This window comes from Castanea sativa, chromosome 3 (assembly GCF_040712315.1).
Source record: "Castanea sativa cultivar Marrone di Chiusa Pesio chromosome 3, ASM4071231v1".
NCBI classification, from domain to species: Eukaryota; Viridiplantae; Streptophyta; class Magnoliopsida; order Fagales; family Fagaceae; genus Castanea; species Castanea sativa.
Window position 1 is genome coordinate 12,326,648 of NC_134015.1, and position 60,948 is coordinate 12,387,595.

Below are 60,948 nucleotides of genomic sequence, written 5' to 3' on the forward strand. Positions count from 1 at the left end.
ATCGTTACAAGTTCCTCCAAGCTTTTCATGACCAAATGTGCTAAAATTCTTCCCAAGAAAATTGAATGAAGTATCTTCCACTTTTAAAAGTCTTAATGAAAAAAGAGAGCCCATTTCCACTACCATTACCTCAAATGATTTGGATTCAATTGTAAAGTAGTCTTACCACCCATTTTTCAACAAAAAAGGATATTTAATGGGGAATGACAGAAGTGAATTCAGAGACTACCACCTCTAACAGGGAGTTCTCCCAACTGTGCCATTGGCTAACGTTGAGGGTAGTTATACCATTATACCACTTTTCATTCCAAGAAGTTGTTATACTATTGTCTTTAATGAATCATACACACAGATTACATTTCAGAGAAACTTTCAAGTAAAATAAAAATTAAGATGAGGGTAAGCTATATGAAGCCAATTTTCAGAAGGTTTACCTGGAATATTATCATCAAGACCAAGGACACCACACATATCACGCATCTGGTCATCCTCAGCAACTGTCTCCAAATACTTTACAAGCTCATCGGCATCAAAAGCAGAAGCCAATCTGTAAGAGGCTAAGAGTTGCAAAAACCCCAAAACCTCCAAAGAATGATCAGCATCCACCCTCATCTTTATCCTCCAATCATTGGCCAATCTCATAGCTTCCTGTTTCACCTGAGGTTTAATATCTGGTGAGAGTTCCAATAATTGCTCTAACAACAGAACACAGCTCCCTTGAACAATACTCTCATCAAACTCCACGTTTCCCTTCTTCAAATGTGGAGGGTAAAACCATTCCATTGCATCCAAAACAAGCTTTGCAGGGTCTGATGACAATAGAAGAGCAGTAGCCACTTCATATCTCATCGAATCATGCTCTTTTGAACGCTCATTTAGGAATATAAGCAAGCTCTTTCCATCCATAGCTACCCAATTTTCAGAAGATTTACGTGGGAGCTTCTCATGAAGACGAAGGACTCGACACAATCCAGGCATCTGGTCATGCTTGGCAACTTTCACTAAATACCTTACAAGCTCATCAGCATCAAAAGCAGAGGCCAATCCATAAGAGGCTAGGAGTTGCAAAAACCCCAAAACCTCCAAAGAATGCTCAGCATCCACCCTCATCTTCGTTCTCCAATCAACAGCCAATCTCATTGCTTCTTGTTTCACCTGGGGTTTAATCTCTGGTGAGAGTTTCAACAATTGCTCTAACAACAAAACACAACTCCCTTGAACAATAATCTCATCAAACTCCACGTCTCCCTTCTTCAAACGTGGAGGGTAAAACCCTTCCATAGCATCCAAAACAAGCTTTGCAGGGTCTGATGACAATCTAAGAGCAGTACCCACTTCAAGTCTCATCGAATCGTGCTCTTTCCAACGCTCATTTAGGAATATTTGCAAGCTCTTTCCATCCATAGTTACACAAAATCGCAGACTAGCAGTAGAAGAATTATTAATAACATTGTTAACTGGAAAATCTTCTAAGGGCTCTGTCTTTACTCGGGTATGAAGGGAGTCAGCGAATCTTTTCTCTCTCAATTCAAGCTCTTTAATCCGCTTTTCAAATAGCTTCTCTTTCAATTCGAGCTCTTTAATTCTCTCCCCCAATTTATTCTCATTCAATATGATTTCTTCTGATCTCTTCTCTTTCACTTCAAGCTCTCGAATACTCTCAGTATACCAATTCTCCTTCAAACCAATATCTTTCAATCTTAACTCCATGCTTTCCTCTCTCAATTCAAATTGCTTCTCTTTTGACTTGAGCTCTCTAAATCTCTCTTCCAATTTCTTCTCATTTAACACAAATTCTTCCCATCTTTCTTTAATGTTCTTCTCTCTCAACTCAACCATCTCATGCCATTCCTCCAATTCCTTCCAACTTTCCTTCAATCTATCCTCTTTCACTTCAAGCTCTCCAATACGCTCTGCATACTGCTCCTCTTTCGCCCCTAAACCTCTCGAACATTCCTCAATCCTCTCCCCTTTCAATTCAAGCTCTTTAGACAACTCCTCAGTTTTCTTCTCTTTCAACTCCAAATCTTTCAAACATTCTCCCAATCTCTTCTCTTTCGCTTCAAGCTCTCGAAAACACCCTCCATACTGCTTCTCTTTCGCCTCTAAACCTCGCGAACACTCCTCAACCTTCCCCTCTCTCACTTCAACTTCTTCAAATCTCTTCTCTTTCAACTCAAGCTCGTTAGACCACTCCTCAATCTTCTTCTCTTTCGCTTCGAGCTCTCGAATACACTCTCCATACCGCTTCTCCTTCACCTCAAAATCTCTAGAACGCTCCTCAATCCTCTCTTCTCTCAGTTCAACCTCTTTAACTCTCTCCTCCAATTTCACCTCTTCCAACTCAAACTCCTTCAAACACTCTCCAAATCGTTCCTCTTTCGCCTCGAAACCTCTCGACAACTCCTCGAGTCGCTTCTCTCTCAGTTCAAGCTCTTCGAACCGCTTCTCTTTGGACTCGAGCTCTTTCGCCTGTTCCTGGAGAAAACGACGCGTCGAATCGAAGTGGTCTTCCAGATCCTTCCATTGAAGAGAGAACAAAAGCAGCGAAGACGAAGAACTGTGGATTTGCTCCAGCGTTTTCCGCAGAGTTTGTTTCTTTATCTCCGCCACTTCAAATTCGCTTGAGACTTTCTCCATTACAAACGCAATGAAATAAAGAAAACCTAACTATATCTATATACATTCAATAAACAGAGAGAAAAGAACAAAAGGAGGGAAAATAGAGCAAAGTGATTGTTTCGCAAATTTTCTCATGAGTCAATCAGGGTTTAATGGTTATGTTTATTTTTTTTTGGAGGGGGGTTTTAATTTTCTTACAATAAACTCTTCTAACGAGTTACATTATGATAACTAATAAGACAAGATACTGTAGTATAATGAGTTTTTTTTTTTTTGTGTTTTAAAAATTGATTTATACTATTAAACTTTAAAAATAAAATCGCTCTACATATTCTACACTTCTACTTAAATATGTGAGGTTTAATTTTTTTTTTCTTGAAATTTCAAAGTTTAAATTATTATTTTGAAATTATAATATTTAATTTGTTTGAGATTAAACTTAAGATTTAAAATGTATTTTTCCTTTTAAAGAAAAAATATATTTATTTTCTTTAAGTTGTGTGAATTGCTAAAATATATTTTTCATTTAAAAAAAAAAAAGTGTCCAACCTCAATTTTTGTCCTTTAAATTTATAAAGTTATAATTCTATCATAAGAAAATTAAAAAGTTATAAACTTTTTTTTTTCTAGGTTATGCAAACTTTTTAAACATTTCATTTGATAAAAGGAAAATTTAATATACTTTACAATTTTAAAAGTAAAGTGATGAAAATGAAACTTAGATTTCAAATGAAGCATCTCTAGGGAATCCAAGGAAGGCAGGTGGGGGAGGTCTTATTCGTGACTATCATGGAAAGTGGGTGCTAAGTTTTGGGCCTTGAGGGATGGGCTGGTACTTGCATCCCACCTTGGCATCACCCAATTACTTGTGGAACTAGATGCAAAAGTTATTGTTGATCTTCTCCTTACTAAGAAACCCTCTAACAAATTGTACTCTTCGATGCTTAATGACTATAGGTACCTCCTACGCCAATTCCATCAAATCAAGATCAACCACGTGTATTCAGATTTTGTTGCTCCCATCTAGGGGATTTTGTTGCATTAGATGCTCCTCCTACTAATGAATTATGTGTAATTTTGAATTCTGATGTTTCCGGTTTGTACTCTTAAGGCTTTTAGCCACTATTTCGCCTTTTATGGCTAGTTAATTTCAATGCATTCCCCTTTTAACCAAAATAAAGAAAAAAGAAACTTAGATTACATTTTTAAGACTGAAAAATATATTTTTATTGTAGGGGAGTGGGTTTGATTCCAAGTGTTGATGGCCTGTTAGGAAGATTAGCCGAATACCTAGCAATGCAATAGCTCAGAGAATTGAGATCTAACATCTTGAGAGTAATAGTTTGAAGCCGATATCCATATAACACATCTCCTTGGATGACCTTGGAGACAAACTCAGCATCCTCAGAAGAAATGTCCAAGGATCTAGAGGGTGGCTTATAGGTAAAGTAGCAGTCACCTTCGCATTAATTCAATTCACTTGCTTGACACAGTTGCATTTATTGCTAAATGGCTAGCCTGAATAGTTTTAAACACTAAAAGTATAGATGCATCATGAAAGGAAGGGAGAAGGTGTTTAATGTGACAAACAAGTAACTCGCTAGCTATGCGTTGAGATAGGGTTCCAAGGGAGTATAAAGAGAAGCAAGACATGTAAAAAGAGGAGGTGATCAAAAAGGAGAGAGAGAAACACATAGAGAAAAAGTGTATGTTTATATAAGGAGTTTTATTGGAAATAAATGAGAGATCTTTTCTTTGATTGTTCCTGATTGATACTTGTAGTTTCTTACCCTAGTTTAAGTTTCCCATTGTGGATTCACTTTAAGCCATCTATTGCAAATTAATTGTGATGTTAAAACATCGATTTTAGCCACCACATGTATTTTTTTTAGAAGCTTTTTAAAAATGAATACTTATATTTTGTTTTGGAAAATTTTAGACCTTTTTTTAGAAGAAATTAATTTTGTGAGTTCATAAATAAATAGCTATTCGGAGTAAAATTGATTTAAGTTTTAAGAAATATTAATCTAATGATAATTGAAGTTATAAATTCAAATTTATGCAAGAAATAGTTAATTATGAAAAAACAAGATAGGAAATACTTAACTTTAAATGAGAATTTTAATTCAACAAAAGGCTTATAAATTATAATATTACCAGAATATTGCTAAACTAAATCATGATTTTGTATGATACTATAGACTATCATAGGGCTTCAAAGTGTTACGTTAAAATATATAATTACATCAATTTTTTTTTTCTTTTTTCGGGGGTGGGGGGAGGGAGTCAATGTTAAGTCCTTTATGTTTTACCAACATGTATCTTTAATGTGATAGTCACTCCACATGTACAAAGTTCTTGTTAGGTGGGGGAGTAAGGACCGAGATTCAAGTTTCCAAGAGGAAGTTTCATACATATATACACTTAGAATATGTTATAGTAAAATTTATATCTTATATAAAATATAAATCTCATATATGTTTTGTGTCACTCTCATTTTTGCATTTTTTGTTTTAACAAGGTGATTCATTATTATCATTATGTCTCTTATCTTTGTTTATTGATACATTTTCCTCTTAAAATAAGAAGTTTGAAACTCAACCTAGATATTGAATTTGACTAACCTGATATCACGTTTGTTTAATAATTCTACCAAAAGTTACTAAGGATATAGTTAATAAATGATGCAGTCTATTGGAAATAAAAAAAAAAAAAATTTGACATAATTAGCTAATCACCAAATTTGGCTCTTTTTTATATATATAAAAAAAATGGCATAATTTACTATTCAAATTTTGACATAATTTTGCATTCTATTAGTGCAACATACTTTCACTGATATCACCACCTAATTCACTTTTTGTTATAAATTAATCACAACTTAACACTTCAACAATGGTAAAAAAATGTTATGAAATTTATTGTGTGCTTATTGATATACTAATTCATATTCAAATACAAAAGATTGGCTTGGTTTTTCACAAGAAGTTATTTTGCCTAGTCCAAAAATCTTAGATCTCAAGAATAGACAAAATTGGTTAAATTTTATTTGTTGATGTTCTTCCAATCCTCTACTAAATATTTCGCTCTATTAATAATTACCATAAGTATTAAATTATATATTATAAAACAGATAAAAGAGTATACAAATTTTTGTTGAAATTTACCATGCATTACTCAAATAACTAACTAGTGTAAGATTCACAGTCAAGTGCCTTCCATTCCCATAACTTTGTTTATTTTTAGTATTCGACCATTTTTAACAACTTGGAAGTTAGAACCTTATTTAAGCATTAAAATACTAAGGGATTACACACAAAATTTCCTTTGCCTTTGTTAGAAGAAAAATATTTACTTGAGGCATAATTGTTGGTAAAAAAATTCAATTTATATACTTTAAATTTTTGGTAAATTGTCATTTCGGTTCATAGAGATTAGCTCGACATTTTAATCCTTAAACTCTAACAAATCTATCAAGTTAGTCCTCCTGAAGTCTTGTCCATTACTATCTACAAAACTACCATTAATCCGATAAAACACTGTTAAAGTTTTATGTGAACAATGACAGTTTTATTACTTTTTATATACCGTAAAAAACCGAGATGACCAACCTGATAGAAATGTTAAAGTTTAAAGAATTAAAAGGACAAAAATAAGCTTTAAGACAAAATTAAGTAATTAACAATCTACCAAAACCGCCAAACATAAAGGGTAAAGGGTAAAATTAAATTTTAAACTAGTTGATTAATTGACAAGGTTATCCTTATCCTTCGAATCACTAGCGTACACACTCTTTATTTTGGCTTGCCATTAGCTTTTTCCTTTGAAAAAATTTTGTTACAAGGTGAAAAATGAATTGAGGCCTTTTATATTTTTAAAAATAACTTTTTAAAAAAATAATCTAAATATTGCTTAAACTCTATTCTCTTGTTAGATGCAGAATTACTAATTAATATGAACCACTAGATTTTTTTTTTTTTTTTGAGAACGTCTATAGACACAAAAAATTTGACAAAACATTTCACACATCAACATGTGGCAGATTAATAATAATAAGTAAAAAAGTGGCGTTAGTGGTGAACCTAGATGAGATTTAGTAAAAACTTGCCAACTCAATTGTTGTAAAAATTCTTGTGAAATTTTTTGTGCATTGCTTTTTTTTTTTTAGAAGTGCTAAATTTATAACATTTTTACAGCAAATTCTAGGTGTTAAGTTGTTACTAGTTCTAATTTGAACCCACTATTGAAATTTTTTTTTTAACCGCCAATAACAGCCGGTAACATTCTGCTACCTAGAATTTGTTGTGAAAGTATTGTAAAAATTATTGTGAACGTAGAATTTTTTTTTCGTAAAAATATAATATTTTATTTATTAGCTAATATTTGGGCTTAATTAATAATATTAAAATGAAACAAATAGCTCATTTGGTTAAAATTAGGGGACCTTTTTTTTATGCCGGGCCATAGGCGACTGCCTCTCTTGCTTATATGCTAGAGCCGGCTGTGCCCTTAAAGTAAGCATGCAGCATGCTAAGCCTATACTAATTTGCTATTTTATCCAACCTCTTATGTGATATATTATAAAACTATTCAGGTGTATTATTAAAACAAATCGCATAGCCCATTAAAAAAGTTATGTGACTAAAATAATACATGGACCGCCTCATTAATTATTAGCAAGATAATTATAAACATGTTTAAAACCACAATCTTTTCCTATTTTCTATGCCCACTTTAATATACCCATGGGCTATGTAAGTGAGTAACCCACTTACCTTGTAGGTATTGAAAGGCGGCCGAAGAAGGAAGCTTTATCAACACTCGGGTGTAAAGCACGCAACAGTCCATTCCTTGCATGAAATTTTACAAGCAAAGGGAATTTGCATGCAATCATTTCATAAGCCACGTGGTCTTCTTGGACCATGGATTTATATGCAGGCATTTCGCAAGTCTTTTCTAATAATCACTTAAATTAAAAGGTATTGTCGAGAGAGAGGGGTGAGGCCCGTGGGGGGATGAATCAATTAGTTCAAGATAAAAAAAAATGTACATTCTTAGAGGAAAAATATAATTGGGAAAAAAAAAAAAAACAGATTTGACTGCTAAAAAGAGCTGAAATTTTCAGCACACTGTTGACATAATTTTGAACTACAGTATAGTTGAGTTGTGTTGTTCTAGGTTATCAAAACAGCACAGTTGAAGCAACTAACACATTTTAAATTTGCTCTTTTTACCAAACCCTCAGTAATTAGAGCCAAAAAGGTGATTCGAGATTTTTTTTTTTTTTTTTTTTGGGGTCTAAATATGGTTCAGGCAAATGTATATATTTCTGTTTCAATTCCCTTCTTAGGAAACCATTGTATGATCATTCCCTCCATGCATCTCATAGAGCCAAATTGATGGAAAACAACAGCAATTAATAGGTGAGCTTTAGCCCATACCCTGTAAGAATAATGGACAAGCTTGTGAGTGCATTTGGATGCATTTTACTAATTGTTTATCTGCTCAAAGTGCTGTAGAAAATAAAGGGAAAAGTTTTTATTGGATCAGCTAAAATAAGCTCAAAAATCCTAAAAACTTGGCTTTTTTTTCTTTTTTTTTTTGCACTTGCCAAACGCAAGTGTTTTTAAGTCCAGAAGAACAAGGTACTAGGGTGGTAAATTATAGCCACCATAAGGCATTGGATAATTGTACAAACCAGGTCCCCTGATTGTATCTGCAGGATCACTTATTGGCCTATCATAATAACCAGTTATCCTTTCATAATAACCAGGACTCCTAAGTGCATCCCAAGGGTAATCAGGAAAAACGTATGGGTTCATATGTACGTCAGGCAGAGGATGGCCTGACAAACTATAATGCCTAGCTGATGTGTCAAAGTATGGTGCATCTTGATCCATAAACAAACCTGGTGGATGCCAATTAGGGGGTTGCACAGAGTGAAAAGCAGAAGTGCCACCAACAGCATAGATTGGTGGAGCCTCTCTTGGAACTTCTGTCCTACGACGCTTACTTCCACTGTGTTCTTGAGGTTCAGACTTTGGAGTATTGCAAGAAGTTAGGGTGGATGGTGCAGTGGTGGCAGTTATCATGGTTGTTGTAGCAACACATTTCTGCTCAGTATGCTGTGGTCGAACTTGATTAGTTTGTTGAGGATCCATCTCCGACCCCAAAGTTTTGGAACTACAGTTTGTTTGTTGTTGTTGATACTGTTGCAGTAATGTATCTTTGGATCTAGTACGAGGTCCATTTTTGACATTGGATGAGTCATACTCACGCTTTTTCTCTGCCTGCTGCTTTTCCTGTTCCACAACGTGTTTTTCAAGGATTGCATGAAAGTTTTCATCTTCAAGCTTGTAAATTTCAATCCAGCTGAGTACAGCTCTTAAAGCAGTTAACTCTTTGCTTATCTCCTTAAGCTGTATGCAAGTTTTACTCAATCATGAGCAAATATGTACACAAGGAAGGTTGTTGGACGTTTGAACAAGAAGAACATACAAACATAAACAAAAGGGGGTGGAAAATATACCTGAACTGGAAGTGACTTATTTCCTTCCTTGCATAAGTCCTCCGCTTTTCTTTTGGAATTCTTCAAATGATCATTTAAAAGAGTTACTAGTGGGAAATTGTCCACCAGCTCCAGTGCACAGATATATTTAATAGCTTCTAACCGCTGCTCTTCTTTGATATGATTTTGAATGAAATCTATTACATTTAATAAAGGAACTATTAGCATTAAGAAATTACCCTTAAATGGACTAAAATGCTTAAATAAAATTAGTGCAACGTCTAGGAATTATCCCTTTCCAACAACCTTTTCAAATCCCACAGAAGTGGGAGCATTGTATATTGGGTACGGCCATTTTTTTAATCAGTGTAACAATGATGACAATAATTGCAGCAAAGGAAATCAAAGACATAAAAAGAAAATAAAAAAGAAAGGAAATCCCAAATATCACACGGCAGATAGAAGAAAGAAATTAACTACTGGAAACCCTCTTTCATGAAGAGAAGATATCTTCGCTGAAACTAAATTAAAACCACGGGAAGTAAAACCCATTTTGGTTCTCTATAAGATTTCTTGCATAGCATGGTAATATTTGACGAAATGCAATATAATCACAGGGAAAACAAGTGGTGTTTATATTAACTTTACATCACATTCAAGCATCACATCAAGTGATCTAATAACAGTTCAGATAAAACTTTTCACCCCTTCAGGTTCTTATTACATGTTCTAAAAACTTTCCTTTCTAAATTTCTCAATCATATGAGTCGCTTCTTCCATCTTTGATTCGAACACATTACAAATTCAGCAAAAGCAAATGATATACAAGAAATATGAACCAGGAAACTTTAAAGAACATTACAAAAATTTTCACAAAACAAAATCTTGCAGAAGATGTTAATCAGTTATGTACAAGTCCCATTGAAAGTTCCTTTTGTGAAGGCAGTGATGCTAAGGCATTACTGTACTGCATGAAGGAGGAATGACACCCATTCAAATGAGAAAGTTTACAAAATATATGAACAGAATTTAACACAGATGATTTATGGGTACACACACACACACACACACACACCACACAGAGAGAGAGACAGAGAGAGAGAGAGAGAGAGAGAGAGAGGGAACTTACTAGGCATGATATCCGTCAGGCCAAGGACCCGACATAAATCAGGGATCTTTTTACGCCAAACATCAGTATCCAAAAGATGAAGAACCTCATTTGCATAAAAAGAAGAGGCCAACCCATAGGCTACTAAAAATTGCAGAAAGGCCAGGACCTCCAAAGGATCATCTCTCTTCTTTTTCAATCTTGATTTCCAATCATTTGCAAACTTCGTGGCTTCTACTTTCACCAGAGGCTTAATCTAGGGCGAAATTCCTATTAATTGTTTCAACAATAAAATGAAGTTTCTAGAAACACACAACTTAAAGCCTTCATCTCCTTTTAAGTTTGAAGGATAAATTCCCATTATTGCATCCAAAAGAAGCTTATCTGGATCCAGAACAGATTGAAGAGCATCAGAAACTTCACTTCGAATTGAATCATACTCCACTTGCTTGTTAAGTAATGATCTCAATGACTCTCCATGCACATTGACAGATAAACATTTAGGATCCTGCTGAGGATTCACAGCCAATGAAGCCACTCTGCTGTCCAATAGCGAACTTTCCTTTGACAATTGCGCACTCTTTACATGGGAATGAACAGTGCAGCTCACTAAACAAATAAGACAAAAAATTTAACAGTCAACAGAAAATGTTAGCGATTGGATTAAGGGTATAAGATTTTGTATTCCAAATATTAAACAACAGTTCATGACCATAAAGTGCCTGGGTTTTACTCTTGATATCACTCAAATCATGCAAAAACGCTGAAGAACAAACAGGAATTATTCTAAAGCCACTTCAACAAACAGGAAAAATTCCCCTTCATAAAAGTTAATATTTTTCATTCCATTAAGCCAAAAGAAAAGGAAAGAAAAGAAAAAGAGGTGCAAATGGTCTTGTTAGTCATTCTCGCAACCATGCAAGGCATACACAAGTATTCTTGTGATGACCAAAATATATCATTGGAAGCATGAAAATCTATGCCAGGAAAAAGGACAGGACCAGATAAGTATGCTATTTGACGTGATGTCAATAGAATAAGCACACTGAAACAACCTTCTTAAACTAAAAATCACCCTTCACAGTTCACACTGAAACCAGGACCTAGAAGTTTAAATGGCCTAAGATGTTGTCTGTCAACACCAGACAACATCTTCGGCCGTTTAAACAGAAGCCTGTGAACTTAGAAAATTATTGTATGCATTTCTATAACTGGAAGAGGAAAGAAAAGAGAAGATAGCAGCAACAAAAGTTGTTGTCTTCTTCACTTATCCAAAAAAAAAAAAATCAAGAAGAAGAGATTAAAGCCAAGTTCCATGTTTTATATTCCTTTCTCAACTTGGGTAAATAGAATGAGAATTTAAGATGGCAAAACCATACTTTGCCTCTCACGAAAACTCCAAGCAGCCAGCAAGAATTCTTGTAAAACAGAAAGAAAAAAGAAAAATAAAAAGGGAATGTAATCAGAATTTCAAACAGCATAACATAATGAACTTAGCTAAATGTATATCTCTAGCAACGATGATATGTATGAGGAATCTTTTGTTAAATCTGGTATTCTTCCAAGAAATACCTGCATATGCCAGTTTCTATTAACCTTGCGACTAGGAAGGAGTGGTCATGTCACTAAAGAAGCTTGAGGCTTGAAATTCTATGCTTGCGTATATTCTCAACAAGTCTTCATTGTGCTTTTTAGCATTTTGTAAACAAATTTTAATTAATTAGATTCCATATTTTCTATAACTTTATGGATATATATTTGAACATTTATCATTTATAACCAAATTTTAATGAACTTTACAACACATCGCACAGGTTTGCAAAACACTTTCAAGTCAAATTAAAACATAGGAGAAAAGGGCAAGCTATATGAAGCCCGATTTCCAGAAAATTTACCTGGTGCCATATTATCAACACCAAGGATCTGACACAAACCAGGCAACTGTTCATACTCAGAAATTTTCTCCAAATACATTATGAGTTCATCATCATCAAAAGCAGAGGCCAATCCATAAGAAGCTAGGAGTTACAAAAACCCCAAAACCTCTAGAGAATGCTCTGTGTCCACCCTCATCTTCACCCTCCACTCAATGACCAATCTCATTGCTTCTTGTTTCACGTCAGGTTTGATACTTGGTGAAAGTTTCAACAATTGCTCCAACAACAGAACACAACTCCCTTGAACAATACTCTCATCAAACTCCACTTCTCCCTTCTTCAACCGCGGAGGGTAAAACCCTTCCATAGCATCCAAAACAAGCTTTGCAGGGTCTGATGACAATCTAAGAGCAGTACCCACTTCAAGTCTCATCGAATCGAGCTCTTTCCAACGCCCATTTAGGAATATTTGCAAGCTCTTTCCATCCATAATTACACAAAATCGAAGACTAGCGGTAGCTTCTCTTTCAACTCGAGCTCTTTAATTCTCTCCCTCATTCAATATGATTTCTTCTGATCTCTTCTCTTTCAAACCAATATCTTTCAATCTAAACTCAATGCTTTCCTCTCTCAATTCGAGCTCTCTAAATCTCTCTTCAATTTTCTTCTCTCTTAATTCAAACACCTCATTTCATTCCTCCAATTCCTTCCAACTTTCCTTCAATCCATCCTCTTTCACTTCAAGCTCTCGAATTCGCTCTTTCCATTCCTCTCTAACTCTCTCTTCCAAATTCGCCTCTTTCAACTCAAATTCCTTCGAACACTCTCTCAATCGTTCCTCTTTCGCCTCGAAACCTCTGGACAACTCCTCAACCCGCTTCTCTCTCAGTTCAAGCTCTTCGAACCGCTTCTCTTTGGACTCGAGCCCTTGCACCTGTTCCTGGAGAAAACGACTCGCCGTATCGAAGTGGTCTTCCAGATCCTTCCATTGCAGCGAGAACAAAAGAAACGAAGACGAAGAGCTGTGGATTTGCTCAAGCGTTTTCCGCAGAGTTTGCTTCTTCATCTCCGCCGCTTCCAATTCGCTCGAGATTTTTCCCATTACAAAACACAATTAAATACAGAAAACCTAACTATTATATCTACATGCATTCACATGTGTATGTATGTAGCACTGTATAACGTGAAAGACAAACAGAGAGAAAAGGAGGGAAAATAGAGAGAATTTATTGTATCGCAAATTTTCTCTGGAGCCAATTAGGGTTTAACGAGCATGTGTTTTTGTGGTTAATTTTCATAATCTTTGCTGAATAAATACTTTATTACTCAACCAAGGAAATACACAATTGTTTGGACCTAGCCCATTGGACAATGAGATGAGCACTATAAGAGTGTTTTTTTTTTTTAATTGATTTATTTTAAATTTTCAATATAAAAGAGTTCTACATTCTACAGATTCTGCACTTCTACTTAAACATGTGAGATTTAATTTGTTTTTCTTGAAATTTCAAAGTTTATATTATTATTTTAAAATTATAAGATTTAATTTGTTATAAGATTAAACTTAAAATTTAAAATGTATTTTTTTTCCTTTAAAGAAAAATAATATTTATTTTCTTTCAATTGTGTGAATTGCTGAAATATATTTTTCATTTTTTTCGAAAATTTTTTTCTAGCCTCAAATTTTTTTCCTTTAAATTTATAAAGTTATAATTCATCATAAGAAAATTAAATAGTTATAAACTTCATTATTTTTTTCTAGGTTATGCTAACTTTTTTAACATTAAATGTTGTTCAGCTTGTTATTATGTAATTTCCTTAATAAAAGAAAATTTTAATATACTTTAAAATTTTAAAATTTAAGGGATGGAAATTAAACTTAGATTAAATTTTGAAAACAGAAAAGTATATTTGTATTTTTTTTAGAAAATTTTAAAAATGAATAATTATATTTTTGTTTTGGAAAATTTAAACCTTTTTTTGGAACAAATTAATTGTGTGAGTTCATAAATAAATAGCTATTCAGAGTAAAATTTATTTAAGTTTTAAGAAATATTACTCTAATGATAATTGAAGTTATAAATTCAAACTAAGAAGAAACAAGTTATGAAATACTTAACATTAAATGAGAATTTTGATTTAATAAGAGGCATATAATACTACAAGAATATTGCCGAACTAAATCATGATTTTGCTTCAAAGTGTTATTATACATAGTAAAATATATAATTGCATTAAAAAAAAAATTGGGAGGGAGGAGGGGAGGGAATCAATATTAAATCCTTTATGTTCTGTATCACTCTCATTTTTAGTTTTATTAAAGTGATTCATTATCACCAATCATCATTATGTCTCTTATCTTTGTTTATTGGTACTTTTTCTTTTTCCTCTTGAAATAAGAAGTTTGATTTTTTTTTATTAATTCTTCCAAAAGTTACTAAGGATATAATTAACAAATAATGCAGTCTATTGGACCATAAAAAATTTGACTACTCAAAATTTGACATAATTTACTAATCACCAATTTTCACTTTTTCTAATATATAAAAAAAAATGGCATAATTTACTACTCAAATTTTGATATAACTTGCATTCTATTAGTGCAACATATTTTCATTCAGACCACCACTTAATTCACTTTTTGTTATACATCAATCACAACTTTAACAACAATAAAAAATTGTTATGAAAATTGTTGTGTACTTATTCATTTACTAACTCATCTTCAAATACAAAAGGTCAGATTGGTTTTTTCACGAGAAATTATTTTGCTTAGTCCAAACATCTTAAGATCAAAAGAATTGACAAAATTATTTTGCAACCCTCTGCTAAATATTTCCTTATATTAATAAGTACTGTAAGTATTAAATAATATATTCTAAAACAGATTAAACATAGAGAGTAAAATTTTTTGTTGAGATTTACCGTGCATTACTCAAATTACAAACTAGTGTAAGATTTAGAGTCAAGTGCCTTCATTACCATAACTTTGTTTCTGTTTAGTATCCAACCATTTTAACAACTTGGAAGTTAGAACCTTATTTAACTAGTAAGATAATAAGGGATCACACACAAAATTTACTTTGCCTCTATTAGAAGAAAAATATTTACTTGTGGCATAATTGTTGGTCAAAAAGTTTAAATTATCTCCTTTAAATTTCAGTAAATTGTCATTTTCGTTCCTAGAGATTATCTTTTGACATTTTAATCCTTAAACTCTAACAAATCTATCAAGTTAGTCCTACTGTAGTCGTGTCCATTACTATCTATAAAACTAGTAACTACCATTACATCCGATAAAACACTGTAAAAGTTTTATGTGAACAATAAAAATTTTATTACTTTTATTTACCGTAAAAAACGAAAGGACCAACTTGATAGAAATGTTAAATTTAAGAATTAAAATGAAAAAAAAAAAAGCTTTAAGACAAATTAACAATCCACCCAAACTGCCAAACACTAAGGTTAAAAGGTTGAAATTAAATTCTAACCTAGTTATTTGCAAGGCTATGCTTCGAATCTACAAATATACGTAAGACCTTAAATCAAACTAGTGTACACATTCTTTATTACATCTCACCATTAACTTTTTCCTTTGAAATAATTTTGTTACAGCCTTATAGTAAGCATGTAGCATGTTGAGCGTTTAGCAAAAAAATGTAGTATGTTGAGCATATACTCAGGGCTAGCTTAAGCATAGAAACAAGTGATGCAATGGTCTAAAGCCCCTAAATAAAAGAATGCCCCCACTTGTATATAAATATATATTGATGATGCAAGGAAAATCAGTAGGCTGGATGCTCCAGATTTGAAAGGACCACTCGCTCTCTTGAAGGCTTGGAAAACTAAAGAAAAATAATCAAAGGTGACCGGGATCGCCGGCCAAGAACTCTTCGATGGTAAAGTCAGTTTTCTCTCTATATTTGTGAAAGTTTCAATTTCTTGGGAAATGTTCAATGTACCTTTCATTAGTCTGAATGGCTGTTTATATAGTATCCTGAAGACAGTTATTAAAATTGTAACCTCCCCTGGATAACTCCCATAACCACCTGATAGTTGCATTTTCTCATACAACGGTCACCGGAAGTTATGCGTGTATTACGGAATGGTGAAGTGCATTTTAGTAATTCCCAAGTGTACGTGCTCGTCCATGGGTATTCCTCGTGTGGACGAATATAGTCAGGACGAGGTGGTCGCCTTTTGTGGACGAGAGACGTGGGTTTGACTTCGTCCATGGACGGCTATGGTGTTAGTCACGTCTCGAGCTTTCTTTTGGACGGATGTTGGCGTGGATGAACGTGGATGACCTGGAATATTTCATTCCTCATCAGTTGCCCCTCGTCCAGGGGTCATTCAGTGTATCACCAGATTTTAGGATGATTTTTTTTTGCCACGTGTCACACTTTCATAGGTGGTTGGCCGCGTCGATTCATTCCTTCGAGGCAGGTGCCACGTGTCGTTTTTCCATTGGTCTTGTCGTTGTGGATATCGAGACTTTTCTACCTATAAATAGTGGTTTCCCTCTCGTGCCCCTTTCACTTTTTCAGATTTTCTGTTTTGACATCCTCGTCCATCGTCTCGTCTAGGAGTGTTCTCAGCGTCCGTAGTGTCTCCCGTCTAGAGCCAGGTTTCCCTTTACTTCAACTTTCAAACTTTTCCTTTTTAAGTGCTAGGATGTCCTAAATGGCTTCCTGTTCGTCTAGCGACAGTGTAGTCAAAGCCATAGACGAGTATCATGACTCTTCTAGTTATGATACTTCTAGTAACAATAGCAGTAGTAGTGGTCACACAACAGAGGAGTATATCTCTGGCATCCCAGGAATTCCCCTCGAGGCCTTACAAGAAAATGTTAGGACGAGGGTAGCTTTTGGGGCTGACACCTCGACGAGTTCCCCGCCGTCCTCCCCTTTGGATGAAAGGGAAACTGTATATAGTTGTGCTATAGAGGTTCCTTCTAGGACGGACGAGAAGAGGTTAGATGCTCTTAGGAGTTGGTTTCAAATTCTTGACGACCTAAACCCTAGGTTAGCTGTCCGAGGTGAATGGTGTTGCCAGCCTCATTTTGGAATAGGTGTTTATGAAGCTTACTTGTTAGGGGGACTTAGACTTCCTTTGAATGCCTTTGCTAGGGAATTGCTCACTAGGTTAGGCTTGGGAGTGTGTTAGCTTAACCCCAACGCATAGAAACTAATTGTCTCTATGCAAGTCTTATGGAGGGAGGTATTTAATGGGGACCGTCCTATCATCGTGGACGAGTTCTTGTATTGCTATAAACCCTCCGAGATAAGTCAATCTCTAGGCTTCCATCAGTTTACAGCAAGAGGCAATGATTGTAGATTGATTAAGTCTTTGCCCTCGTCTGATAGAAACTGGAAGACATAATTTTTCTTCGTCTCTAGTTTTTGGGTGGGGCATCCTGTTGAGGTTGGTAGAGACTCGTTTGCTCCTTATACTGGAGACTTAGGGAACCTTCGTTCAGAAGGTATGTTATGCTCTTCTTATTTATTTATTTATTATTATTTGTTTTGTCATACTTTATCTTTAAGCAGTGATCTAACCTTAACTCCCTTCTTCCTTTTTCAGCTGTTGTTCATCCTTCTTCGAGCAGGTTCCACCGTGATTGCGTCCACAGGGCTCGTCTACACTCCTAGAGAGACTTTCACTCGTTGGTGACCTTTCAGCGTCTACACAAGTGGGAACTTGGCCCAGAACCGTCCGTCGAAGCTTTAGCACACGAACAAACCGTCCGTAGACGTAAGTGCTTCTCAAAGATATATGTATCTTTCATTTTTATTTTATTATTATTATTTATTTGTATGTTCACGTGTTTTTTTTTTTTTTTTTTTTAGGAATGGCAACCATGAAGGGAAATAAGGGGAAAGAGGTGGTCGACGAGGCAGCTAGGCCTAAATCTCAACCCCAGCCTCGTCTTGCTGCTGGAGACAAGAGGAAAAGCTTGTCCAAGCACGTGGACTTGGCTAGCTTGCCCAGTCGTCGGGGGAAGAAGGCCAAGCATGGGTCGTCCAGGCCCGAAACTGCTAGGCCTGACCCCCTTCCTCGCAGCCGTCCGTCTTAGTTGTCGACGTTGACTCGTCTATGCCTGTCAGCGTCACTCCGTCCAAGTCTCCTACCCCTAATTCGTCCCAGTCTCCTCGAAGGATTTCTACAAATTTGTAGGAGAACAAGGATTTGGCTTGGGAACGATTCCAGGAGGACGTGAAAGGCGAGGACGTGGCTGCGTGCTACGACATGTCTTTAAAGGAGTTCGAGCACTTCGGCGTCCACAATCTTTTTAAGGTGACCATTTTTGCCTCGTCTTGGTTTAACCATGTTGTCCAATGTTATTTCTATCTCTTGAACTTTCTTATCTTCCATACAGGCAATGTCAAAGTTCATAGCTGCGTCCAGGCAGGCCATAGAGATGGACAGGACGAGGATCCTTCTAGAAAAAAGAATAGAAGAGATCAAGAATGACTGCAGACCTAAGATGAGGTGGCAAACAAGGCCAAGAACGAGGCTGAGGAGTTGAAGGTTTTGGTGGGGGAGCTGAAGTCCGACGCTGCCAGGAAGGACGATCGTCTCGACCTTCTTCAAAAGGAGAATGACGAGCTGAGTCTTCTTCTTAAGAAAGCTAAAGACGAGGTAGTGGAGGAATTTAAAGCGTCTAAAGATTTCACTGACCTGCTGGACATGAACTACACAGCAGGGTTTGAGGATTTTAGGATGGACGCTATAGACAACTTTCCTAGAGTTGACTTTAGCACCATTAAACTCAACCTTGGCGCTGCTACAAGTTCTCTCATCCATACAGGCTCAGACAATGTCAACATCGAAGACGACGCTTCCACCAAACCAGCTCAGGATGACTCCAACATTGATGCCCCCCCCTCTTGAAGAATTTTTTTTTAACTAGTGTTATTGTTGTTTGGCTTTCTTTTCTTTCTTTCTTTTTATTTAAAATGTATTCAAGTACAATTACCTCATCTAGATTGTTCTGGACGAGTTTATTAACAATTTCCTTTTAATACTTATTTTATAAGGGTTTTTGGACGGTGGTCGTCTACCCTCTTTAGACTAAAGAATATCTTCTTTATTTGTTACCTATTGTATGGACGAGCTTATTCATTGTTATCATTTATGCAATTGTCTTTTTTAAAAAATGTTCTAAGTGTTGAATGATCGTCTACACGATTTCTTTGTGGACGACCCACTTAGGACGATACTGATGACTGCATTACTTTTGCTTGTCCTTTAGGCAATTATTGCTCGTTTTCTCGCAAGGAGTTCATAACGTTTATGTTTTATCGTCTTGACTAGCTGCTCGTCTTTGGAATGCTACGCCTTAATGCCTACTTTCTTTCTTAGACGAGTGGGCCTTGGCCTTTTCTTTTTGCTTTATACTCATTTAAAGGAAATCTTGGACGAGTATGTCTTAGCTTCTTTCTCTTTGCTTTATCCCTATTTCAAGGAAAGTTTAAAGGAAAGCCTTGGACGAGTGTTTTTACGTCCGAAGATTTCTATTCGTCTTAGGCTTTTGCCCTTTCTGTGGGTATTATTATGGAAACTAAATCTATGCATCAAATACATAAGAGATTTAAACCATATTATTACATGAACATTGTCCACAGGTATGGCACACGCTTATGAGCTAGTGCCTTATCAAAATGCTTTAGGAAATACATAGCCTTGTCTTTGCAAAAGTTTATGAACTAATGCACTTTTTATTCTTAATACACACTGTAGTAGTAGTAAGAACACAACAGTAAATATACGCGAACACGTAAACCATAGTTGTTACTTTGTCACCGACTTCCCTCGTCCCTGCTCCTCATTGATAGTACCTCCTCAGATGCTCCACGTTCCAAGGATGCTCTAACTTCTGCCTGTCCAGAGCTTCCAGGTAGTAAGACCCCTGCCTCTTGCAGTTGATTACCCTGTAGGGTCCTTCCCAATTGGGTCCCAATTTTCCATGAGCTGGATTCCTAGTTGCCAAGGAGATTCTCTTGAGGACAAGGTCCCCCACACTGAACCGTCTAGGTTTCACCATGGCATCATGCTGTCTAGCCATAAGATTTTTGTACCTTGCTGTCCTTTGCTCCGTGCCCATTCTTACCTCGTCAATAAGATCGAGGTCAAGACAAAGTTGTTCCCCATTCTCTTTCTCTTGATACTCCATCACTCGGTGATTAGCCATATGAACTTTTGCTGGTATGACAGCTTCACTTCCATAGGCTAGTTTAAAGGGGGTCTCTCTTGTCGGAGTTCGTACAGTCGTCCTATAGGCCCAAAGAACACCTGGTAACTCGTCTGGCCATATCCCTTTTGCCCCCTCGAGCCGAGTCTTGATGATTTTCAGCAGGGATTGATTTGCTACTTCTGCTTGTCCATTTGCCTGTGGGTGGGATGGCGAGGAATAGTGATTCTTGATTCCAAAATGATTGCAAAAGTCCCTGAAGGGCGCATTGTCGAATTGACGTCCGTTGTCCGATACCAATACCCTAGGTACTCCGAACCTACATAAAATATTCTTCCATACAAAAATTTTCACATTTTGCTGAGTGATCGTTGCAAGAGGCTCGGCTTCTACCCACTTGGTAAAGTAATCGATTCCTACCACCAAAAACTTCATTTGTTTGGTTCCCATGGGGAAGGGACCTAGGATATCCAGTCCCCACTGTGCAAAGGGCCACGGGGCCATCATTGGGGTCTGGTACTCCGACAGCCGTCTAGGTACGTTGCTATAGCGCTGGCACTGGTCACATACCTTAACATAAGCTTTAGCATCTACCTGCATTGTAGGCCAATAGTAGCCGGCACGGATGATCTTATGGACTAGCGATCTCGCCCCTAAATGGTTTCCACATGCTCCTTCATGGACTTTCCTCAAAACATAATTTGACTCGTCAGGAGCCAAGCACCTTAAATAAGGCTGAGAAAAACCTTGCTTGTACAACACTTTATTTATGAGGACGTACTTGGCTGCCCTGACCCTCAGCTTCCTAGCTTCATCTTTGTCCTCTGAAAGCCTTCCATCTTTAAGATAAACTACTATTAGACTTGTCCAATTCTCTCCTGCTTCTATCTGCTGTATGTCAGGAATGTCTATGCTTGGCATATACTGGACGTTGTCATACTCGTCCGTAACTCCTGCTGAAGCTGCTTTTGCTAAGGCGTCGGCTTCCATATTTTCCTCCCTGGGGAGTTGAACAAAACTTATCGCTGAGAACTTTCGTGCAAGTCGTTTCACTCTACTGAGGTATTTCTTCATCCGGCCCTCCTTAGTATCACACATTCCATTTACTTGGTTGATGACTAGCTGAGAATCTCCTCTGATTGTTATCGACTCCGCCCCTAAGGACTTAGCCAATTCCAATCCCTTGAGTAGCGCTTCATACTCGGCCTCATTGTTGGTGGTTTGATATTGTAGACAGGTCGCGTACTCCAGCTTGTCACCCTCGGGGGACTTCAATATAACTCCAATCCCTCTTGCATGCAGTGTGGACGATTCGTCTACATTGATCACCCACTTTTTAATTCCTTCATCCTTGTCCAGGTCGTCTTGGCTGGGGGTGAACTCTGCGATGAAATCTACCAATGCCTGCGCTTTTATCGCACTCCTTGGGATGTATCTGATATCGAACTCGCTAAGTTCAACGGCCCACTGTACCAGCCGTCCAGCAGCTTCCAACTTGTTCATTGCTTTCTTTATGGGGTGGTCCGTTAGGACGTTGATGATGTGAGCTTGGAAATAATGCCTCAGCTTCCTAGAAGCTGTGATCAATGCAAAGGCCAGCTTCTCCATCATCGGGTATCGTCCTTCTGCTCCTCTCATTGCACGACTTGTATAATAAACCGGATTTTGGACCCTTCCCTCTTCCCTCACCAACGCTGAGCTTACTGCGTGTGGGGACACTGCCAAATACAAATACAACTCTTTACCAGGTATAGACGGACTCAACAGCGGTGCTGTCATGAGATATGTCTTCAAGTCTTGGAAGGCCCTTTGACATTCGTCCGTCCATTCAAAAGCCTTCCTGAGCACTTTAAAGAATGGTAAACATTTGTCAGTAGCTTTTGATACAAACCTATTGAGGGCGGCGACTCGTCCGGTAAGAGACTGGACTTCTTTGATATTTTTCGGTGGCTCCATGTTCAGTATCGCTTGGATTTTATCCGGATTTGCTTCAATTCCTCTATGCGAAACCATGAAGCCCAAATATTTACCCGATGAAACTCCGAAAGCACACTTGCTTGGATTTAATTTCATGTTGTACCATGGCAACGTGTCAAAAGTCTCTTGAAGGTCGTCCAGATGACTGTCCTCATCCTGACTTTCTACCAGCATGTCGTCCACATAAACCTCTACATTTCGCTCGATTTGAGGACGGAACATATGGTTAACCAGCCTCTAGTAAGTTGCCCCTACGTTCTTCAAACCGAAGGGCATTACCTTGTAGCAATACAACCCTTGGCTTGTAACGAATGAGGTCTTCTCTTGATCCGCTTCATCCATCTATATTTGGTTGTAACCTGAGAAAGCGTCCATGAAGCTAAGCACTCTGTGACCTGTCGTCGAGTCCACCAGCTGGAAAAATGCGTGGCAATGGGTAATTATCCTTGGGGCAAGCCTTATTTAGATCAGTGAAGTCCACGCACATTCGTCATTTGCCGTTAGCTTTCTTAACCATGACCACGTTCGCTAACCAATCCGGATAATAAACTTCTCGGATGAACTCCACGACAAGCAACTTCTGTACTTCTTCCTTAATAGCATTATCTCGCTCAGGAGCGAAAATCCTTTTCTTCTGACGCACTGGTTTTGAATAAGGACATACATTCAGGCTATGGGCAATAACACTTGGATCAATGCCAGTCATGTCCTCGTGATTCCATGTGAAGACATCGAGGCTTTTCTTCAGAAACCGGACTAAAGCGTGCTTTGCCCCCTCTTCCATGCTCACCCCAATTCTAGCAACCTTCTCAGGATGGTTCTCGTCCAAAGGGACGTCTTCCAATACTTCAGTGGGCTCTGCTGCGATCCTTCTCCCGTCTATACTCATTGCTTGTATATGTTTGTCCATCACCAGCATGGCCAAGTAGCATTATCTGGCAGCCAACTGATCTCCTTATACTTGGCCTACTCCGTACTCGGTTGAAAATTTGATGGACAAGTGGTAGGTAGAGGTCACCGCCTTCCAGCTATTCAGGGTTGGTCTTCCAATAATTGCATTATATGACGATGCACAATCAACAACAAGGAAATTTACCTCCTTGGTTATCTGCTGTGGATGTGTTCCGACGACCACTGGTAATGTGATGGTACGCACTAGTTGCACCTTCATTCCTCCGAATCCTACCAATGGCGAACTCACTGGTCGAAGCTGATCTCGTCCTAACCTCATTTGCTAGAAGGCGGGGTAGTAAAGAATGTCTGCAGAACTGTCATTATCAATCAACACCTTCCTGGTCATGTAGTCAGAAATGAGTAGGGTGATGACTATCGCGTCGTCGTACGGGTGGTGAAGTCGTCCTGCCTCCTCGTCCGTGAACTTAATGGCCTGCTCGTCTACTTCCCTCGTCTTACAAGGTCGTCCAGACAGCTGATGTTCTGCACCACTTTCAGATATGTCTTTCTTGACTTGGATGATTGCGCTGTCGAGTTTTCTCCTATAATTACCCTTATTTCTCCTAGTGGGGGACGTGATGATTCTTCCACCTTAGCTTTCAACTTCTCATATTTTTGGTCTCGTTCAAGGAAGTTCCTTAGTTTTCCTTGTCTAATGAGATTTTCTATCTACTGCTTCAAATCAAAACACTCGTCCGTGTCGTGCCCGTGGTCTCTGTGAAAGCGGTAGTACTTGCTCCTATTACGCTTGTTGGGATCTCCCTTCATCTTATCCGGCCATTTCATGGACGGATCATCTTTGATCTGCATAAGAACCTGCTCCAGTGGCATGGTCAGGGGCATATATTGGTGATTCCTTGCGGAGGAACTTGCTTTCTTCCCATCCTTATCTTTCCTCTCGTCTGCCTGAGATTTCTTTGGAGGAGGTCCCTGATCTGAGTAACGATGGTGGCCCGCTTCCGTGCGCTCTCCCCTTTTTCTTTTCTTGACTATGATAGCGTCCTCGGCATTCATGAAATTCTGGGCCGAGTGGACGAGCTTGGCCATGGTCTGCGGTTCCTGCTCGTAAAGCTTATGAATGAATAAGTCAGAATTGACTCCATTGTGGAAGGCTGCCAGTAACAACTTGTCATCCATTTCGTCCACCGTCAAGGCTTCCCTATTAAACCGAGTAATAAAAGATCGCAGGCTCTCATTTTCCCCTTGTTCTATAGTCAGCAAACTAGAGGAGGAACGCTTGTGGCGCTGTCCTCCAATGAAATTATTGACGAACAACTTACTCAACTCTTCAAACGATCCCACCGAGTTTGGGGATATTTTGCTGAACCACACCCGTGCTGGTCCCTTAAGTGTGGTGGGGAAAGCTCTGCACATAATCTCATCCGGGACCCCTTGAAGGTGCATGGTTGTCTTGAAAGTGGCGATGTGGTCACACGGGTCGCGATTTCCATCATATGAATCCAAGGAAGGCATTTTGAATTTTGGAGGTAGGGGATGACTGTTGATGGAAGCCGTGAAAGGGGAGTCCGTTCGATGAACCATATCATCCACTAGGTTTGCCCGCCTCATGTTCTCCCTCATGTCCTCCATGGCTTTTCGCATCTGGTCCATCTCTCTTTCCAAGTGTGGCATTCTTCTTGAAGCGGTACCCCTTATCTGACTTTCAGACTCGACATTCTGTCCTCCGCCTTCCTGACTCTGGGCTCGTCCCTCCATGTGCCCATCCTGGCGCTGCCTCCTAAGGTTGATCTCCCTATTCAACTCCTGATTCTGACGGGTCAGTTCTGCCATAGCGGCAGCCATGGATTGTATATGTTGAATAGAAGGCGGTTGCATGACAGGCGCCGACCTATGATCACGAAGGGGATTGCTAGATGCATCCCTACTCTCCTGATGGCCTGGGCTGGTAGCCCTTGATCTTGTCCGAACCATTCAGCCTTTTGTCTAGGAAAGGCTGATCCTCAACAAAAGATATAGTCAAATGAAAAGAACAATGAATAGTGTTTATTTTTCCCACAGACGGCGCCAACTGATGATGCAAGGAAAATCAGTAGGCTGGATGCTCCAGATTTGAAAGGACCACTCGCTCTCTTGAAGGCCTGGAAAACTAAAGAAAAATAATCAAAGGTGACCGGGATCGCCGGCCAAGAACCCTCCGATGGTAAAGTCAGTTTTCTCTCTATATTTGTGGAAGTTCCAATTTCTTGGGAAATGTTCAACGTACCTTCCATTAGTCTGAATGGCTGTTTATATAGTATCCTGGAGATAGTTATTAAAATTGTAACCTCCCCTGGATAACTCCCATAACCACCTGATAGTTGCATTTTCTCATACAACGGTCACCGGAAGTTATGCGTGTATTATGGAATGGTGAAGTGTATTTTAGTAATTCCCAAGTGTACGTGCTCATCCATGGGTATTCCTCGTGTGGACGAATATAGTCAGGACGAGGTGGTCGCCTTTTGTGGACGAGAGACGTGGGTTTGACTTCGTCCATGGACGGCTATGGTGTTAGTCACGTCTCGAGCTTTCTTTTAGACGGATGTTGGTGTGGATGACTTGGAATATTTCATTCCTCATCATATATAATAGTTGTCTATATACTTTTCAATTAAAAAAATTTAAGTAGATTGCGTTAAAAAGGCCTTATTGTATCCTAAAATACAAACTATTAAAAAGGGGGGAAAAAAAAAAGGCTCCATAGTACACTACACAACACTACACGCATAGCTGATAGCAGTTGCACACTGCCCATAACATACTAGAACACACAGCCATATGACCCACGGCCTCACACGCTAAAACTAACTTCCCTAAGACACTAACTCACCCACTGTAGCATGAATAATCTCTTTTACTTTATTATAATTTATCATACCAATTAAAAAAAAATCTTATTTAAGGTATACTAAAATTAAGTGAATTAGTCATATTATTAATTGAAAAAGAAATGTTAGAGGAACATAAAAACAAAAAACTTAATTAGTAATTTCGTATCTTAAAAGCAAGAAAAATAGATTTTAAATGAGAAATAAAAAAGTTTAATAAATTTTATTTAATTAATATTTAAATATAGAAAGCCCACTTAAAATTTTCATCTTAGGCCCCACAAGTGTTGAGCCAGCCCTGTATATACTTATTTGCTAGAATAAAGCTTGACTCCAAACCTATTTGACTCTATCTTTTCCAACCCATTACATGATAAATTACGAGATTATTTATGCATATTAATTAAACAAGTCACATGAATAGTCTCTTTAATTATTAGCAAAGATAGTTTTAAATATGCTTAGAATAACTGACATTTTCCTATTTGCTATGCCCCCATTCAATATACCCTTGGAGTTAATCAAGTGAGTAACCCACATGTTACCTTGTAGGTATTGAAAGCCAGCCAAAGAAGGAAACTTCATCAGCACTTCAGCAAGTAGAAGAGCCACCATTGTCCACCTCTCGTGTATAAGTACGTGGCATGTGTTAATCCATGCATGAGATTTTACAAGCAAAGGGAATTTGCATGCAATCATTTCATAAGCCACGTGGTCTTCTTGGACCATGGGCTTATATGCAGGCATTTCGCAAGTCACGTCTTATAATCACTTAAATTAGAAGGTATGGACGTATGGTCGAGAGAGAAAGAGTAGGGATGGCAATTTAAATCCGACCTGCGAATACCCGGTCTAGCCCGACCCTAATGGGCCGGGTTTTACCCGGTCCGATAAAGAATAGGGTCGGGTATGGATTTAAAAAAAAAAAACCCGAAGCGGGTCCGGGTCGGGTCCGGGTTTTATCAAAAAAATCCAGACCCGACCCGGAACCCGACCGGGATAAATACCCGGTATAGGAAATTACTAAAATACCCCTTATATATATATTTTCTGATTTTGTAAGAAACCTAATTCTCTACTCTCTACTCTCTCACACTCACACCAGCCGCCTCTCACACTCAGCCCTGCGCCCCTGCCCTCTCGCCTCTCTCACACTCACAGCCTCAGCCAGCCGCAGCTCTCGCCTCGCCTCGCCAGCACACAGCCCTCGCCTCGCCTCGCCAGCACACAGCCCTCGCCTCGCCTCTCTCACACTCACAGCCAGCCGCAGCTCTCGCCTCGCGGCCTTGCGGCCTCGCCTTTCATCGTCATCATCGTCACACCAACATCACCACCTTTCATTGTCATCATCGTCTCCATCTTCTTCTTCATCGTCATCCATCCCGAGGTTTGGTTTGTCTTCTTTTAATTGCGTCTTTTATTTCCTTTTGTTTTTTCAGTTTTGGGTTTTGTCCGTTTGCTTTTAAGGTTAGTATCTTGATTAAGATCCTAATTATGCTTTTTTTTTTTAAAGATTAAGTTTGTTGATGGATTTGAATTTTAGGGCTTATGGGTATCCTTCTTTTTTGCCGACGTGATCACTTTGAGTTTGGGGTTTTGTTTGTTTCTTCACTTGGTAAAATGAAAATCCACATTTTGATTTGGTTTTTATTCCTTTTTTTTTTTTAAGAAAAAAAAAGAAAAAAGAAATGAGCTTTGAAGTGGGAATGGCTTTAGATTTACGATTTATATGTTGCATAATTGCATTATATCTAATTTAATTTTGGCTATGACATGCTTGTCACTGATGATTATGAGCTAATTAGTCATAATAAATCAACGACAGTTACTTTGAGAATAGAAGCAGTTGATTTTGGCTAAAATCTTAGTTGGTTTGTGTAATACAAGGAGGTGCGGTTTAGATGTGTGAGAACTGGGAAGGTTTGTGATTGCAACGATTTTTTCCTTGTCTCTCCATATTACATTTTGAGGTATTGTGTGTATCTGTGATTCATAAATAAGTGTCATTTTTGCCAATTAGCTCTCCATATTTAGATTCTTCTAATGCTTTTAATTGCCTTATGGTGTTATTTACTGTGTTAAGTTTTTCTTTTGTTTAAAGGGTCGATTATGTAAAAATCCTTTTTCTCTGATTTAGAATTATTATTGCTAATGATGTGAATCTGCCATTTTGGAGTTTTAAGGCTTTCTGCTAGTTAGTTTAAGACTTTTAGATGATTGGTGTGGTGGTTGAGTTGGGATTTTCTGTGGAGAAAGTGGTGAGAGGATTTTCAGGTGTTTTGTTGGGTTTGCTATTTAATATCCATCTTTGGAGTTGCAACAGCAAGAACTTTAAGTAGAGATTAAAACATTGGAAGATCTCTCTTTATTTTGTTATATTTAAATTTTAATTAATTTGATTTTGGGTGATTCATACTTATTATGTAATGAGCGGTAGGGGCCTTGGGTTGAATTTATTGTAGGAAATTGAGATTTTGGGATTGTCACCATTTATACTTATTTGTTTGTCTTTCTCCTTTTTTGGCCAAATACCATTCGTATTGGTTTGGGAATTACCATTAGAGGAAATGGATAGGAACATGACATTTAAAACCTTGGAAGTTTCTTCAATAGATGCATCAAAGAGTATCTTTTGCACAGTTTTTGTAAGCTGTCTATAATTCAGTACTAATCTGTAACATTTTAAAGCTTGCTTCTGTTAAAATTTTGCTTCTATTAAGCCCATATTCAAATGAAAAGCCCATATTCAAAGTAGAAGAAGAGAATAAGTGTCATTTACAGTCTTGAAGAAACTTCTTCTGATCTAGTATGCAAGTAATTCATGTCACATGATTTTGTGTTTGTTGTGAATGCAGAGCCTAAAACGGAGATGGAAAACACAAACAAATCTAGTTCTTCCTCGCCGAGCGGCTCTCCCTTGAGAAACAAATCTAGTTCTTCCTCGCCAAGTGGCTCTCCCTTGAGAACCGAACGTTTTCCTTTGCCAGCTATGCGACCTTCTTCACCATTTTCACGTTCACCCTCACCATTGTCGCTCATGGCTCACCCTCAGGATCACCATCACCTTTATGCCCATTAAACAACGAGTAAGCGTTTGGAATTTGTAGTTAATTATGTTTAATTATATTTGGGTTGATAGAATTTGTGAATCTGTGTATTTATGAATTTGTGCGTATTAATCAATGAGTATGTCACATAATAAATTTAAGTATATTTGTTGTGATTCTAATTCCTAAACTTTTTAACCAATTAGGAGTCCAAAATCCCCAGTGGACTTAGGAGAAGACTTAGAGTTAGAGGGAACAAGAAGTGGGGAGTGAGGAGAGTGAGAGGGAGAGCGAGAGCGAGAGCCTACAAATGAGGGCTTGGAGTTGGATACAACTAGAAAAAGAAAGACTACCTCAGATGTTTGGGATCATTTTACAAGGAAGAAAGTTGATGGAAAAATTAAAGCCCAATGTCATCATTGTAGCAAACTTTACTTGGGTGATTCTAGCCAAGGTACAACCCATTTACGTAATCATTTAGCAAGATGTCCACGGTTGAAGTTTAAAGATATAAGGGATATGCGACAACAAGTGTTAATTAAACAACAAAATAAGGTGGATGGAACTATGAGTTTAAATGCTTATCAATTTGATCAAGGCAAAGTGAGGAATAATCTTGCTCGTATGGTCATCCTACATGAATACCCCCTTTCAATAGCGTTGACCACATTGGATTTAGAGAATTTGTGGTTTCTCTTCTACAGTTGTTTATACTTGTCACAAGAAATAGTGTGTAGAGTGAATTTCTTATAATCTATGATAATGATTGGGAGAAACCTTTGAAGATGACGGACAAGAATGGAAGTAGGATGGCAATTACAACTGATATGTGGACTTCAAGTAACAAAAAGAGAGGGTTTATGGTCATTACCGCTCATTTTATTGATCATACTTGGACGTTGCAAAGCCGGGTTTTAAGGTAATTTTTTTATCTATAAATTGAATGTTAAAGACTTTACATTTAGAATGTTTATTGAGTTATGTTATAATTATTCCTATTATTTTTTTAGGTTTGTTTATGTTCCTTCTCCACACACAAAAGATGTCCTTGCTGATGTCCTTGTTGATTGCTTTTTAGAGTGGAATATTGATAGGAAGTTGTCTACAATAACCGTTGATAATTGTAGTACTAATGATGCTATGATAAGACTTCTCTTGAATAAGCTTGATACTAGTTCTCTCATGTTGGGTGGGTCTATGTTGCATATGAGATGTGCCGCACATATTTTGAATTTAATTGTTCAAGATGGATTGTCTCTTATTGGTGATGGTATTGAAAGGATTCGTGATAGTGTGATTTATTGACCGGATCACCAAAAAGGAGGCAAAAATTTGAAGAAAATGCACGACAATTGCGTGTTCAATGCACCAAAGAGTTAGTCTTAGATTGTAAAACTCGTTGGAATTTAACTTACTTAATGCTTTCATCGCATTGATTTATAAAGATGTTTTTCCTCGTTTGGCTAAACGTGAAACATCTTATTCTTCTTTGCCATATGATCATGATTGGGAGTTAGCTAAAGATATTTGTGGGAAGTTGGAGTTGTTTCATAGTGTGACTCGAGTTTTTTTCATGTCGTAAAGTACCCCACAACTAATATGTATTTTACTTTGGTGTGTGAGTTGAAAATTGCATTGAATGAATGGAGTTTGTCTTCAAATGAGATGATAGCTACAATAGCAGAAAGCATGCTTGCTAAATTTAATTCTTATCGGGCTAATGTTAGTGTTGTTATGGTCTTTGCCGCTATCTTAGATCCAAGATATAAGATGAAGTTATTGGAGTTTTATTATCCTAACATTTATGGTGATAATTCAAATTTGGAGATTGAAAAAATAAAGAATCTTTGTTATGATTTGCTTGATGAGTATGGAGATCTAGATGAGTCCCCGCAAATAATGAAGGAAGTTCTCATATTCCCGCAAGTAGTGCTTCAAGCCCTCGCGGCTCAAATGAAGTTTAGGTTGAGTGGGTCATCAATGTCATGTTTTGATTTGTTTGTGAACAATAGTTCAAAGAAACATGGGAGTGCTAGAATGGAATTTGATTATTTCATTGATGAGGGAGTGTTGAAGAGAAGTGAAGATTTTGATATTTTGGGATGGTGGAAAAGTAATGGTCTCAAGTATCCTACTTTACAAAGGATTGCAAGAGACATTTTAGCCATTCCGTCACAACCGTTGCTTCGAATCTGCCTTTAGCACTAGTGGGAGGCTTTTAAGTCCACACCGTAGTAGGCTACATCCCAAGACTATAGAGGCAATGATGTGTGCTCAGAATTGGTTATGGAGTGAAATCAACGGTTAGTAATTGTCTAATTTTTATTTATAAAATCAAAATTGTATTTTTATATTTGCTTGTTACAAATTGATGAAGTTTATTCCATTTTTTAATTCCTTGTTGTTGTAGGTTCTTCAACTATGTCTGGTGATTGTGATTTTCAAACAATTTTTGATGATAAGGAGCCTAATGAAGAGGAAGGGAGTTGTGTCACAGTTGTGGACGATTAAACATTTTGTAATAATTTAGTAGCCGTTTTAATTTCTTAGACTTGTTAGATTAATTTGTTGGTTTGTAATTATTCTAAACCATTTGCAATTTCTTAGTCTTTTTAATTTGTTGATTTGTGGAGGATAAGACATTTTGTAATTTCTTAGATTTGTGAGATTTATTTTGTAGCTTTTTAAGTAATTTATTGCCATATAAGATGATTTTGGGTGCCATATAATGATATAAATGGAGGTAAATGATTTGGCTACCATATAACAGGGCAAATTTTGGCATTTGGGCCATGTTAAATGACTTGAATGGGCTTGAATTTAGGAAAAAAAATTTAATGGGCTTCAAATTTTTTTTTTGGTTGGGCTAAATTTGGGCCCAATAAGTTAAACGGGGCCCGGCGGGGCGGGTCTGGGCCCCGAGAAAAAAACCCGATTATTATTCGGGCCGGGTCCGGGTTTCGGGTCTTGGCCCGCGGGTCGGGTCCGGGTATGCAAAAACCCGGCCCGAACTCGACCCGTTGCCATTCCTAAGAAAGAGGGGTTGTAGGAGGAAACAATTAGTTCAAGATAAAACATAGACATTCTTAAAGGAAAAATATAAATGGAAAAAGAAAAACAGATTTGACTGCTAAAAAGAACTGAAATTTTCAGCACTCTGTTAACATAATTTTGTACTACAGTACAATTGAGTTAAGTTGTTCAAGGTTATCAAAGCAGTACAATTGAAGCAACTAACACATTCTAAATTTGCTCTTTTACCAATCCCTCAGTAACTAGAGCCAAAAAGGTGATTCAAATTTTTTTTTTTTTTTTTGGTATAAATATGATTCAGGCAAATGTATATATTTCTTTTTTACTTCCCTTCTTAGGAAACTATTGTATGATCATTCCCTCCATGCATTTCATATAGCAAAACAACAGGAATAGAACAGCTATCAACAAGTGAACTTAATCCTATACTTTGTAAGTACAACAGGGTTTCACAACTGTGTGAGGAAACCATTGTATAATCTTTTTTATTTTGATAGGTAATAAAAACTTTATTGATAAGAAGAATACAATGAGTTTACGATAATAAACTCACTGCAAAAAAGCAAATACAAACAGATCAAAGGAAAAGGCTAACAGAATTAATGAAATCAAGCAAAGAAGTGCAATGCGTAAAACCCTATATACGAGACCACTTAAACAAAGTCCTAGTTAGTAAAGCTTTCAAAAGATCCACAGTTCTTTCAGTGTTCTCAAACGTTTGGGCATTGCATTCCTTCCAAGTTAACCACATAAGACATGCCGGCACCATATTCCAAACATTAGAAGAATGAATGCCCAACCAATTCCACCATGTAGAATGTAGAGAGACTACTGTCTTTGGCATCACCCAATGAACCCCAAACAAGTAGAAGACTTCACTCCACAATGTATTGACAAACTTGCAATGTAGTAATAAATAATCCACAGTTTCCTTCTCACACCGACATAGGCAACACCAATTAACAAGAGGCAAGTTCTTCTTAACAAGGTTATCTATTGTGAGAATCCCACCCCTAGCAGCTGTCCATAAGAAAAAAGACACCCTTCTAGGGACCTTAACACTCCAAATGCATTGCCAAGGGAAAAAAACCGACGGAGTTTTCAATAATGATTTATAACAAGAACGCACATCAAAGACACTACTACGATTCAATTGCCAAACCATGGTATCATCACCCCCCTCCCCTAGGTTTTTTGGATGAGATATGCGCAAAGAAAGCATAAAACCTTGCTATCTCCCAATCTTGAAACTCATGGCGAAAGAGTAAGTTCTAGCTTCTATCACCCCCATTAGGTGCAATGTCAACCATATCAGAAATCCTAGCTTCTTTATCCACAGCGTAAGCAAACAATTCTGGATATAATTCTTTCAAAGGGGTAGAACTACTCCAAGGATCGTGCCAAAACCGAATATGAAAACCTTCTCCTGCCGCATACAACACATGACCAAAGAAACTCTCTGCCCCCTTCCTAATGTTCTTCCACTATATAATCATTACTTCCATACATTTCATAGAGCAAAATTGAAAGAAAAGAATAGCAATTAACAAGTGAACTTTAGCCTATACTGTATAAGAATAATGGACAAGCTTGTGAGTGCATTTGGATGTGTTTTACTAATTATTTATTTGCTGAAAGTGCTGTAGAAAATAAAGGGAAAAGTTTTTTAGAGTGGGGGGTCAGCTAAAATAAGCTCAAAAATCCTAAAACTTTGGCATGTTTTGCACTTGCCAAACGCAAATGTTTTAAAGTCCAAAAGAAGAAGGTACTACGGCGGTAAATTATAGCCACCATAAGGCATTGGATAATTGTACAAACCTGGTCCCCTGATTGTATCTGCAGGACCACCAAAGGATAGTGGCCTATCATAATAATCAGGTATCCTAAGTGCCTCCCCAGGGTAATCAGGAATAATGTATGGGTTCATTTGTACATTAGGCAGAGGATAGCCTGACAAACTATAATGTCTAGCTGATGTGTTGAAGTATGGTGCATCTTGATCCATAAACAAAACTGGTGGCTGCCAATTAGGGGGTTGCATAGAGTGAAAACCAGAAGTGGCACCAACAGCAGAGATTGGGGGAGCCTCTCTTGGAACTTCTGTCCTATGACGCTTACTTCCACTGTGTTCTTGAGGTTCAGACTTTGGAGTATTGCTGGAAGTTAGGGTGGATGGTGCAGAGGTAGCAGTTATCATGGTTGTAGAAGCAATACACATCTGCTCAGTATGCTATGGTTAAACTTGATTAGTTTGTTGAGGATCCATCGCCAACCCCAAAGTTTTGGGACTACAGCTTGTTTGTTGTTGTTGATGCTGTTGCAGTAATGTAACTTTAGATCTAGTACGAGGTCCATTTTTGACATTGGAGGAGTCATACTCATGCTTTTTCTCTGCCTGCTGCTTTTCCTGTTCTGCAATGTGCTTTTCAAGGATTTCAGGAAAATTTTCATCTTCAAGCTTGTAAATTTCAATCCAGCTGCGTATGGCTCTTAAAGCAGTTAACTCTCTGCTTATCCCCATAAGCTGTAAGCACATTTTACTCAATCACGAGCAAATATGTACAAGAGGAAGGTGGTTGAATGTTTGACCAAGAAGAACATAAAAACATAAACAAAAGGGTGGAGAAAATACCTGAACTGGAAGTGACTTATCTCCTTCCTTGCATAAGTCCTCTGCTTTTCTTTTGGAATTCATCAAATGATCATTTAAAAGAGGTACTAGTGGGAAATTGTTCACCAGCTCCAGTGCACAGATATATTTAATAGCTTCCAACTGCTGCTCTTCTTTGATAACATTTTGAATGAAATCTATTACATGCAATAAAGGAACTATAAGTATTAAGAAATTACCTTGAAAAGGACTAAATTTTTTTTTTTTTTTTTTTGATAAGTAACGATAAAAATATATTAGAGAAGAACACAGCCCCGTACATAGGAAATGTACTAAAGAGGCAAAAACATCAAGAAACCAAATTACAATGATCAAGCAAAATAGGAAGGGAAAGACAAGAAAAAGATGGTAAAACTAAACACCATTCCAGAAGAGTAAAAAAGAAAAAAGACTTAATCTCAAGAATGGACCGATCGCGACCCTCAAAACTTCTAGAATTCCGTTCCCGCCAGATACACCACATCAAACAGTGCGGCACCATCCTCCAAATCACTATATTGTGATGATGCTTGAAATTGCAAGCCCAACAATCCAATAGATCCACTACCCTTTGCGGCATCACCCAACAAATACCAAACAAGCAAAAGACTATACTCCACATCTCAAAAGCTATAGGACAGTGAAGGAGGAGATGATCAACAGATTCCCCACACCTTTTACACATAAAACACCACTCAATGACAACAAAGTGCCTTTTCCGAAGATTATCAATAGTAAGAATCTTGCTTAGAGCAGCAGTCCAAGAAAAAAAAGCAACCCAGGGGGGAACCTTCGATTGCCATATCATTTTCCAAGGGAAGGAAGTGGCAGTGGGGGGAGGGGAAAGGGAGTGATAATACCCACTCACCACAAAACCACGGCTGCTGGCTAGCTTCCAACAAAGCTTGTCAGAACCTACACCCCGCACCTTTGTGGAATAGATTAAAGCCATACACGAATCCAAAGAGTGTGACTCTTGATCATTCACAAAACGGCGAAATTGGAGGTTACAAAAAATACTCCCATTTGCATAGCACATAACCTTCGCAAGCCTGAAGCATCCACTTGTCCTACTAATATTGTATAATTGGAAACGCCTCCTTAAGAGGACTATCCCCACACCACACATCAACCCAAAACTTCACACGAGTACCATCACCCACGTCATCCGAAGGAACTTGGAAAAATTCAGCCAACCCCTTCTAATGGACTTCCACAAACAAACACCATAAGCCCCAACACGCGATTTTGTACACCAACCACCCCGAGTCATTCCCATACTTCGCCCCAATGACCCTTCTCCAAAGGGCATCATTCTCCTCACCATAACGCCACAACCATTTGGCTAGAATGGCAGAATTAAACCTTCTCGAGCACGAATGCCTAGCCTCCATTCTTCACTGGCCTACGTACCTTAGACCAATTCACTAAATGAAGTTTACGATCGTCACCCGATACCATTCCAAAGAAAATTTCTTTGTAATTCCTCCATCCGCTTAGCCACCTTAACTGGGATAGGAAGGAGAGAAAGAAAATAAGTAGGCAAGCTAGAGAGAGTACTCTAATAAGGGTAACCTTGCCCCCTTAGATAAATACAATCTCTTCCATCCAAAGCTAGCCTTCGCTCCATCTTCTCCAAAATAGGATTCCAAACCGTCTTATCTCTTAAAGGTAGCACCCAACGGAAGACCTAAATATTTTAGCGGAAGAAGGCAAACTTCTACAACCCAAAATCTCCACTAGCTTCATCCATTAGGCACATCTCCAACTGGAACCAACTCAGACTTACCTAGATTAATTTTTAGCCCTGACACCTCCTCAAATCTAGAAAGAATCCCGCGCAAAGCTGTTATGTGATTGCTATCAGCATCACAGAAAACAAGAGTATCATCCGCAAACAACAAATGAGACACCGTCAACAAGGAACCATTTGCATTCCCCACTGAGAAGCCGAAACTGTTCTGCCGCCGCCGGCACCCGAACAGCCTAACATACGGCCCAACGCCTACAATGACAAGATCAAAGAGAAAAGGGGAAAGCGGATCACCTTGCCTCAGACCTCTAGAACTCCCAAAAAAGTCAGAAGGGCTACCATTGATCAAAATGGAGAATTTAACGCTTGATATACAACACCGATCCACCTTCTCCACTTGTACCGAAAACCACATTGCTGCAACAAAAACAAGAGAAACTCCAATTCACATGGTCGTAAGCTTTCTCGATATCCAAACTTGCACAATACCCCCGGAACCCCTGCCTTCAATCTACTGTCTAAACACTCAGAAGCAATAAGGACAGAATCCAAAATCTGACGACCCTTCAAGAAGGCGTTCTCGAGATTTTGAAATAATATATGTGAACCACCCTTCGCATACGATTGGCTAACACCTTAGCAATGATCTTGTACAACCCTCCCACCAAACTAATAGGCCTAAAGTCTTTAACATCCACGCATCAATTTTCTTGGGAATGAGAGCAAGGAAAGTAGCATTGATACTCTTTTCAAACACCGCATGGGCATGAAATTTATGAAACACATCCATAATATTCGTTTTCATCAAACCCCAACAAGATCGAAAAAATGCCATTGTAAAACCATCAGGACCGGGCGCTTTATCACCATTGAAATCTTGGACCACTCTAAAAACTTCATCCTCAATAAAGGGTCTGCCTCAGCACGTTGGCCTCTTCCCTAGAAATGCCGGAAAAGACAACCTCATCCAAGAGGTCTGTGGACCTCATTCTCTGAGTATAATTGCCTATAGAAAAGAGAAATGCTCCCCTGGATGATCCCTGGATCCGTGGATAACTCTCCATCCACCATAAGCCTATCGATGGTATTGTGTCTTCTATGAGAATTAGCAATACGATGAAAAAATTTGGTGTTCGTCACCCTCCTTAAGAAAAAGAGCCCTAGATTTCTACCTCAACAGATTTCTTCCAACAAGGATGATTTTTCTAGCTCTACACGAATTGATCCTTTTCCATACTTTCCTCCTTCCGAAAGAACACGATCATCCTTAATAACTTCCAACACCTTGAGATCCTTCCACAAATTCTGCACCCTAAGGCCTATATTACCGAACTCCTCCACATTCCATCTCTTCAAATCTAATTTCAACATCTTCAGTTTGTTTGCCAACGAATAGCTAGGAGAGCCTTGGAAATGATAGGACTCCCACCAAGACCGCACCTTTTCCAAAAAGCCCTCATCCTTTAACCACATGTTCTCAAACCTAAAGGGTTTTTTGCCTCCTAGAAAATTCCCACCCTTCAGATCAGGGATTGGAAAATGATCGAGAGCAACCTAGATAGACGACGTTGACAAACGAGATGGAAATTCTCCTCCCAATCATTCGCAGAAGGAAAGGAAGTCCAATCTAGATCTTGAAGCAACCTCTCTAGAACTAGACCAAGTGAAATTCCCCCCAACCAACGGCAGATCAATAAGGCTTTGCTCAGAGATGAAGGCTGAAAACCGATGCATAGCAGTAGTGAAATTTACCGACCCTGAACGTTCAGAAGGAAACCGTACCACATTAAAATCACCTCCCACACCAAGGCACATCCCACCAACTACAAACGCCAGGATAACTCCTCCATAAGAAACATCTATCTCTATCACAATTGGGTCCATAAACACCCGTTGAAAGCCCAAACAAAATGATCCACCACATTTTTGAATTTACAGAGACCGAGAAGCGGCCCACCGCTTCCTCCAACTTCTCCACAACCCCTTGTCCCACATCAATATCACCCCACCTGAAGCAGCCACAGAGCCTATGTAGAGCTAATCCACATGTTGACCTCCCCGCGGAAACTACAAATGACGCCTCTATTAATCAGCTCCATCTTAGTTTCTTGCAAACAAACAATATCCGCTTTCCACATATGGATCAAATTTCTAACCCGAGACGCTTATCCCGCTCATTCAACCCTCTCACATTCCATGAAACAATTCTTAGATTCATTTAAGCACTACCACAGCCCGCTCCCCGCAGCTCTTACTCCTTCTCGACTCATTCTCCTCACCCCAAGAACACAATAAATTCTTTAATTCACGATGTCCTTTATGCCAAGCCTTAACCATCTTCCTCTATGAGACTACATCAACCATCCTCTTTTTCTTCGAGCTTCTAAAGCTAAGAGCAAACACTGTTACTTGTTCTTCAAAACCCTCAGCGGAGGTCCCAACAGATCTTTGGAAAGCTTTAATTCTATTAGTTACCCATTGAGACAATTTGGTATTATCTACATCCCCGTAGCCCCTCTCTCCCTCAAGCGCCTCAACCTGCAGGGATTTCCATAACCCCTGGATTATTCATTGCCAGAGGTGCCACTCTAGCGGTTCACCTAAAAAGTCCCAATTCAACAAACCCTCCTCAGAGTCCCAATCTTTGCCCTCTGACCCAACCTCGCAGAAGTCAACATAGCCCACAACACCATCACTCTCCGAATCCCAACTAACAATTTGTCCCTCGTTAACAAGAGAAGCCATTCCTGGATTAATTACACCTTAGGAAGCATGCGTCAAGACACGGAAATAGGAGAACGAAAGCTGAGAGCGGAATAACTATTTTCCTCCCATCCAGAAGTTCAAGCATCCAATCTTTGGAATTACCCCATGTTCTACTCAAATTTCCAACATAATCACTAATTCTAGGACCAAAATCAAGTGGTGCTACGTGGAAAGCATTCTGTCTCCGAACCCACTCGCTATTTGAGAAGACTTCCGATAGCCTCGAAAATCACCTCTTCCGACCCCATGCCAGCCATACACTCGTCGGAGAACTAAAACCCACCGTATGTGTGTAGAGGGGTGGATCGGCAGCATGCTTGAAAGCATCGGCGGAAGCCCAAAGTCGGCGTCACATGCGAGAAGGTGGAAGGCGCCAAAGACCCAACCAGGAAACACATTCGCAAAGACAGAGAAGTGCTAGCAAAAGGAGGGATCACACGTGCAGTGAAGACCCGATCCCCGGATCGTGAAAACCCGAGTCGTTGGCTGAGGTGAAGACTCGCTTGAACCTCGGAGTTGCAAGCGAGAGAGGAGCTCTCGATCGGAACCACACTTGGGCTGAGTTTCATCCGATATAAAGAGGGTGGGTTTAGTTTCGGAACGTTGTAGCTTAGACTTGGGCTTGTGAGGCAAAACATTAAGATGCCCAGCTTGGGCTTTTGCCCAAAGTTCCGGGCCTTGGCCCACTACCGTTTGTTACCACTTTTAAAACTTGGCCCGTTACCCTTTGTTAAAGCGGTTTAAAACTGTGTAAATTATCATCCCCACTAGCTTCACAACAACCACATTTTTAAAACCTGGCCCACAATCATTTGTTGACATAGTTTCAAAGCTCTGTAGCTTTTTGTCACCACCGGGCTTCGCGCAACCGAGCCCACCTCATTGAAGAAAGCACGTGCCACTTCCCTTCATTCCCACGTTCCACTCGCAAGGAAATCTCCAAGGTCGCAATACATTACCAATCTGCTACACGCATCGCCATTAGTGACCGACGTGACAACCATTCCATCACAATCTTTTCAATCCCGGAAATACCTCCCCCAAGAAAAATATGGTTTCGAAAATTGGGAACCCGACAACATCTCTTTCCCTCTGTTTTCAAAACCTTCATAGCTTCAGAACTTCTCCGCCACCCCCGCGGTTTCGTGTTGGCCCTCCCATGCTTAACACCAAAATTCCTGATAAATTGGAAGGATTGTCTTCCTCAAATGGACTCCAAACCCCTCCATCCACCGCCCAAGTTCCCTTCCCGGTATGACAATGGATCCCCTTCGGCGGCCTTTGTCTAATTCGAGAACAACAAAAAGGTGCCATGGGCATTGGACCCCAACTGAAGGATAAGGATTCTATCTCCCTCCCGAACAGTTCTCGCAAACTGACCCGGCTTTTGCTTAGATGACAACTCCTCAACGTGAAACAAAATACTCTTCGCACTCTCCTTACCCATACAGACAGAACGAGAGATGTTCCTACCTCTTTCAAAAATACGTAAAGAGAAAAACGAACCCCCTTCCTCAATAGCAAATTCAAAGGTCTTAGATTCAATGAAAACAAAAGTAGAACCTCCCATAACTAATCCCTTTAATATTCTGAATTTACCCTTTATTTTGAAACTTAAAGGGTTAAAATGAAAACAACCCTAAACTTTAAAGACCAAAAGTTATCAGTTAGTAACACATGTACCCTAGGACTAAAATTCTTAAATATAATTAGTTTAACAATGTCCAGGAATCATCCCATCTCAACAATCTTTTCAAATCCCACAGAAGTGGAAGCATTGTATATTGGGTATGACCTTTTTTTTTTAATTAATGTAACAATGATGACAATAATTGTACCAAAGGAAATGAAAGACATAAAAATAAAATAAAAAAGAAAGGAAAACCCAAATATCACATGACAGATAGAGGAAAGAATTTAACAACTGGAAACCCTCTTTTCATGAGGAGAAGATATCTTCACTGAAACTAAATTAAAACCAAAGGAAAGGAAACCCATAAAGGTTCTCTATAAGATTTCTTGCATCGCTTGGTAACATTTGACGAAATGCAATATCATCACAGGGAAAACAAGTGGTGTTTATATTAAATTTACATTACATTTAAGCATCACTTCAAGGGATCTAATAACAGTTCAGATAAAACCTTTCACCCTTTCAGGTTCTTATTACATATCCTAAAAACTTTCCTTTCTAAATTTCTCAATCATATAATGCCCTTCTTCCATCTTTGATTTGAACACATTACAAATTCCGCAAAAGCAAATGATATACAAGAAATAGGAACCAGGAAACTTTAAAGTTTAAAGACCATTATAAATTTTTTCACAAAACAAAAGCTTGCAGAAGATGTAAATCAGTGATGAACAAGTCCCATTGAAAGTTCCTTCTGTGAAGGCAGTGATGCTAAGGCATTGCATGAAGGAGGAATGACACCCATTCAAATGAGAAAGTTTTCAAAATATATGAACAGAATTTAACACAAATGATTTATGGGTACAGAGAGAGAGAGAGAGAGAGAGAGAGGGAACTTACTAGGCATGATATCTGTCAGGCCAAGGACCTGACATAAATCAGGTACCTTTTTACGCCAAACATCAGTATCCAAAAGACCAAGAATCTCATTTGCATAAAAAGAAGAGGTCAACCCATAAGCTACTAAAAATTGCAGAAAGGCCAGGACCTCCAAAGGATCATCTCTCTTATTTTTCAATCTTGAGTTCCAATCACTTGCAAACTTCGTGGCTTCTTCTTTCACCAGAGGCTTCATCTGAGGTGAAAATTTTAATTGTTTCAACAATAAAATGAAGTTTCTAGAAGCACCCAACTTAAAGCCTTCCTCTCCCTTTAAGTTTGAAGGATAAATTCCCTTTATTGCATCCAAAACAAGCTTATCTGGATCTGGTACAGATTGAAGAGCATCAGAAACTTTACTTCGCATCGAATCATACTCCACTTGGTTGTTAAGTAATGATCTAAATATCTCTCCATCCTCATTGACAGATGAACATTTAGGATCCTGCTGAGGATTCACAGCCAAAGAAGCCTCTCTGCTGTCCAATGGCGAACTTTCCTTTGACAATTGCCCGCTCTTTACATGGGAATGAACAGTGCAGCTCACTAAACAAGTAAGACAAACAATTTGATATTCAACAGAAAATGTTAGTGATTGGATTAAGGGTATAAAATTTTTGCATACCACATATTAAACAACAGTTCATGACCATCAAAAAAAGCTGAAGAACGAACAGGCAATATTCTAAAGCTACTTTATCAAAATATTAGTTAGTTTTCCTTGTTGACTTTCTGAGACTTTCTGCATTAAAATGAATCATATAATAAAATTCACCTTCATAAAAGATAATGTTTTTCATTCCATTAAGCCAAAAGAAAAGAAAAAGAGGAGTAAATGGTCTTGTTAGTCATTCTCGCAACCATGCAAGGCATACACAAGTATTCTTGTGATGACCAAAGTATCATTGGAAGCATGAAAATCTATGCCAGGAAAAAGGACAGGATCAGATAAGTAGGATATTTAACAAGATGTCAGTAGAATAAGCACACTGAAACAACCTTCTTAAACTAACAATCACCCTTAACACTAAAACCAGGACCTAGAAGCTTAATGCAGGGAGAGAGGAAAGGATCGGGCCTGTCAACACCAGACAACATCTTAAGCCACTTAAACAGAAGCCTGTGAACTTAGAAAATTCTTGCATGCATTTCTATTACCGGAAGAGGAAAGAAAAGAGAAGTTAACAGCAACAAAAGTTCTTTTCTTCTTCACTTATTCCAAAAAAAAAATCAAGAAGAGATTAAAGCAAAGTTCCATGTTTATATTCCTTTCTCAACTTGGGTAAGTAGAAGGTGAATTTAAGATGGTGAAACCATACTTTGCCTCTCACAAAAACTCCTAGCAGCCAACAAGAATTCTTGTAAAACAGAAAGCAGTGAATAGGAGAATGTAATCAGAATTTCAAACAGCATAACATGATGAACTTAGCTAAATGTATATCTGTAGAGAAGGTGGTTTGTGGTTGAGAAGATTGAATGAGTGGAATAAGGCAGCAATGATGATATGTATGAGGAATCTTTTTGATAAATCTGGTACTATTTCAATTGCTTGGGAGAATCATTATTTACAAGGCAGAAGTTTTTGACCAGATGGAGTCCCTCAAGACTGTACATGGGGGTGGAGAAAGCTTCTATGCATCAGAAAGCAAAGTAGGCCATTGATAAAGCTTGATGTGGGGATTGGTGAAATGTTTTCCTATAATCCTATGGCATGATAATTGGCACCCGCACGATGCCTTGCACCCTAAGTATGGCCATCAAATATTTTATGATGCTGGTAAAACATTGTTTGAAAAATCTCTAGCGTCCATAAAGGGGATTGGAAGTGAGCTCCTGCAAAATCTAAGAATGTGGTCAGGGTTCATGAGGGCTGTTTTCATGTAACTCTAGCTCAAGGGGATGCTGTGAAGTGGCTTCTAACAGCATTGAGAAAGTTTGCTTGTAGATAAGTTTGGGAAGAGATAAGAGTCAAGCATTCAGTGGAGGAATAGTGGAAACTAATCTTGTTTTCAGAAGCCATCTCTTAGCATTTGTTTATGTGCTGGTTAGCAATTAAGAACAGGCTAACTGCATAAGATAGGTAGGTCCAATGGGAATACAATGGTAATTGCTTATGCATTTTCTCCAGAGCATTTGGAAAGCTGTGATAATTTTTTTATTTTATTTTAATGTGCTTTTGGCCAGAGAATCTAGCTGCAAGTCTTGGGCCTATCTGGGAAAGTTGGATTTGTGATGATTCGATAATTGGAGAAGGAGGGATACAAACCCTGGATATCTTCGTTAGAAACGCCAAAAATTGCCAACCAGTTGAGTTACAAGGTTTTTGGCAATAAGTTGGATTTGTGGAGGTGGGATGATGTTATCCAGTTGAGTGTTCAGCTCCTTACAAGGAGAAACTTTAAAATTATATTTTGCAGAATAGCTAATGGCAACCACAATTTATCAACCAAGGTTGAAATGAAATGCGAGAATCCATGAAGACCAAGGAAGAACTGAGAAGCAGACTGTCGGATTGATTATAGAGATGTGAGAGCAATGGCAGGAGCTTGCAAGAAGATAAGAAATTCTATCAAAGAACGTATCCTGTGCAGTCAATGGGGTTTTTCAATAATGATGCAAATGTAAAAGAGAGCTCTGTTCAAGAGTTGTGTAGGTTGTTTGAGCTCGTTGGTTGATGTGGATAGGTTTGTAATTCGCAGCTTATCTCTGCTTGTTATTGTGATTGTACTATCTTTTTTTTTCTCCTTAGAAATGAAATAATCACTCACTTCATCCAAACATATATGTGTGTGTGTGTCTAGAGACTTTAAAATGCAATCTGTTGATAATCATAACACTACGAAAGAATGTAATCAGAAAATTTTGGAAAACAAAATCTTTAAGAAAACAATCTATGAAATTAGAACCAAAAAGGGTTTCAAATAATAGATGGATGAATAAAATTATGTGGTGAAACAAAGGAACTGAAAGATGTGAACCAAACCCACTTATATAGTAGCCTACTATTACAATATTCAGGTTCTTGTGATTGTCCGTAATCACATGCTATCAAAAGTAGCCATCATTGTAATCAAAAGTCCTAAGTGTTGGGTGCACCGTGTGCACAAGTCCAGCCCACATAGCATTAAAGCCCATCTATGGACTTGTTTTGTTCTGGCTGTGACTTGCAAGCATCCTAATTCTAGTTGAATTAGGATCCATGTGTAGTAAGTGTGTAAGGCGGCTGGGTTAATATATAAAGATAAGGATTATTAGGTTTTAGGGTGTGCCGCATATAGAAGAGACAGAAAAGAGGAAGCTGCACAAGAGAAAAGAGAGCAGCCAAGAGGGAGCCGCTTAGAGAAAAAGAAGACAGCCAAGAGAGAGTTGTGCATGAAGAAGAAAATAGAGAGGAGAGAGCAAAGCGTTGCCACCTTTGAGAGAGATAATTAGTGTGTGAGAGCAAAGAAAAACAAGAGAGAGATTTTTTTTTTAGTTGTGAGACATACACAAGAGATATTGTAATTGATTTGATAATGGTGAAATTATTCGGAGTTTGTCTTGTGTTATTTTGGATTGCTAATATTTGTGATGATATTATTTGGGACCCAACACTAAGTACATTTCAATGCCCACCAAACGACACCAAATAATTAGCATATTAGCAAGCATGTGAACTATAATGATGTGTAACTAATGTATTCAGTCAGGGTGTACCTTTATTGCTGAACAAGCTTGCTGGCTCCTGATGAGGCAGTTCTATTAAGTGAGCAGTTGAGGTGGAACCTTTGGAAGTATTTGGTGCAGCGTCTGCTGAAACAGCTATCCAAGGGCGCTTACTACCACTATGCTGTTGCACTGGAGTCAAGGGGGCAGGGGCAGGGGCATGGCCATGGCCAGTGGTTTTGGCAATGGTTGCTAGGGAGGTAAGGTTATTTTCCGTAATAGAGGTAGGAATAGGAGCAGGGATAGGGGCAGCAGCAGGAGTGACAGGAGCAATATGTTTCTTGCTGCCAAGGGCCAGATTAGTTTTTTTCTTCATAGCCTTTCGTTTTCGTTTTTTCAGAAAAGTAATGCTGCTCTTAAAGTTCTGAAAACTTACCTGTGCTTTAGGTGATCTGTTTTTCTTCTTGAAAAACCTTTTAGAGGAATTGTTTGAACACTTCAAGCAATCCTTCAAGAGATCTCTTGGTGGAAACTTGTCGACCAGCTTAAATACATAAATCAACCTAATAGCCCCAGGGAGCTGCTTCCTTTTAATAAGATTTTGAATGAGTCCTGGTATACACAAAACAGAAAATTCAGGTAACAGGTTCCATCTAACTATGGGAAAGGGGATACTTTCAAGATTAATTGAGCAAATTCCTAACATTAAGCATGACTTTAATCATTTTAAGACAATGATTAAGAGAAACCTTTTCCTAGAAAAACCTGAAGATGCCAATTTCTATTAACCTAATGATTAGGCAGGACTGGTCGTGTCACTAAAGAAGCTTGAGGCTTGAAATTCTATGCTTGCATATATTCTCAACAAGACTTCATTGTGCTCTTTAGTGCCTTCTAACAAAATTTTAATTTACTTAGATTCCATATTTTCTACAACTTATTTAATTAAGATTTTTATTCATTGATATATATTTGAACATTTATCATTTATAACAAATTTTAATGAACTTTACTGTACATCACACAGGTTTGCAAAACGCTTTCAAGTCAAATTCAAACATAGGAGAGGGAGCAAGCTATATGAAGCCCAGTTTTCAGAAAATTTACCTGGAACATTATTATCAACACCAAGGATCTGACACAATCCAGGCAACTGTTCATGCTCAGCAACTTCCTCCAAATACAATATGAGTTCATCAGCATCAAAAGCAGAGGCCAATCCATAAGAAGCTAGGAGTTGCAAAAACCCCAAAACCTCCAGAGAATGCTGTGTGTCCACCCTCATCTTCACCCTCCACTCCATGGCCAATCTCATTGCTTCTTGTTTCACGTCGGGTTTGACACTTGGTGAAAGTTTAAACAGATGCTCCAACAATAGAACACAACTCCCTCGAATAACACTCTCATCAAACTCCACATCTCCCTTCTTCAAATGCGGAGGGTAAAACCCTTCCATTGCGTCCAAAACAAGCTTTGAAGGGTCTGATGACAATCTAAGAGTGTTAGCCACCTCATGTCTCATCGAATTGTGCTCTTTCCATCGCTCATTTAGGAATATTTGCAAGCTCTTTCCATCCATAGTACTCAAATTTTCGGAAGGTTTACTTGGGATCTTATCATCAAGACCAAGGACACCACACAATTTACGCATCCGTTCATGCTCAGCAACTTTCTCCAAATACTTTACAAGCTCATTGGCATCGAAAGCAGAGGCCAATCTGTAAGAGGCTAAGAGTTGCAAAAACCCCAAAACCTCTAAAGAATGCTCAGCATCCACCCTCATCTTCATCCTCCATTCCATGGCCAAACTCATTGCTTCTTGTTTCACCTGGGGTTTAATATCCGGTGAGAGTTCCAACAATTGCTCTAACAACAGAACACAACTCCCTTGAACAATCCTCTCATCAAACTCCACGTCTTCCTTCTTCAAATGTGGAGGATAAAACCCTTCCATTGCATCCAAAACAAGCTTTGCAGGGTCCGACGATAATCTAAGAGCAGCAGCCACTTCGTCTCTCATCAAATCGCGCTCTTTCCAATGCTCATTTAGGAATATTTGCAAACTCTTTCCACCCATTGTTACACAAAATCGAGGACTAGCAGAAGAAGACGAATTATTATCAACATCGTTAACCAGAAAATCTTCTAAGGGCTCGGTATTTACTTGGGTTTCAAGGCAGTCAGTGAACCTTTTCTCTGTCAATTCAAGCTCCTTAATCGTCTCTTTGAAATGCTTCTCTTTTGACTCAAACTCTTTAACTCGCTCTTCATATTTCTTCTCATTCAACACAAGTTCTTCACTTCTTTCTTCAATTTTCTTGTCTTTCAACCCGAGTTCTTTATGCCATTCCTCAAATTCCTTCAAACAGTCTCCTAATCGTTTCTCTTTTGCTTCTAAGTCTTGAATAAGTTCTACATACCGATTCTCTTTCAACTCGATATCTCTTGATCTCTGCTCAATACTCTCCTCTCTCAATTCAAGTTCTTCTAATCTCTTCTCATTCAACACGAGTTCTTCGGATCTCTCTTCGATTCTCCTTTCTTTCAACTCAAGCAATTTATGCCATTCCTCAACTTTCTTCAAACACTCTCCTAATCGCTTCTCTTTCGCTTCGAGCTCTCGACCGCGCTCTCCATATCTCTTCTCTTTCAAATCAAACTCTTTGAATCTCTCATTCAATTTCTTCTCTCTCACCTCAAGCTCCGCGAATCGCTTCTCTTTCGAATCAAACTCCTTGAATCTCTCGCTCAATTTCATCTCTCTCAACTCAAATCTCTTCAAACGCTCTCCAAACTGCTTCTCCTTCAACTCAAACTCTTCGTACCGTTTCTCTCTCAACTCAAACCTCTTCAAGCGCTCACCAAACTCTTCGAATCTCTCGCCTAATCTCACCTCCTTCATCGCAAACTGCCTCTCTCTCCCTTCAAACTCCCGAACGCGCTCTCCGAACCGCTTCTCTTTCAAATCGTACTTCTTCAACCTCTCGCCGATTATCATCTCTTTCAACTCGAACTCCTTCACGCGCTCGCCGAACCGCTTCTCCTTCTCCCGAAACGCACCGGATTCCTCCGCCTTCGACTCGAGCTCCTGAGCCCGCTCCAGGAGAAAACGGCGCGTGGTTTCGAAGTGGTTCTCTAGGTCCTTCCATTGGAGCGCGAGCAAAAGGACTGAGGAAGAGCAGTCGTGGATTTGGTCAAGCGTTTTGCGCAGGTTCTGTTTCGTCAACTCCGCCGCCTCTAATTCCCTTGTGATTTTCTCCATTGGAGAAAATATGTAAACAAACCTAACTGCGCATTATATACATGTATAGCGTGATTCGCATTTGGTGTGAAAGAATCGAAGAAAACTTAGAAGGTGGTTGTGTTCTGGGGAATGAAGAACAGGCGTTTTTGGTTGGAGAGAAAAAGGAGGGAAAATAGCGTGAATAGCGTGATCGCAATCTTTTCTCTTGAGCCAATTTGACGAAGTTTGTACAGTTTAATATATATATATACACATTTGGTTTTAAGGTTTTTGAATATTTTATTTTGACCCCTCAAGAATTGAGAGTTAAAACTAGACCCCCTCTAAAACTAAAATTAGCACAAAGATTCCAAAAATAAAATGGGCACGTGACCCATTCAAATATTTTAGAATTTAAAAGAATATTAAATTCCATTTTGTTAGATGATTTAGTTGAAATATTCCTTTTTTTACTTTTCTTTTTGTTGAAATCTTGTTAATATTTAGTGGATGTTAGTTTGGATTTACATGAAATTTATTTTCTTTAGAACAAAGTTTAGTTACAAAATTAGTTGTAGTTTTAGGCTACAAACTTATTTAATATTTTTTTTATTAGAGGTGAATTTTGACAAATCCACCATTGAATTACATGTTTTTCTTATATCCTCCGCACTTGCAAAATTTCAAGAAAATTAAAAATCAATAGCTATGTTATCAATAAATTTTTTAAATTGCAAGTTTTTGTAATTTAAAATTATGTACAAAATATAAGCTTATAGATTATATAGTAAATAATATCCGATTGACACAAAATTTAACATGTGTATTAAGGACATAAAGAACATGCAATTCAACGGTTAGATTTTCAAAATATGTTGTAATATTTATTTTATTAAGTGAGTTTGTAGCCTTAAATTACAACCAATTTTGTAGCTAAACTTTGTCATTTTCTTTATTCACTCCTTCTATTTGGAAAGTTAAAATTCTAGTTTTGTCCATAAATTTTAGTATAATTTTGAATTTCGAAAAATTTCAACCGAAGTCAAATGATAAGTCTTGGGTTACTATTTGATAAAATAAACTTACGTAGACAATTAAATTGTCAATTCCATTATATTATCTTGTGGAGCGAGTCAAGATGTTGAGACTTGTAATTTGAAGTAAGGACCTGAAAGATTCGAAGAAGATTAAATCATTAGATTTGATGAAGATCAAGATGTTTGTTAGATCTATTGAAATTTGAGTTCTTTGAAAAATCTAATGGTTTGAGTGCAATCGTGAGGATTGGGAGAAGGGGGTGGAGATGGCCCCTTGGGCTTTTAAAAATTGCCTCTTCCCTCTTGTGATTTTTCTATAATAATAATAAAAAAATCATCGAATTTACTAATTGGTTTTCCCTGCAAAATAAGTCTAGGTTCACCACTAATTTGTAGGTCAGTGAGGTAGCAAGGCGAAGTGAGGAAATAGGAGAGGAATGACAATAAGTCTAGATACTAGGTGACGATCGGGGTGTCAATCAAGTCAAAATCCATTGGGTTAGAGAACAAAGACCAGCCCAAAAAAAAAAAAAAAAAAGAGAACAAAGACCAGGAAGTCCAACTGACTAAATTATCAAAACCATGTGACTAAATCGAATTGGGATGAGTTGGCTTGGCGGGTCAATCATTTTTTTATGGAAAAATTAAATTATGTTAGTTCTTAATATTATTTCTCTCTCTCTCTCTCTTAAATCACTACCCCCCTGGATTGGTATTTTTTCCTCCACCCGGATCAGTACTTTTTCCTCTTTGAAGAGAAGGCTATGGCGATTGTTTGTTGATTCTAGTGAGTATTTGATTCTAGCAATACTCACTAACGAAAACGGGTCCATGAATAATGCAGTGTATATTTGACCATAAGAATTTTGACTACTCAAATCTTGAAATAATTTCACTCATTGAGATTATCATAAAAAGCTCTCTAGCCTAGTCCAAATTAACATCTTTAGATAACAAGAGACAAAGTTTGTCAAATTGAATTTGTTGATGTTACTTGCATTCATATACGAAGTCTCCTTCAGTTGCATGGGTCATTCTCATGTAAGCCCATTCACAGCAATGACAAAATGTAAGATAAAAGATCCACAGCTGAGCACTGTCCATTCTCAACAAGCCTACACTATCTTTTGTAGTCAGATACTTTCAAAACCACGTTGTTGCACAAACGGTCATCCAAATAGATCATTGAAAGAGTTCCCTAATGCTTTAGTGAGGGACTATATTACTTTGGAAAACCATATATTGACATGCACACTTAATCATGAATGAATGGTATCATTGATATGTATGCCATTTTTTCACCCAATTGATTCTCCAATAGTAGACTTACCATAACGTATAAGCAAACCCAATAAAGACCATAAATGATACATACATAATGTAAAACTTAAGATTTCAAAATTTTTCTATTACCATGTACTCATGTCTTGCCTCTCTACACTACAAAAGTCTGGATTATAAAGTGATTTAAAGCTGATGGGTAATAAGATGTTAAACGGCCAACCAAGGTTACCACTATACACTGATTTTTCAAAATTACTCCACTATACATTGGACTGTTACAGTGAGCATATCTAGGTTGTGAAATTAAAGCTTAGCTTTAGGTCAGGAATGAAACAAGTAATGATTTCTAACAAACTGCTGCCCAGCACCCAAATAAGGAGAAAGACTGTAGTTGCCAGCATAACCAAAATGCCCATGGCCTCCATTAGCACCTGTTCCATAATGGTGAGGTGAAATGGCATGAGCAGGAACTGGCATTGCATGGGGTCTGACAGTGGAGACGGCAGTTCGAGCCCGTTTGTTTCTATTCTGCGGCTGCGCTTGCTGCTTGCAGGCTGAACCACTATTATCACATTTCTTCACATCTGGCTGTTTTGGTCCAAATTCAACGGCAGAGGTTGATGCAGCATTTCTCCTTTCTACCTTTAGCTTTTCAAGCTCAAGAACACGTCTTTCAATGTCCTTGGGTGGGAACTGGGATTCAAGGTTGTAATCTGTAATGCATCCCAAGACGTCTCTTAGAGCTGCTATTTCTCTATTTGCGGCCTTATCCTGCGAGCATTCATTCACGTGTAAGATGGGCAAAAGTATCTACACTAGGAAGTTGGCATTTCATGGAAAAGGAGGAAGATAGCAACAGGATACCTTTTCTTCAAGTGATTTCTTTCTCTTGCATGAGTTCTTTGTAGAGCTCCTTGAATTCTCCAAGTATTTTTTTAAGAGTGGTACTGGTGGAAACTTGTCAACCAACTTGAAGGCACAAATAAATCTAACAGCCTTAATATAGATCTTCCTCTCAATAAGATTCTTAATAAAATCTGTAAAATGTAAAAAAAAAAATTGCAGGCTAATCAAACTGCCCCATAGAAGTTCCAATATGCATATGATTAAAATATAAGCACCACCTAAATAACAGAAGCTGGTATGGATAAATGCATCAGGCAGACCCAATTAACACATAGCGTGCGTTTGGATACCGCTTATTTTTCTGAAAATAATAAAAAAATATTTTCGTACTGTTCATTACTGTTTGGCACTGTTCATTTGCCTATTTACACTGTTCATGGGAGGCACTCAGCTGATAAAAAAAAAAACACTAACGCGCAAACCAAACGCACGTATAATAGAAATGACTAGCAAACTAAACACCTAACAAAAATGATATAGGACAAATGGGAGAACTTGCCTATGTGCGCTTGTGGTGGGTTAAAGTTTAGGAAGATTTGTAGATTTTGGGTTTAGAACCTTTTTGAAGAAGGATTAGGGTTCGAGAACGAATATGGGTTCACTAGAAAAGGAAAAATATTTAATTTAGGGTTGAAGAGAGAGAGAGAAACAGATATAGAATTTCTCCAAATCAGTGAGTGTTAACACTACACAAAAACAGTGTGAATGAACAGTTTTGTGAACATAATATCACAAGAAAGAAGACAAAGGGAGGAAACAGAATACTAAGGCCAACTTGCCTATACTCAAAACACAATATTTTATTGATCAACTCTGACTTGTTTGAGTATAGTAAGATACTTATATAGACCATTACTCTTTAAACTTTTCTGAGCAGAAAACTTCAACTTTGAGCAGTAAACCAAACCTTAAATTAAACCAAAACCCACACATATTTGATAAGTAAACAAAATAAGACTTACTTATTAATATAATAAAGAAAACCCAAGGCCCATAACTATGGCCCATACCCAATAATTGTAGACTAACTAAAATACCCTTAACTCTAGAACGACCATATAAAGCATAAAACTTAATACACCACTATGGATACTTTATTCTTGAGCTTTGCCTTAACCGTAGACTTCCAAATAGGAAACTGTTTCTCTAACCATGCTATGGTTGCGCCGTCAAAATATCCAAACTAAAATTGACTTGTACTTAAAGAAACTAAACCCCACACACTTAGAATTTTTTAAGCATAACTCAAAGACTAAAATATCCTTAATTGATAGGAATTACAAAAATTATCAATCTTCCCTAGATAAAAAAAGAAAAAAGAAAAAAGAAATCTTGTAAAATAAAGAGCCAAATATAAAAAGTATATTAACTCTATACTCAACATACCATCAAAACCATAGTACTCTTGCATCGATTGTACATGTATGGAGTTATGGACCCATAAAACAAATCTTGAAATCAATAAAATTGCAAGAGTAGTTCTCACAGAAATAACAAATCACTATTGCATGGTTTCTTCACTCATCAGTCAGAAAAGTAAGTAATGTACACAGCACACCAATAACTCAAGTTGGCACATCTCATCAATGGGCAAAGGTCAGCAAATTGCAGCCCTTCAAGAACCCCAAGGACAATATTCTTCCAATCACAGACAAGAACAGAATTCTAGAAGTTTCAACCAGCCTAGAAAATAAATGCTATAAATTGCACAAAAACTAAAAATCAAAAAAGCATGATGGGCCAATGAGCTCTAACTCAAATGATATTTCCCCTCCCCATAAGAATGTGATAGAGGGTGAGGTGGAAGATTCAAGACCCACTGGATACATGTTTAACTTACTAATAAAAAAAAGGACAAACATATACAGACATGCACATGGAGTGATGATGGGTAGATTCAATATTCAAAAAACATACCAGGAAGTGAATGGGGTTACCTATGAAGACGAATCCGAGATGGCTGACCAGGCTGAACAGTTTTATAAAAATTTGTACAAGGAGACAGAGGAGTGGAGGCCTTTCGTGGAAGGATTGGAGTTTGTTCAGATAGAAGGGTTGGAGAGGGACTAGCTTGAACGGAGGTTTGAAAATGAGGAGGTCCTTCGAGTTGTCAAAGAGATGGAAGGAGATAAAGTTCCAGGTCCTGATGGTTTCTCTTTGGCTTTTTATCACCAGTGTTGGGGAATTGTGGAAAGAGATGTCCTAGCTGTGTTTGAAGAGTTTTATCAACACAGTAAGTTTGAAAAATCTCTGAATGCAACATTCCTAGCCTTAATCCCTAAGAAGAATGGTGCTTCCAATATTCGAGATTTTAGACCTATTAGTTTGGTGGGGAGTGTCTACAAGATTTTGGCCAAGGTGCTGGCAAATCGCTTGAAAGAGGTTTTGGATCAGTAGATATCTGAGTCTCAGAACAATTTTGTGAGTGGTAGACAGATTCTTGATTCAGTTCTCATTGCTAATGAGTGTGTAGATAGTAGGGTGAAAAGTAAGATTCCGGGGGTTATCTGCAAATTAGATATTGAGAAAGCTTATGATCATGTGAACTGGGAGACTCTTCTTGATTTGTTGAAGAGAATGGGTTTTGGGGTGAGGTGGTGTAGGTGGATCCGCACATGCATATCTACAGCCCAATTCTCGGTGTTGTTTAATGGGACTCCGGCTGATTTTTTTGGGAGTTCGAGGGGGTTGAGACAAGGGGACCCGCTTTCGCCCATGTTGTTTTTGGTTTTGATGGAGGTTCTCAGTAAGATGCTGCAAAGAGCTGAAGGGGCTGGTTTAATTCGAGGTTTTAGGGCCCACGGTAGACGGGGGGGAGGGGTTTGTGTATCGCATCTATTGTTTGCGGATGACACGATTCTGTTTTGCGATGCTGATGAGGAGCAGATTCTTTATATTCGGATGCTTCTTCTTTGTTTTCAGGCAGTGACAGGTCTAAAGGTTAATGTGCTGAAAAGTGAAATGGTTCCTATTGGGGACGTTCCTAATATTCATGTCTTAACAGAGCTTTTGGGTTGCCGGATTGGATCTTTGCCTATGACCTATCTTGGTATGCCTTTGGGGGCGTCCTTCAAGTCCCCTACTGTTTGGAATCCTATCTTGGAGAATTTTGAGCGTAAGTTGGCCGGTTGGAAGAAGTTGTATCTGTCAAAAGGTGGAAGACTAACGTTGCTTAAAAGCACTTTATCTAATCTTCCCACTTGTTATTTGTCTCTTTTTACCATCCCTACGCATGTGGCCAATAAAATTGAGAGGTTGCAAAGGGATTTCTTGTGGGGGGACTCCAAGCTACATTTGGTGGGATGGGACAAGGTGTGTGCACCTTTGAAAAATGGTGGGTTAGGGGTAAGGAAATTAACTACCTTTAATAAAGTTTTACTAGGGAAGTGGTTATGGAGGTTTGGGATTGAGGAGACAAGGCTTTGGAGAAGGGTCATAGCCCTCAAGTTTGGGGAAGATTGGGGGGGATGGAAGTCCAAGCTAGGTAGAGGGGCGCATGGGTGTGGCTTGTGGAGAAGTATCCGCATGGGATGGGAGGATTTTAGCAAGAATACTTACTTTGAGGTAGGGGTGGGGGATAGAGTGAAGCTTTGGACTGACCATTGGTGTGGGGAGTCTCCTCTTCAGTTGTCTTTTCCGAGCGTGTATGGGATTGCATCCAATAAAGAGGCATCGGTGGCCTCTTCTCTTGAACGGTTGGGGATTGAGGAGTGGAGAAGCTGGAATGTTCGTTTTATTCGGAGTCCTAATGATTGGGAGATGGGTGGAGTGGATGATTTTCTCCGAACATTGGGTTCTAATCTTCCTCCCACCGAAAATGTAGATCGTATGCTATGGAAGTTGACAAAGAACGGGGTCTTTGATATTCGTTCGTTTTACAATAAGTTGAGAAGCTCCGCGCCTATTATCTTCCCTTGGAAAGGGGTTTGGAAGGTTAAGGCTCCTCGGCGTGTTTCTTTCTTTGTGTGGACTGCTGTTTGGGATAGGATCCTTACAGGGGATAATTTGAGGGGAAGAGGGTTGAGTTTTGTCGATTGGTGTATCATGTGCCGCAGTAATGGGGAGACGGCGGATCATTTGTTATTACATTGTGGAAAGGCTTCTCGACTGTGGAGTTTGGTTTTTAGATCTTTTGGGTTTTCCTGGGTCTTGCCTAGATCGATTGCGGATACTCTATTCAGTTGGTGGAATTGGCCTGGAAAGCACTCGTCTAGCATTTGGAATTTAGCTCCTTTATGCTTGATGTGGTGTCTCTGGAGGGAACGCAATAGGAGGACGTTTGAGGACATGGAAAGCTCAGACGACCAGCTTTTGGCCTCTCTTAGTGGCACTCTGTTTGATTGGTCTAGGGCTTGGGGACTCACCTTTAGTGATTCCCTCCCTATGTTTCTTTGTTCTCTCCTATGTACTTAGTTTATTTTTCTCTTTTCTCTTTTTTCTCTTTCTTTTCCCTGTGTTCTTATCTCTCTGCCTTATGTCTTTTGCATAAGGTAGTGTTCTTGAATGCATATATTTTTACCTATCAAAAAAAGAAAACATACCAGGAATCTGATCTATGAAGCCAAGGGTCTGACATACTTCTAGAGCCTGTTTATACTCTGCAACAACTTCAAAAAGCTTTAAAATCTCATCTCTATTGAATGAAGATGTCAATTCGTAAGTAGCTAGAAGCAGCAAAAAAGCCAAAACCTCCAAAGAATTAATAGCACTGGCTGTGAATTTCATTTTCCACTCAACCGCCAGTTTCATTGCTTCTTCTTTAACTTGTGGAGGTATCTGTGGTGAGAGACTCTTAAGCTGCTGTAGCATTAAGATGTAGCTCTTCATGACACCTGCTTCAAAACCTGTGTCTCCCTTCTCCCAAATATAAGGAAAAGAGCCTTGCATCACATCCAAAACAAGCTTTGCTGGGTCCGATAACAGTTGAGGAGAAGCTAATATTTCGTTGCATGTCAAATCAGCCCCATTCAGTTGCTCATTCAGGAACTGCAAACTCCCATATGTGGTGGCATTTAATTGAAGATTTACAGAAGAAGAACAAGCAACATTTTTGGCTGGTAGATATTCAAGCTGCTCCATTTTAACTTGGGAATGAAGAGCACTGGCCACTGGACAGGTAGAATGAATAGAAACCAGTGGGTAATTTATTAGAATTTTCTGTATTGAATATAAAGCATACTTATCGCATTAAATTTTCTTTCAAGCAGTGCAAATCATCAGAAACTCAAGGAAGAAAGGGACAGCATATCTGGATTATTTCCTTAGAATCATTATCACAATTATACCATAATTTATTACTAGCTGTGTTAGACATTAATGTGGGGGAGGACAAGGAAATAGTGAAGATAGTGTGTTAATCAATAAGCATCCCAGGAATATAACTAAATAACTGATGAATGAATAAACTGTATAGTGTTAAACATTAAAATCTCAAAATGGTAACGCCTAATAAGACATTAAAGTGTTCAAACAAGGCATTTTGCAATAAATATCATTGCTGCCAACAACTAATGGATTAACTATGTGCAGAAAAACTTATCCCATGACCAGTCCCAGGGCAATGGCAGCAGTCCTCCACAAAGGAATGGAATCTGACACAACATAATGACAGAAAAAGTCCCAAACCCATAAGGAAGGGTCATTAACATTTTTAAGCTTTTCAGTGAGGTCTAAAGGGCACAAATATTATCAAAATTGGTTTAATTATATAAAATAAAATAAGAAAGATGTATAAGCCTCTCATTTCAAAGAACATTAGGGACATCACAATTGCTAATTCAAATATTCACAATAGATTAAAAGAAGAAAAAAAATAAGATCGCCTATTTTAGCCTTGAAGTTTAGGCAAATCAAATTAAAAATGAGAGAGAGAGAGAGAGAGAGAGAGAGAGATTACCAGGTGCTTTATATATGATCCCAAGGGTTCGACATAATTCAGGTGCCAGTCTATGCTGATCAATAGTGATAAAAAGACTCTGTAGCTCATCTTCATTAAAGCCAGAGCCCAATCCATATGTTGCCAAGAGCTGCAGAAAACCCAAAACCTCCAAACCATTATCATTGTCCACTTTCATCTTTGCCTTCCATTCAACTGCCAATTTCATTGCTGCTTCTCTCACCTGAGACTTAACAACTTTTGAGGTTTTCATTAACTGCTCTAACAAAAGAATACAACTCCTTCTGATAATATTCACATCAAACACCATATCTCCCTCCCTTGAATGTGGAGGGTAAAACCCATGCATTGCATCTAGCACCAACTTCGAAGGGTCAGATGCTGTTTGAAGAATTGTACAGACTTCACCACGCACCATCTCATGCCTTTGTAAATTCTTATTCAAGAGCAACTGCAAACTTCGTCCATCCATGGTGGTGTGGGATCTCAAAGATGCAGGGTAAGGATCAACAATAACATTGTTGGCAGGTGCGTGTTCATGTTGCTCGGTCATCACTTGAATAGGAAGGTCATTAGTGTTCCCCTTCAATTCCTTCTCTTTTATAGTCTCTTTCAATGATATTTGTTTTGAATCAAATTTTTTCTCTCTCAATTCAAGCTCCTTGACTCGTTCTTTGACTTTCCTTTCTCTCATTTCAAGATTATTTTTTATTGAATCAAATTGTTTCTCTTTCAAATCAAGTTCCTTGACTCGTTCTTTGACTTGCCTTTCTCTCATTTCAAGATTATGTGAACGTTCGTCCATTGACTTCTTGAGTGAGGCAAGATGCTTCTCTTTCAATTCAAGTTCTTTGAGCCCTTCATTCACTGTTTCTTGGACAAATTTCAGTTGCTTCTCTTTTGATTCAAGAGAATCAGTGCACTCTTTGACGGACTTTTCTACCAGATAAAGTTCCTTCTCCTTTGATTTTTGTTCCTTAAAGCATTCCACAATTGCTTTCTGGATTGATCTAAGCTCTTCCTGTTTTGATTTAAGCTCCTTGTCACACTCTTTAATCAAATTCTGTCTAGAATTCAGTTGATTTCCTTTAAATTCAAGTTCCTCGTTGAGCTCTTCAATAGATCTTCGGATTGCATTATACTCCCTCTGTTTTAGCTCAAAATCTTCACAAAATTTTCTATACAATTCTTCGACTGAATCAAGCTGCTTCTCCTTGGACTGAACTTCTTTAGATTGGTCTATCAATTTCTTCTCTATCAAATCTAATATCTTCTTTTTTGACTTAATTTTTTCTGAACTCTCTTTAATGCAACCATCAATAGACTCAAATTCATTCTCTTTCACTTTCAGCTCCATTGTCCGCTCTTTGATTAACTTCCCTATTTGATCAAATTGCTTTTCCTTCGCTTCAAGCTCTTCACTATTTTCTTCAATCAATATTTTGATAGACTCCAATTGTTTCTCCTTTGACTTAAGCTCCATTGCTTTCTCCTCAATCAACTTTTGAACCCCACACAGTTCCCTCTCTTTCAACACAAACTTTTCAGCACAATCTTTTATTCTTTTTTTCGCTAACTCCACTTCCTTCCCTTTCATCATGACTTCATCACTATACTTATCTAACGAGTCCTTCACGGTCTCCAACTGCTTCTCTTTCAATCCCAATTTGTCACAACACTCCACAAACGACTTCTCCAACCAATCCAGTTCCTCTTTTTTCAACTTGAGGTCCCTAGAGTACTGTCCCATTGATTTTTGCATTAAAACCAGTTGCTCCTTATTCAACTGAAGCTTCTCCAGCACCAAACCCAATTCAATTTCCTTTGCACCAAGCTCACTCTGCACTAAACCCAATTGTTTCACCTTCAAACCCATCTCTTTTTCGCGCTCTTCTAGTTCTTTGAACTGGGTTTCAATGGACTTCCTTGTGGAATCCAAGTATTCCTCCAAGTCTTTCCATTGAAGTGTGAGTAAGAGGATTGAAGACGCTTGAGCATTCAAGGCCTCAAACGCTTTCCTCAAACCACTCTGCTTCAAACCTATTAGCTTTAAATCTGAAGCCACTTTCTCCATTGCTACATAAAAATTGTACCTTTCTTGTCCAAAAAAGAAAAGCAAGAAACCCTTTAGAAAAAAAAAAATTTCAAAACCCAGATATAAAAAACAGTACTGACCCAGAAAAAACAACTTTCTTATACTTTTCTGTTTTCACTTTTCAACTATTCAAAAACCTATATTTTTTGTGTGTTTTTAGAGACCGAAAACTCTAAAACCCTAGCCAAGCAATCCAAACCCTAGAGAGAATTTGAAGAAATATATAGTTTTGTTTTTTTTGTTTTGGATGAATAAATAAATAAATGTAAATATTTAAAAAATAATAATTAATACTAGTGTATTGTACAGACTACAAAGACGGCGCGTTTTGCTTGAATGAATAAATGTATTTAATATATTACCAAAAATATAAAAAAAACTTACTGAAAAGTCAAACATTAATGGTGGAAAAAAGTTTAACGGTTTTACTTACAGAGACGAAGTCCGAGGTCGGAGAAAGACAACAATTGCATGCAATTTTGTGAATGCGATGCTCTGCTTTTTTTTCTTTTTTCTTTTTTTCTCTGTTCCCTCACTTTTGGTTTTACTTGGTGATGATTGAAACAGTGAGAGTCTTATAGAATTGGGGCTTTTCAGAATTGGTTTTTATAAAATATAAGAGATTTTTATTCCCACTTGTAAAACCGTACCTTTAAAGATATCGTACTAGTTTGTTTTTTATCAGACTAGTCTAGTAGTTTTTTGCTAAAAGACTAGTGTAGTAGTTAAAATCGAATAACACTAGAAGTTTTATTTTAAAACAATAATAAAAAAAAAAGTGAAGCCTCAAGTTTGATTTTGAATGATATACTCAAATTTTAAATAATTGATAGCGGTAGTAAATATCGGTTAGTTTTTTTTTTTTTAATGATTGTAAGGGGTCAAGTTTATTGATACTGTAAGTGCACAATTGCACCTGGCCCCAAGAACAGTTACGGGCTTAGGCCCAACGAGCCTTAAACAATGTAATTTG

General features: G+C 38.2%; 3 protein-coding genes and 1 pseudogene across 4 annotated transcripts in view; all 4 read right to left on the minus strand.

The window, feature by feature from the left end:
• Positions 1 to 2,821, minus strand: part of LOC142627785 (uncharacterized) — a 10,879-nt gene extending 8,058 nt beyond the window's left edge. The window contains exon 1 of the mRNA XM_075801683.1: positions 435 to 2,821. Within this exon, the coding sequence (XP_075657798.1) occupies positions 435 to 2,640 (2,206 nt within the window). The 5' untranslated portion in view covers positions 2,641 to 2,821. The remainder of the gene's footprint in view (positions 1 to 434) is intronic.
• A 5,174-nt stretch (positions 2,822 to 7,995) lies between these two features.
• Positions 7,996 to 13,378, minus strand: LOC142627786 (FRIGIDA-like protein 5; annotated as a pseudogene).
• A 20,313-nt stretch (positions 13,379 to 33,691) lies between these two features.
• Positions 33,692 to 48,980, minus strand: LOC142627326 (uncharacterized). 2 transcript variants are annotated; one of them, XM_075801167.1, is made up of 5 exons: positions 46,642 to 48,980; positions 45,586 to 46,146; positions 41,851 to 42,435; positions 34,781 to 34,956; positions 33,692 to 34,672 (listed from the first exon to the last, which is right to left on the minus strand). In XM_075801167.1, exons 1-5 carry the CDS (start codon positions 48,794 to 48,796, stop codon positions 34,385 to 34,387), a joined length of 3,765 nt encoding a protein of 1,254 aa, XP_075657282.1. In that variant the 5' UTR covers positions 48,797 to 48,980; the 3' UTR covers positions 33,692 to 34,384. The 2 variants fall into 2 exon arrangements, with proteins under 2 accessions (XP_075657282.1, XP_075657283.1); XM_075801168.1 differs by lacking the exons at positions 33,692 to 34,672; positions 34,781 to 34,956 and adding an exon at positions 41,510 to 41,704.
• A 2,197-nt stretch (positions 48,981 to 51,177) lies between these two features.
• LOC142626927 (uncharacterized) lies at positions 51,178 to 60,554 on the minus strand. The gene is made up of 5 exons (XM_075800656.1): positions 60,409 to 60,554; positions 57,881 to 59,973; positions 56,526 to 57,092; positions 51,943 to 52,115; positions 51,178 to 51,849 (listed from the first exon to the last, which is right to left on the minus strand). The coding sequence occupies exons 2-5, from the start codon at positions 59,952 to 59,954 to the stop codon at positions 51,400 to 51,402; spliced, it is 3,264 nt and encodes a 1,087-aa protein (XP_075656771.1). The 5' UTR covers positions 59,955 to 59,973; positions 60,409 to 60,554; the 3' UTR covers positions 51,178 to 51,399.
• Positions 60,555 to 60,948: the final 394 nt, after the last annotated feature.

Excerpts from the sequence above, each read along its gene's own strand:
- LOC142627326 (XM_075801167.1), bottom strand. The coding sequence starts at position 48,796 with ATGGAGAAAATCACAAGGGAATTAGAGGCGGCGGAGTTGACGAAACAG. Across the intron at positions 46,147-46,641 it reads TGTTGATAATAATGTTCCAG|GACTCATTCAAAATCTTATT; the intron begins GTAAATTTTCTG and ends TGTGTATACCAG. Across the intron at positions 42,436-45,585 it reads AAGCTTGTTCAGCAATAAAG|TGAGCTGCACTGTTCATTCC; the intron begins GTACACCCTGAC and ends TTACTTGTTTAG.
- LOC142626927 (XM_075800656.1), bottom strand. The coding sequence starts at position 59,954 with ATGGAGAAAGTGGCTTCAGATTTAAAGCTAATAGGTTTGAAGCAGAGT. Across the intron at positions 52,116-56,525 it reads CTTCATAGATCAGATTCCTG|ATTTTATTAAGAATCTTATT; the intron begins GTATGTTTTCTT and ends TACATTTTACAG. Across the intron at positions 51,850-51,942 it reads AGAAATCACTTGAAGAAAAG|GATAAGGCCGCAAATAGAGA; the intron begins GTATCCTGTTGC and ends GAATGCTCGCAG.